The sequence below is a fragment of the Peromyscus maniculatus genome, chromosome 6, assembly GCF_049852395.1.
Source record: "Peromyscus maniculatus bairdii isolate BWxNUB_F1_BW_parent chromosome 6, HU_Pman_BW_mat_3.1, whole genome shotgun sequence".
In the NCBI taxonomy this organism is placed as follows: Eukaryota; Metazoa; Chordata; class Mammalia; order Rodentia; family Cricetidae; genus Peromyscus; species Peromyscus maniculatus.
The window spans coordinates 67,716,858-67,788,015 of record NC_134857.1 but is presented as its reverse complement, the minus strand read 5'-3'; the positions used below and the strand labels follow the sequence as shown (position 1 = coordinate 67,788,015).

Genomic DNA, 71,158 nt, shown 5'->3' with positions numbered 1-71,158 from the left:
TTTATTCTTCTGCCCCAAAGTGTAGTTATTTTGGCTTCTTTGCCCCTCCCCATTTCTTCTTTTAACAAGACGCTCATTTACATAGCCAACCAGTTGGGCAGGGCAGGATATAGGTATTAGCCTGGTGCCATGGGTGCCAAGGCATGCCAAAGGGTAAAGCGGCATTCATGCAGGGGGAGCCTGAGTGTGGATGGTAAAGATCTGCCTTCACAGAGAATGGGGCAATATTAGTGACGAGAGATCTGTTATGTAAAACAGCTCGGAATCAAATCATTATAACCAAAGCAGTAGAACTATATTTATATTGATAAATGGGCTCCTCTATGTGAGGTTCTATGGTGCTGGACTTAATTGAGATATATTTTCATGAGCTTATGGTTTCTAATAATATCAGTTCTGTTGTGACATACGCCATTGTAAAAACTATACCTTAGTTTAAAAAAAAATCACACAAGAAAACCAACAGTTTATTGAAAAACAAAATTGGAACACAAAACTCAAATATTTCATCAGGGACACACAGGTGCACATGCACTCCTACATCCAAGGTAAGGACCTAATAAACATGGCAGTACACCCTACGGATAATGGAGTCGAGCAAGAGTCAGCAAATGTGGGTCTTTACCTTGCAGAGGACCTGAAGTTTTCTTGTGTAAGTGTAAGCATCAGGAGGACCACAACTTTGGAGGTATTTTAAGGCTGATGTCCCAAAACACCTGACAGATGCAGCTTGAAGAAGGAGGGGCTCATCTGGGTTCCTGGTTTGCAAAGATGCAGTCGTCCCCGGAACTGGAAGCGTGGTGGTGGGAACGTGGCGTCTGACTGCGTCCGTATTCAGAAGCAGAGATGGATGCCGGTGTTCAGCCGGTTCCCTCGGTTTGTTTCTCAGTCAGTATTCTAGGAACCCAGCCTGTGGAAGGTGAGGAGAAGGTTGTCTCCCAGTAAATGCTCTCTGAAGGCACCATATCAGATGAACCTAGAGGTGTGTCTCCCAGGAGGTTCTAAATCCAGTCTAGTTGACAATAAAGACGAACCATCACAGAGGGTGGCTTGAAGCTAAAAGGGCAGCATCAGATGAGGTACATAAAATGATGAACTGAAACAGCTGGTAGACCTCAAAGGGGCGTGTGTGTGTGTGTGTGTGTGTGTGTGTGTGTGTGTGTGTGTGTGTGTATACAAGTACATGCCTCCACGTATGTTTATATTTTGTGTGTCATCTTGTTTGGCTGGGTGCAGTTTTCTGTGTTCAGCTTCTCTCTCTCTCTCTCTCTCTCTCTCTCTCTCTCTCTCTCTCTCTCTCTCCTTCCTTCCTTTCTTTTTTGGTGCTTTGAGACAAGGTTTCTCTGTGTAGCCCTGGCTGTCCTGAAACTCACTATGTAGCCCAGGCTGGCCTCGAACACACAGAGAACCTGCCTCCGCCTCCCGAGTGCTGGGATGAAAGGTGTGTGCCACCGACACCGGACTATCTTTTTTTCTTTTTAAAAAGCTTCTCTAACCTGTATTAATGTATGTTATATGAACGCATACAACACTGTCACAAAAGATGCAAACCGCACTAACACTTGCCAAGAGCAAATGAAAAATCTCTTCCACAGCCTCCTTTTTATAGGCGTCAACTGCCTTTTCAGATGTAGCATTTGCCCACTCTCTAATTTACTTGCTGTGTATTTATTTATACATAGAAATGCATTAATGTATTTGTGTAATGCACCACTGGTTTTAATGTAAATACTATTATATACTAGATATATAATTTTAAATTTAAAAAAATAGTTCTTTGAGAGTTTTGTAGACTTTTTAAAAAATAAAATCTAATATGTGTAAACACAAATTTTGCTATGCTTTTCCTCTTTTAACCTGTCAGTTACATGGGTACAAATTCACAGTTTCAAAGCAAGTGTTGTAATAGCCCCCATTTTATATGTAAATATTTAGATAGACTGAGCTAATTATAGATGCAAACACATGCAAATACATTCACATCATTTATATCCTCTATTTATGACAACACAGAGGACAACGGGGAGAAAGAAGAAACACCACAATCTAGCTTCAGCTCTCAGAAGGTAAATGCCGCTTGCAGACACCATTACTTAAAGAAATGGCTGATTCCAGAGCCATCACAGGGAAACCATGAACAAACACAGGAGAAAGATGCAGAAACCACCCCAAGAGGCTTTCATTGACCAAATATGGGATAGTTTCATGTTCACAACGATGTTGTTATAACGTTCCATGAAGAACTGAATGAGAAATTGTAAGTCTGTATGGGTACACATTAGGAAATGAACACACTGAGAGACTGACAGAAAGAGACACGGACAGGGACTTGGAGCATTCCCCATCCCTTCCCCACAAAATGATAAAAAGGCAAAACAATAAACTATTTACTTATTGTGAATGTGTGCCTGTGTGTTTGTGTAGGCGCTTGTATGGGAATGGGTACATGTGCACACGTGTGCACACCTGTGGAGGCCAGAGTTCAAGCTTGGGGGCCATTCTTCAGGCTCCGTTCACCTTGTCTTCTAAGACAGGGTCTCTCATTGGCCTTGAGCTCATCAAGCAAGTTAGGCTGGCTGGCCAATAAGATCCTGCCTCTGTCTCCCCAGCCCCGAGATTATAAAAGTGTGCCACCACACTTGGCTTCTGGGAACAGAACTTAGGTCCTCATGCTACATGATAAGCTCTTTACTGACTGAGCTGACTGCCCAGTCTCCCCAAACAAGAAACTTTAAGGTAGAGATAGAGAGTATATATACATATACATATACATATACATATACATATACATATACATATACATATACATATACATATACATATACATATAATCAACATCATCAGTGATAATGAACAGTCCAATGAAGAAACAAGTCCAAAGCCTGTTCCATCTGGGAGGTTGTAACTCAATGCAGAATCTCACCTTTGCAGTATTGCTGTTAAAGTTGTACAACCTGATTCCAACTTTTAAGGAAACACCAAATAAATCCAACTGGGGACATTTTGCAATGTAAGTGGCCTATCATCTTCGAAAGTTTCAAGATGATGAAAATCAGAAAAAAGCATAGAAGAAACTGCTAGAGGCTGAAGAGCTGAAAACTGACAACCGGGGCAGGTCGGATGGCTCAGTAATAAAGGTGTTGGCTGCACAAGCCTGGCGACCTGGGTTCAATCCCTGATTTCACATAAAGGTAGAAGGAGAGAAGTGAGTCCACAAAACTGTCCTCTCCCTCCATAAGTGTGCTGCGGCACACGTTTACACCCACATTGTGTAACACGCACAGAATAATAAGATTCCTTGGGATCCATCATGAGACTGAGAGGCAGCTACTCAATTGAGTGCCCAGGACGGCAGTGAGGATTTTAATCATGCATGGGCCTCAGAAGGACTATTCAGGAATATTTATTCAGAGTTGCCTGATTATAGGAAATTATATATAATTATAGCCTTTTCCTGTTGAAGAACAGGAGATTTTTTTTTTTCTTTAGCTGGGAGTCCAGGAGAATTGTATCCTGGGATTGGGCAGATGTTGGACCTTCTCAGAAGAGTTCTTTTGTCCCTCACATTTTTTGTGGTTTTAGTTGTTTGAGAGGGGGCTTTGGTATGTAGCTCAGGCTGGCCTGGAACTTACCATCCCCCTACCTTGTCTCCTGAGTGATAGGATTGCTGCTGTATACCACCACTCCTGGCCGCCTCCCTAATTGCCATTCAAGCTACCTCAGAATTGTGAATTTGACCTTCACCTAAAAGAGATCCCCTGCCACACACCCAGAGAATTAAAACAGGCTCATGTTCTGAATAAACTGGTTTGGAACAAAGTAGAACTACCGAGAAACACAAGACCTTTCTTATCTTGTGCAAAAACCAATTTAAAGTCCATAGAAACTAGGGCAGGAGAACTCTGAAGGTATCTTAAATTTCACAAACCTGTCTGAAATTGCATTTAATAATTCTGGGCCCGTCCCTACGAGCTTTCTTCAGTGTGCTTATCATAACTTGTAACTATTCCTCTATACTCTTGCTGTTTTCATTTCTCCTGAGTAGCATGTAGGTGGCTGTTTTATAAATTGTACATTTTGTTGAGGACTGTTAAATAAACCTTGGGAAACATTGAAAAGTTTTACTCAATCTTTTTTTTTTTTTTCATGGTCATTCTTCTCAGACATCAACTCTTTCTCTACTTGACCCCTTTCTCTATGAAAACCTAACACCACATGTTGGCATACATCTCAATGCATCTTTTAGTCACTAAAAACGAGTAAGGGGTTTTTACTTCCCCAAGAATCAAATTTTTCCCTTTGAAGGAGGCATCACCTTTGTTGGAATGAAGATCTAGACATAAAAACAGACAATCCTTAGCAATCTAAATGCTGAACATAAAGTAGTGGTTGTTCAAGAAGAAGGGAAAGTTTCTCCATACCTGGTGTGGACATCAACCCAAGGAAGGCTTGGATGAGCTTTCACAAGTAGTGTGCAAAAGTCAGACTGATTCTACACATAAATCAATGCACACTGACTTCTTAGAGGTGAACATGCTGGTGATTGCTAACAGTTGTTTAGTGTGGTTGGGAAGAGCTGCTTAGGAGATAACATTCTGAATCTTGTTGTCCACCTAAGGCCAGATTAGCACATCCTCTATTCCAGGTTTGGTTAAGCAGAGGCTGTGTCTTGTTTCCACCCCAGGCCTAGCACCTAGCAGAGGGCCTGACATTGAAAATGGGGCTTCCAAATAGAGCAGTCAGTGTTTAGTTATGTTTCAATTCTTATATAACAGATAGTTCTTACTATAACCACATCCCATGTAATATTTGGAATATACTTGTGCCAAAAGAGTAATCTGTGGTGATATTGTGTTCCCCAATATGTTGTGCACCCTAATAAATTAATCTGGGGTCAGAGAACAGAGCAGCCACTAGACAGACATAGAGGCCAGAAAATGGTGGCACTCACACCTTTAATCCTAGCCTTCTGGAGGCATGGATCTCTGTGAGTTCAAAGCCACACTGGAAACAGCCAGGCATGGTAACAAGAGGCTTTAATCCCAGGAAGTGATGGCAGGAAGCAGAAAGGTATTTAAGGTGTGAGGATGAGGAACTAGAGCCTGGTTAAGCTTTTAGGCTTTGAGCTGAGATTCATTCTGGATGAGGACTCAGAAGCTTCCAGTCTGAGGAAACAGGATCAGCTGAGGAACTGGCGAGGTGCGGTAGCTGTGGCTTGTTCTGCTTCTCTGATCTTCCAGCGTTGACCCCAGTACCTGGCTCCAGGTTTGTTTTATTAATAAGACCTTTTAAGATTCATGCTACAGTAATCAGTTACTGAAATTCAAATGTAAATTCAAGTGATGTATCTTTGTTTATTAAATCTGTAAATTAATCCTAACCAAACCATCACTTGTAATTTAGCATGAATAAATTAGTGAAAGACTTGTGTTGAGTGGTCACTCATTTTCCTTGTGCTCTAATCTGTACTTTTTTCTGCAACTGAAATGCGAACCCTCACGCTGCCTGCCACCATAAACTTCCATGGGCAGAGAAAAAAAAAATCAAACCTTTAGACTGTGTTTTGTTCAGAGAGGTGGTGATGTAAGAAGGTGAGAACTACCACCCTGAAAATACTTCATCTGTGAAATAAATGAAAAATATACTTCATCTGTGGCCAGAAAAAGGGAAGTAGAGGCAGCCAACTGTTTCAGGGCTTATTTTGCCCCTCTCAAGTGGCCAGCCTGATACTCTGAGCTCCATGGTGTCGAGGCCTCTCTGTCTCTCTGTCTCTCTGTCTCTCTGTCTCTCTCTCTCTGTCTCTCTCTGTCTCTCTCTGTCTCTCTCTCTCTCTCTCTGTCACACACACACACACACACACACACACACACACACACACACACACACACACACACACACACACTGCTCCCTGTTATGGGCTCTCTGTGGAGCTGGGTCTGGATACCCTCAAGGATGCTGAAGCTCACATCCCTTAAGCACCGTCTGGACTCTGGGATCGGGGCTGGAGGCAGGCTTAACTCAGACTAAAGAAACTGTTAACAGTGTGTACAGAGCAGATTCCCTTCCACAAGGTGGAGTACAAACCTGTCTTTGTGGTGTACAATAGAAAGCGCTCCCGTCTCTTTCCTGGCCCCTTTCATTTCCACTTGAACTCATTTCAAACTGAGATGAGCAAAGTGACTTTTCTGGTTTTAAAATTGGGAGCTAAAACCAAAAAAAAAAGATAATGAAGTAGACCTGACTTCGCTGCCTGCCCTTACCTCTTGGTACAAGCTGGGGTCTGCAGACTGGACTTCCCCGGAACTGGGAGGAGTCTAGAATTAACAAGCAAATTCTCCGAGACACCAACAATTGGCACATAGGTTTACATGTAAGATACATACAAATACATGAGTGACGCCCCAGGAGCCGCATGTTTACAAGGAAAGGCTCTTAGTGTGACCAGGCCCTCTGGTCTCAGCCTTGGGTTTTAGTAACATGGTGTGACATTTTTTAGATTGAACAGATGATATTGGGTTTTGTAAACTTAACTTCTGAATTTGCACCAAAGGCTTTCAGCCTTAAGGGAGTATGGCTTGTGCTCTTAGAGGATGACACCAGGTTGTGATGTTTTTGCTCAAAGGTTGGTAGCTGGCCCTACAAAAGGATAGAAATGAGTAAGACACAGGAATCTTGGGAAGCCTCCTAATATCTGCGCCGTCTCGACAAATGTGGCGAAATTGCCTCTGAGCTGTTGTCCAGGAATGGCCGGCCACGAGAATCTCCGAGGGTGTGAAGCTGCTCCACAAAGGCCCAGGGACACTGGAGCCGCTTCCCCAGGCAGTCACAGTTGAGACAGGTGAAGCACATAGGATCGCCCAGCAGCCCCTTCACTTTTGTGGGAACTGGTGATTGGGATAATATTTTGGGGCTATACAATTTGCTAGGATCAAGTTCCACACGGCTGGTGCTTCAGATGTCCGCTGCATCAACACCCCAGATTCTGCTCTGCATTCCTGTCCAAGGAGCAAACAAGAGGGACCAGCCTTGAATTCCCATGACATCCTCTCAGTGCAAGGGTGAAAGTATCTAAGGAATTACTCAGAGAGAGACATTGAAAACTAGAGTTACATCAGATGGTCAAGCAGGTCTTGTCTATGTCCTACAGGAATTGTGTCTAATAAAGCTACAGATTTCAAAAGGGCATCAGCATCAGGTTATTGGGGGAGAAGTACATTGGAAAGAACTGACTCTCACTAGACTCCTTGGGCACAGAAACATGCACCCCAGTTTCATTTCAGGAAAAGTGATGGGATGGATTTCCTGACTGGAATAAAGCATGATGAAGACACTCCCCAGATGAGGTAGGGAGGGCAAATGTGAGCCCACATGGAAGCTACATTGCTGTGTTGGTGCAGTGCCAAGTGAGAGGTCTCTCACCACCGGGTGTGGAAAGCACTTCCCTTAAAGAGGAAGTGAAATCAAAGAAGCTTTGAATAAATGCAGTGAAGAAGAAAGTCACCAAGTACGGGGTTCTCGCCCACCTCCATGTCAGGGGACGCCCACTGTCAACATTAACCTTGCGCTGCTAAGTGATCTGCAATTGACTTGAAAGGTGTCCGAGCCAGCTGGCACCGTCCGGCATCCTGCTGACATTAGACAAAGAATTTAGCTAGTTTTCCTTTGTGGGTGAGTCTATTTCTTTTATGGTCTGTGGAGACCCCGATTCTTCATACAGCTTTAGCTCCATCCATACCTGGAACACTTCTGATCTGAGACTTACCAAAAATAAGAAACCAGAGGTTTAGATGATTTTGATTTAGGGTCTTAGTTTATTTGGAATTTAATGTGTTCAGATTTTTTTTCACAAGGGATATTCATTCTTGGGAATAATAATATATATTAATAATCTATAATCATTATTATATTTATTAGACACAAATATTAGAGCAGTAACCAACCACTTTTTGAGTGAGTTTAAGGCCTACTACTTGAGCTGGAAGCCGTACCTGATACTGTTAATGAAGCCAAGAACCTGATACTTTTATTCTGCTAAATTAATGTAGCAGTAAAATGACTCCTAATGACATGTTGCTATACCCTAGACCAGTGCATTGCTGAGTCCTCGCCAGAGAAGCTTCCTCTTGCAGTAGATGGTAATTCATACAGAAACCCACAACCAGACAACACGCAGGCAGTGAGAACCTTTGAAGCCCTCAGCCCTGAATGGGACGTCTTTATCACACCCCTTCCCATAAGGCTCAGACCTATGAAGAAAAGAAAGACTGTGAGAGCCAGAGGTGGTTAGCTGCTGTAAGGAAACGGTCTTTTCCAGACACCACAGACCCTATTTGCAGAGACTGTGAGAGCGTGCACAAGATCTGTACAAGCTCAAGCCAGACAGAATCCCAGGAGGGAGGAGGGGCAAGTAAGCATGAAGTCTCCCCACCAGCCAGGTAGCTCTTCACGTGTAATAGCTGCCGCAGGGGGAAGAATCGGTTTTCTTCAATGGAGTGACACTGGGTATCTCAACCACACTAAGGGCGGGCCCCAGGCTCAGGGGCACTTGAGGAACACAAACAGGACGCATGTTTGTTTTTAGTGGCTTTTTCTTGGGAGATGTATTGCTAGTCACTTGATTATTGTCTTTACCATAGAGAAGATTTTAAATTTCACTTGTCAAATTTTGTTCGTACTTCTCAAGCAACTGGAGTCCTGCCATGAAAACCTTTGTCTACACCTCTAGCTTCCATTTCATCGAAAAGTTTCAGTATTTTCACTCTTACATCAAGGCCTTGATCCATTTAGAATCATTGAGATATAGGGACTGATTTTGTTTTCCTACGTGTAGATGTCCAGTTTTTCCAGCATTATATCTTGAAGAAGTTATAGTTTCTTTGAGGTGTATTTTTTTTTAATTTTCTTGCTTTTACATCCTAACCAAAGCTTCCCCTCCCTCCCCCTTTTCTCAGTGCCCTCCCCCATCTCCTTCTCCTCCACTGTTTCTCCTCAGATATAGGCAGGCATCCCATGGATATCAGCCAGCCATGGTTAACCGGGCTGCAGACACCCCCTCCTCCACCAAGGTTAGATGAGGCAATCTGACAGGAGGAATGGATCCCCAAATCAGGCAACGGAGTCAGAGACAGCCCCTGCTTCTACTGTTAGGAGTCCCCCAAGAAGACCAAGCTACACAGCTATTACATGTATGGAAAGGGCCTAGGTCGGTCCCACGCAGGTTTCCTGGCTGTCGGTTCAGTTTCTGTGAGCCCCTAGGAGCCCAGGTTAGTTGGTTCTGTGGGTTTTCTTATGGTGTCCTTGGCCTCTCTGACTCCTACAATTCTTCCTCCTTCTCTTCATCAGGATTCCCTGAGCCACTCCTAATGTTTGGCTGTGGGTCTCCGCATCTGTTCCCACCAGCTGCTGGGTGAAGCCTCTGATGACAGGCACCGATCTATGAGTATAGCAGAATATCATTAGGAGTCATTTCACTGATTGTTTTTGTTTGTTTGTTGCTATTCCTGTTTGGTTCTATCCCAGGTCTCTGGGATATCCTGTCTCTGGGTCCTGGCCCTCAGTGGCAAGCTCCCTCTCACGGTATGGGTCTCCAGCTGTGCCAGTCATCAGCTTATCACTCCCACAATCCTGTGCCATCTTTACCCCAGCACATCTTTTAGGCAGGACAAATTGTAGATCAAAGGATTTGTGGCTGGGTTGATGTCCCAGACCCTCCACTGGAAGTCTCGCCTGGTTACAGGAGATGGCCGGTTCAGACTCCATATTCCTTAGTGCTAGGAGTCATAGCTAGGGTCACCCTCATAGATTCCTGGGAGTTTCCATTGCTCTAGGTTTCTAGCTCATCCCAGAGATGCCCCCGGATTCTAGTTGACTCTCCCGGTACTCTCTCCCTCCATCCTCCCCTCACCTGATCCCTCCTGTTCTCATCCCCATTTCCCTTCCAGGTCCCTCACCCCATCCACTGGCAATGTCCATTTTATTTCCCCTTCATGGTGAACTTTGTGCATCCCCCCACCACAACCTTGAGCCCTCCTTGTTACTTAGCTTTTCTGGGTTTGTGGGTTGTAACATGGTTCTCCTTTACTTTAATTCATTTAAAACTCATAAATATTCATTTATGAGTGAGTATATATTAGGCTTGTCTTTCTGGGTCTGGGTTACCTCACTCAGGATGATCTTTTCTAGTTCCATCCACTTGCCTTCAAATTCCTGATGTCATTGTTTTTAACAGCTGAGTTATATTCCTTTGTGTAAATGCACCACATTTTCTCTATCCATTCTCTGGTTGAGGGGCATCTAGGTTGTTTCTAGTGTCTGGCTGTTATAAATAAAACTGCTATGAACATAGTTGTGCAAATGTCCTTGTGGTATGATGGAGCATCCTTTGGGTATATGCCCAGGAGTGATATAGCTGGGTCTTGAGGTAGGTCAATTCCCAATTTTCTGAGAAATTGCTGTATTGATTTCCAAAGTGGCTGTACAAGTTTGCACTCCCACCAGCAGTGGAGGAGTGTTCCCCTTGTGTGAGGTGTATTTTTGACATCTTTGTTAAGAATTAAATGGCTGTAGCTGCGTAGGTTTATAACTAGATTATTTCTCTCTCTCTGTCTCTCTGTCTCTCTCTCTCTCTTTCATTTTTTTTTTGTTTCTGTGTAGTCCTGGCTGTCCTAGAACTCACTTTGTAGACCAGGGTAGCCTTAAACTCAGAGATCTGCCTGCCTCTGCCTCCCAAGTGCTAAGATTAAAGGTGCGCGCCACCACTGCCTGGCAGGGGCCTCTTTCTTTCATTGATCTACATGTCTGTTTTTCTGTCAATATCACACTGTTTTGTTAAGATGATTGAGCAATATAACTTTAAATCAGGAAAGGTGGTCACTATGCAATAGTAGACATCATTATTGCTCATAATTTTTTGGCTACTCTGGATCTTTTGAAGTCCATAAAAATATTAAATTTGTTTTTTCTAGTTTTGTTAGGAATGAAGTTAGATTTTTGATTAGGACTGTATTGAATCTGTATACTACTTTTGAAGAATGATTTTCATAATACTAATTCTTCTAGTTCATGAACATGGGAAGTTTTCCCATATTCAAGTGTTTTACTCATTTTTTTCTTCAGTGTTTTAAAATTTTCATTGTAGAGGTCTTTTGCTTTTTTGGTTAGGTTTATTCCAAGGTATTTTTGAAGCTGTTGTGAATGGTAGTGTCTCACTGACTTCTTCTCATTGTGCTCATCATTAGTGTATAGGAAGGCTGCTGGTTTCTAAGAGTTTTCTGACAGCTCTATTCTATACGTATAGAATCATATTATCTTCAAATAAGAATGTTTTAACTTCTTTTTTTCTTTATATCTCTTTTATTTTCCTCCTTTGTCTAATTGCTCTAGCTAAGACTTCAAGTATTATATTGAATAGGAGTGAAGGAAGGTTGACATTGTCTTGTTCCTGATTTTAATGAAAATTCTTTGAGTGTATTTCTCCATTTTTCATGACGTTGGGAACAATTTTTTTCTCATATAGTACTTATTATGTTGAGGCCAGTTCCCCATATACACAATCTACTCAGAGTTTCTATCATAAACGAATGCTGAAAAGGGATTTCTGTCCTTGAGTTAATTTATTACATTTATTGATTTGTGTATGTATCCTTAAATTTCTGGAATGAAACCAACTTAATCATGGCATTTCCTCTGATGTGTTCTTAAATTCAGAAAATATTCTATTTTGATTTCTTACTGTCTTTGTTCATATGGAAATTGGTGTGTAGTGTGTGTGTGTATAAGGGTAGTATGAGCTTTGTAAGTGGAATTGAGAAACCTTATTTCTTTTATATTTTATGGAATAGTTTAAGAAGGATTGATGTTCAATCTTTAAAGTTCTGCTACAGTTCCTTAGAATGCCATCTGGACCTGGACAGTTTTTAGTTGACATTTTTTTTAGTATTGCTTCCATCTCATCACTTGTAGTAGGTTTATATAAAATGGTTTGTATCATCTTAGCTTAACTTTCATTGGTCTTATGTGTTTAGAAGCATGTTCATTTATTTTTGATTTTTCAAGTTATGGATTATAAGTTTTTAAGACAGGTTTTTATGATTTTTTGAATTTCATTGGAATGGTTATAATCTCTCCCATTTCACCTGTAATCCTATTTCATTAATTCCTTCTCTCATCTTAAGTATTCCTTTCATATACTACCTTTGGGGTTCAGCTTACTCTCAATTTTCCAAGTCCCTAACATTTATAGCAATAAACTTCTCCCTTAGAACTGCTTTCATTATATCCCATAAGTTTTGGAATATCATTCATTACATGTTTATCTCCCTCTTGGAAATTTTAAATTCCCTTCTTGATTTCTTCTGTGATCTTCTTCTCTAATAGTGAGTTGCTTAATCTCTATGAAGTTTTGTGATTCCTGTAGTTTCTCTTACTGTTGAGTTCTAGTTTTATTCCATAGTGGCCAGGTAGAAGAGAAGAAGTTATTTCAATTTTTATAACTTTCTAAGACTTACTTTGTTTTCTACTGTACGATCTGTTTTAGAGAAATCTTCCTGGTATACAGAGAAGAATGTGTTTTCTTCGGTGTCATGATGGAATGCTCTGTATGTAGATGTCTGGGCTCCATTTGACCCAGGATGCCATGTAGTAAGATGCTTTTCTCTTTTTGTGTTGGAATGATCTTTCTGTTGGTGTGAGACAGTATAGTACTGAAATCATCCACTATTATTACGTTGGGATTAATCTAAGAGTTTATAAATAGTAGTTTAATGAAATTGGTGCTAAATTTTATGTTTCGAGGAGACCATAAGAAGTCCCAAGTGTGTGAAATCCTGAGAGAATCCATGTTGTTGACTTGAGCTGGCCATGTCAAGGATCCAGCCTCGGACCCTTGGAAAAATGGCAAAGCCTTCTCTTCAGAGTTAGGCTCAGAGGGGTGGCAAGACTTCCATGGGCTGTGGCAGTGTATATGTTTAGAATTGTAATGTCTTGTTGACGAGTTCTTCCTTTAGTCAGAATAAAGTGTTTTGTTGTTGTCTTTAATCTTGCCTGACTAGCTTTGGTTTGGAACCTAGCCAGTTATAGAACTGTGTCACCTGCCGATTCCATTTCCCTGAAATACATCTCCCCCATCCTTTCACCCTAAGGTGGTATCTGTTTTTGATGGTAACAATTGAATGGATCCTGTTTTTAAATTTAATGTGTGTCTCTTAATTAGAGAATTGAGATTGCTAGTATTATTGAGAAGCCTTGTTACTTCTGCTGTTTCATTGAGTTTGTAGTGTTTGATGGTTGTTTTCCCATCCCTCATTCACTTAACTGTTACTCCCCTTTTTCTATTCTTTTTTTCTACTCTCTTGGATGTATTAGTTTTCTCTTTAGTTTGCAGAATTTCTTCCATTATTCTCCGTGGAGCTAGTTTAGTGATCTCCAATTAATGTTATCTTGCTTTTTCCATGGTAAAAAGTAGTCTCTCCTCAATTATGACAGATAATTTTGCTGGGTATGGTAGTCTGGGTTGGCAGCTGTTTTCTCTCAGAACCTGAAACCTGTCATTCTAAGTCAGTTTCACTTTAAGGACACTGTTGAAAAGAATCTGCTACCATTTCTTTTCCTGCTACCGTTCTGATAGGCTTGCTTTTGTATGCTTGCTGGGTATTTCTGCCTTGAAGTTTTCAATTAATTTTATTGGTTCTGTATATTTAGTAAAAGTAAGGAGAAAAACAGTGATACAGTGTGACATAGTTACTTACCTACCGCTGTGACGAAACACCATTCAAAAGCCTCTTGGAGCTTATTTGGCTTACGTGTCCTGATTCATAGTTCATTACAGGAAGCCAGGGCAGAAACTCAAATTGGGTAGGAATCTAGAGAGTCAGGAGCTGATGCAGAGGAGTGTTGCCTTCTGGCTTGTTTCATGGCTTGCTCACCTGCTTTCTTATAGCACCCATGACCACCAGTCCAAAGATGGTACCATCTACAATGGGCTGGGTCCTCCTACATTAATCACCAGGTAAAAAATAATTTATAGGCTGCCCTACAGACTGAGCTTTTGGAAGCATTTTCATAATTGAAGTTCCCCCCTTTCAGATGACTCTAGCTTGTATCAAGTTGACATAATAACTAGCCGGCACACAGTGGAAGAACCAAGCAGAACTAAGCTGGCATTTGATGCTGGGCATTAAATAAAGGACCAATAGACACAAAAGGAGACAGAGATTCACCTGCCCCTGCCTCTCGAGTGCTGGGATTAAAGCCGTGAGTCACCACCACCCTGCAGTCATCTTGAGTTTTATGCAATAGATCTATATAGAGATGTGGAGAAATCCTGAAATAGGAAGCTGAAGGTGAACATCCAGGGCTTAAAAAGACACCACAGAGGCCTGCCCATTGCCTCATACAGTACGGGTGAAAGACAGCAAGACCCACCCCGCTGCCTTGTGGTGCAGGTGGGGGTCACCACTATGATGAGCAAGTATTTGGTGGAGAGGTGGGAGAGAAAGAGATGCAGAGTGGTGTGTGTGCTGGGAAGAGAGGTGGAACTGGAGACCCCAGCGTGGTGAGGTCCTGGCTGATGTGAATGGCCTGTGCTGCCGTCTGAGCCCATGGTGATGTCTGGATCCTTTCTGCTGCCGAGGGCCACGTTTGGGGCCAAGGTCCTGCTGCAGCCAGGGCTTGTGTTGATGTTCGTGGCCTGTGTTACCACTGAAGAAGATTCAGATGTTCATGGTCTGGGCTGCTGCCTGAAGCCATGTTGATGTCCATGGACTATGCTGTCACTGGAGGCCATGGTGATGTCTGGATCTGTGTTGCTGCAGAGGACCATGTCTGTATCAGTGGCGTTACTGCAGCTGGGGTCTTGTGATGTCACCAGAAAACATGTGGAAGCCCATGACCTGTGCTCCCACTGACTGTAAAGAGCAGGGAAGCTACTTTTGCAGTGATATTGATGACTGCAGACACAAAGTTGAGAAAGAGGGATATGGAAGGCTTCTGTGACAACCCCTACCTCTACCCCATGCCTCCCCAAAAATTGGGGGGCCACAGCCTAAACAGGAAGCCACTCTTAGGAAGTGTGATAAGGATGCTGAGGTAGGCTCCCCACCATTGATGACTTCTGGCAGGGATTTGAGAGGGGAACAACTCAGTTCTACTTACGAGGCAGGTCACTGAAAGTTTGATCATGCCCCAGTGAGTGTATGGATAACACAAATTGGATGTGGTGGTTTGAATAGGAATGACCCCCATAGACTCATGTGTTTGAATGCTTGGTCTGTAGGGAAAGGCACTATTAGGAGGTGTGGCCTTGGTGGAGGAAGAGTGTGGATGTGAGCAGACTTTGAGGTCTCAAGCTATTCCCAGTGTGGTACACAGTATCCTTCTGCTGCCTGTGGATCAAGATGTAGAATTCTTAGCTCCTTCTCCAGCACCATGTCTGCCAGCATGCAGCCATGTCCTGCCATGATGATAATGGACTAAACCTCTGAACTGTAAGCTAGCCCATGAAATGTTTTCCTTTATAAGAGTTGCCGTGGTCATGGTGTCTCTTCATAGCAATAGAAACCATAACTAAGACATTGGACTTAAAAAAAAAACTTTTATTGTTTTTTTGGGGGAGGGGTTATAAAGGAGAGGAGGCAGACATGAGTGGACTGAGAAATCAGAGTGACTGGGGTTCATGATGTGAAATTCCCAAATAGTAACAATAAAAAAGCCATTGCACATTACCACCTGGGTGAGAATATCCAGGAAAAAGGAAAGGAAAAGCAAGTCATGAATACTCAACTTTCAGTTTCCTGAAGTTCCTTGTCCAGGAGTGTGACCCTGTGAGATGTTCCCATTCCATGTCAGCATGTCTACTGATACTGCCACTTGTCTATGCAGCTGTTCCTATGAGAGGCTGTTTCACAGCAGACTTCCTGGTACTCTGGCTCTTACCATCTTCCCATTCCCTCTTCTGCGATGTTCCCTGAACCATAGATGCAGGGATTGTGGTCTAGATGCATCCACTGTGGCTGGGCTCCCCATGATCCATCGAGCTCTGCATTGTGTCCAGTTGTGGTTTTCTGTGAGGCTCTCCATTTGCTGCTAAGAGAGGCTTCTTTGATGAAGGGCGAGAGCTGCACTTCTCTGTGGGTATAAAGAGAAGATGTAGAATGTAGTTAGGAATTAGGTTGGTCTGGTAAAGTGGTGATAGTAGAGCCTCTCTAAGATCTATGACCTCACTACCCATGGGAAGTTGCCTAGGTTCCCAGTACCAGGCATGATTTTCCTCCTGTTAAGTGGGTCTTATATCCAACTAGACAGATGTTGGTCTGTCTATAAATGACACATGAGTGCCAATTATAGTACCTTTATGGATATCTTGTCATGATGGACAATGTTGTGGTTCATAGCTGTCACAGCTTGGTAGGATATTAATTGCTTCCCTCCCTTGGCAGCTTGTATGGTATTTTATGATACTATGAAAGCTTTCAGGTTAGATCCAGCTCCAATAATCTAAGTCTTGTGTCCTAAGTGTACAGAGCCATCAGAAAGAGGGGCTTAATTCAACCCCTGAGAGGAAACCAAGGACAACAGCCAAAATCTATACTGTCTGGAAGTCACTCATAACGTATATTGTCTGGAAGACTATTCTGACCAACCATTTTAAGGGAGAATTCTCATGCTTGGTACTGGAGTTTTTGTTAGTCTATATATTGTGTATTATTTTAGGTAAATACAAAATAATAAGATTCCTTGAGGCTTTAACAAACAATCTGGGTGTCATTTGTCTCTACTTGCCCTTCTTCATCTGTGTCTTCATTTTCTGTATCACATCCTCGGCATCCTGCTCTCCCCCTCCTGATTTGCACCCACACCATGTTCCCCACGTACTTTCTGGGTTTCTGAGGGCACTCCATGTTGTGTCCTCACATCTGAAGATTTGGAGCTGGGAACTGCATGTGAGAGAAAATGTGGTGTTTGTCTTTCTGGGTCAGGGTTACCTCACTCAATATAATCTTTTGTAGGTCTGTCCATTTACCTGAAAATTATATGGTTTCAGTTTTCTTTACAGCTGAACAGTATTCCATTGTGTATGTGTATCACATTTTCATTATCCATTCATCCATAAAGGATAATCTAGGTTGTTTACATTTCCTACCTATTTTGAATAGGACAGCTGTGAATGTGGTTAAGCAAGTTCTGTGGAGCAGGATGTTGAGGCTTTTGGGAACAAGCCAAAGATCACAGGGTATGTTTCTTCCCTTTCTCTCTCTCTCTCTCTCTCTCTCTCTCTCTCTCTCTCTCTCTCTCTCTCTCTCTCTCTCTCCCTCCCTCCCTCCCTCCCTCCCTCCCTCCCTCCCTCCCTCCCTCCCTTCCTTCCTCCCTTCCTTCCTTTCTTTTGGTGAGTATTCTCTGTACTGAGGTCCAGAGTGGCTGTACCAATTTGCATTCTCACCAACAGTGAATAAGGGTTCTCCTTTCCCTACAACCTCAACAGCATTTGTTACCAGTTGCTGTGTTGATCTTAGCCACTCTGTGTAAGATGAAATGCTAATGTTGTTTTGATTTGCATTTCCCTGATTATGAAGGATGATGAACACTTTCTAAGGTATTTCTTGACTTAATTTTATTTCTTCTATTGAGAACTCTGTTTAGAGCCCTAGCACATTTTTTAAAAAGTATCAAAATGGTCTTTTATTTGTAATGGATGCAATTTGATTCTAATACTGTAATACCTAACTTTTTTTGAGATTGTGACACAATTACATTTATCCCTTTCCTTTCTTGCCCCCAAAACTTCTCATGTGCTCCACTCTCCTTCAAATTCGTGGCCTTTCCCACCCCCACTACATCTTCTAGTTCTTACCATTTTTCAGCCCCTCCTCTACTGTGTTCTTGGAGCCTTAAGTGTGGAGGTGTTTTGTAGACGCAGCCAGTCACTGGTAAAATCTTCAGAAGCGGGCCATGGAGCCAGACAAGCCACCACATGGTTTGGTTCAGGCCACTATTGTGGTCTTTTGTAACCGTGATCAGGAACAGCAAAGCACGGATATATAGAAGGAAAGACACAGCGACAAGCATCTTGACGAACTGCTGGCTGCCATCAAGGAGGCTCTTGAGGGAACATGGTCTAAACTGGGTCCTGCCTTTTCTGTATGGGAAGGCCATCTCCAAAGGTAGTGTCCTCAGAGACGTAGGCGACCCTGGGACCCTGCCCCATCTGTAAGAGCAATCACTGGAAGGATCAATGCCCCAAAAATCCACTGAGGCAAAAGTCTTCTCTTCCTCTCCCATCAATGATGGGTCTCAGGGCCTCCCATTTAGGCTCCTCCCCCAACAGTATATTTTGAGGGGCCTTGGACAATAACAACTGCAGGTGAGTACCAGATCAGTTTCCTCATCAATACTGGTGCTTGATTCTCAGCCCTCTGTTTCTCCCCTGGCCCTAAATCCCAACAAGCGACTATCATGTGGGAACATTCAGCCAACCCCTTAAAAGATATTTTACTCAACCTCTTGCCTGCTCCTGGGGGAGATCTCCATTTCTGCCACTTCTTCCAAATAGACCCGAGACCCCAGGTCTTCTTCTGGGAAGAGATCTCTTGGTTAGAATGAAGGTCAAACTCCTCCTTTCTCCACTACAGTATTGTTGTTTGTCCTTGGTAGAAGCCAACATTAACCCTCAGTGTCTTTGTCACTGTTCTATTACTGTGAAAGGACACCATGACCATTTAATTGGGGCCTTGTCTACAGCTTCAGAGGTTTAGTCCATTGCCATCATGGTGGGGAACATGGCAGCATGCATGGCATTGCAGCCGTAGCTAAGAGCTATATCTTAATCCACAGCCTGAAAGAAAGAGAACTTAGTTGGCCACATCTCCTTTCTTCCTATGGAAGAGTTCCACTTCCGGGTGACTGAGCAAATTATGAGCCCATGGGGCCATTCTTATTCAAAGTACCACATATAGTCACCAGCACCATTCTGCCACAGGGGTTTCGAGAGAGTCTACACATGTTTGCAGAAGCTTGCTCTTGGGACCTAATAGACTGGACACAACTCCAAACCATGCTGCTCCGATACGGATAACCTTGTCTTCTGCGGGCACTTTGAGGGAGTAATATTCCAGGCTACAGAGTCTCTTTGGAATCTCTTGGGAGAGAAGGAGATATGGTGTCTCAGGATAAGATTTATACAGATTTACTGCAGAGAAATTTAGGAGCATTTAGTAACAGTGTGTTATTCCAGATTTCCAAATCAGATAATTTCACAGGAGGGTGTAAATGTGAGAACATTTATCATATGAAACTTTGAAACAACTTTCTTGTCCACCAGTGGTGAAAGGTATTAGAATGTGAGCGTAGATGACGTCCCCGAACCATACATTTAAAACTGTTAAAAAGAGTAGAGTGTGGTGGCACACGCCTGTAGACCCGGTACTCTGGGGACTGAAGCAGGGGAATCTCAAATCCTAGGCAAATTTGATCTACATGGCAAGGTCCTGTCTCAAAAATAAAAAAGGTTAAAATGATAAAAATTTAAATAATCAGTTTTAGGTTGCATAGATTTACTACTGTGTAAAAGGAAAATACATCTATTATGATATAAATATTCCGCAGTCTTTTAAAATAGTGTAATAGCTATACATACAGACATGGACATGTTTCAGCTACTTGAGTAAGCAGCTATGCTTTTGATTATCTAGTATTTATATGCAAGAGCAAGTGTTTGTGCACAAACTGGAATAATACAGACTACGTTTTTATAGTGGTTACCATTTTGTGGTATCTCATAGCAAAGACTTTACTTTTCACTTTATTTCTAAATTGTTTTAATATATAAATGCGAATATGTAATTGATTTAAAATTGAAACAGAGACTTCAAGCCAAATGATCATGTTTTCAGAGAGCTTGACACTTCAGGAAGAAACACTGTATCCATATATTCATAAAGTTGTTTAGTCTAAATGCTGTATCCATATATTCCTAAAGTTTAGTCTAAAAGCTGCATGAAGTTCAAAACTTAGAACTCGGTGAACCTTTCAACAACTATTACAAACATGAGAGGAGTTAGCTCAGCCTATACACACAAAATCTGTCGCTAAAATTAAGTGTAGTCACGGTAAGTTTTTGCAACTGTGCTTTAATTCTAAATTGATGACAGTGACTCAAAGCACACAGGGTCAGGTATCTGAGGTGGAAACAGGCTAAGTGCACAGAGAAAGCGCCGCTCTCTCCACAGTCCTCCTGCCAAGTCGCTGACGTCGTTGGCTCTGTGCCTCTCAAGTCGTGCTGTCTCTCTGCTCCAAGCCCTCAGTTGCTTTCATTGCCCCCTTTTCCTCTTGTAAATAAAAGTCAGCAGGCAATTTGTCGTGCTCCAACATGAATGGGCGACAACCAGATGCCACCAGCAAATCTTTCCAGCTTCTGGGTCTAAGTTGGTTTTCCTGGCTTGTTTCTTTTTTTTTTTTTTTCCTGGCTTGTTTCTTTAGGACTTGTGCCAGCTTCACACTGGGTAGGTGAGGGAGCCATCTTGTGAAGGGGAGCCTGTGGGGAAGGTGTAGTGGCAAACTATCCTCTCCCAGCATCCCTGGAGTCCACATCAGGCCTTTGGCTTTCTCACAGCACTTCACAGTTGCTGTTCCCATTATTTTACATAGGGTCTTCATAGTCCACATCTGCAATGTTTATCTTCCGTGCCTTAGAATAGATGTCAGAGGAGACCTGGAAGGACCAAAGAAGAGAGGACAGAGGAACATGTCTTCCACTGGGCCTCTTCCCAGTCAGCCTGGATTTTGTCATGTGCAACCGTAACACCTTAAAAGGAGCCTCTTGGAAGCCCATGGCCTCCTGCCCCATTGTCAAAGGAGCCTGTCACTCCACAGGCTTCTAGAGGTGTTCCTGCTGAACAACCCTATGAACAGTCATTGTTGAGAGACATTGGAATGAATAAACTAAACTGCTCTCAGGTCTTCTGAGGACTAGAGTTCTGCCCAGAGACCACCCTAAGCAGGACAAAACTGCAAAGCACCTGCAATACTTGTTGGAATATAGTCAAAACACCCAAAATTCAGAAAGTACTTTTGCAGCATCATGGATGGCTTTCAGAATTTTTTAAATGGTGCATATATGTGTTGTCTATGTGTGGGTATGTACACATGAATGTAGGTGCCCATGGGAACCAGAAGAAGGCACTGGATCCCCTGGAGCTGGAGAGGCAGGTGGTTGTAAGCTGGTGGGTGCTGGAATTGAGTTTTGGTCCTTTATAAGAGCAGTAAGGCGCTTAACTCTTACCACCTCTCTGCCCCCACCGTGGATATCATGAATTATCCAGGAGTTATAAATTATGAATTTTCCATAATACAAATCATATTTCACAAGGCCTGTTTTTAAAGGAAACATTAGTTATTTAGTATTATTCAGTATTAATTTAGTTCACTTTATATTCCTAGGTATACAGCTCTAGTTGATGGCTATACAGCTCAGCAGTATTTTAGGATAGAGGTTTTCAGATAAATAGAACTTTTAAAATAAGTATAAACCATGACTGAACTACACACCAGCACACCGCTCAAAAAAATATGCCCATAAGCCTCCAAAACTCCCTCATGCGGTGATTATTGTTATAACTAAATGATTTTTGTCTCTACTGTGCTGGTAGATAAGGGACCATGGTATTTTTTTCCTCCTCCTAAGTAGCAATACTGTGGAAAAGCACTGGATGGTCTCCAGAGGGAACAGAGAAAGCACACAGAGAACAGTGGAGACCCTGCTTACCTCACTTGCTCCGTGTGTCCTCATGTGCTGAGCTGTGGAGGAATGAGTAAGCACTGTGAGGTTCCACTCATATTTAATCTTTTACAACCGCCCCCCCCATTAGTGAAGCTTGCTTCTCCTCCAGTCTGTTTTCCATAGACTGAGCTCCAACACTACTTCCTGTCTTCCTTTCTATCTCATGAACGATTATCTTAATGTCCACAGAAGAACGGGCAGCCTGGGGTGGGTGGCCCTTCTGGCACTGGAGACACTTTGATACCTCTCTCCTCTTCTGGGCCTACCATGCATACGATGGGACAAGAGCAGCAGCCACAGTGAGGCGCTGCAAGGGACCTGTAGGGCCACTCGGCAGACGCTGTCATCTTTGGGTTGCCATTAAAAGCAGGCCACGTGAAACGCGCACTAGGCCATCCTAACAACAGCACTGTGCTCTACTTGACACCGTTTCCAGACAACGGTCAGTTTCTAAGTAACTGCAGTGATACCTCCAGTCAGCTCTAAACACAAACACTGCCATATTGTCAAGCAGAGCCACTGGGAGAGACAAAAGTCCGAGAACAATCCATCCCAAGTCTTACCCACTGCTGGCTCCATCTCCTGCTGGGTATGGTACACCAGTGAGTAAATGTCTTCACCACTGACAACATTCACTGAAACAAGAAGGGAGACACATTGAATCAGCCCTTCCTTCCCGCTCTCTCACCTACTCCACACCCACCTCCTCCCAAAACTCAAAGGCAGGTGAGTCACGTATTTGTAGGGGGACTAGGCTGTGGCAGAATCGGCTTTGGCGAGCAGACAGCACCCTGGACGGCCTCCCTTCCAGCTTGCGCCATGCTGACTCAGGTCACTGGGAAGCCTCACCGTTCTCATACACGGACTGTAGCTGCCTTGGGTCAGGTGAGTTGAGGTAGCTGGATTCTTGGAACACAGGCCTAGGAGGGCTCCTGCAAGCACAAAACACATGCCGTCCCAGATGCTCCTGACGTGACTGTCTGAGATTGTAAAATGTGAGGGAAAGGGTCCTGCACAGGATACTAAGTCATGGAAAAATGAACAGCTGGAAGTTACAGCTGTGTGGCATAAGCCGAAGCCTCATTCGTGGGCAGAATGGGGCTCTGTGGTGCTGCCCCATAGCACGTGTTCCAGGGGTTACAGGTTCACTATGATATCGCCTACACAGGTAAGTGTTACCATCTAGGGATCTTGATCGGGTTCATTTTCTCTGTCAGTTCAAGAATCCAAAGGCAGGAAAAACCTTGAGTGCAACAGCTAACAGCAGAGAAACGGTGAACACCTCAGACAGCAGAAGACAGACCCAGCAGTTGAAGAAAGGCCTTTTACTAGGGCCGAGGAAACACACACCTATACAGCAGGCACACGGAGAAAGACCCTCAGCAGAGCGGAGGGAGGCTTGAAAAGCTGACGTCCAGCTTCTCCTTGAGGGCTGATTTTTTTTTTAAGTCACTGAAGGACTGTCCTCCCCTCATCGGGGGTTGGTCAGTCGAAGAAAGACTGGATGTCTGACGGGCCTACAACTGTTGTGTTAGTGTGTCCTCATAAGGCCTTGAACTTGAGCCAGTCTGTCAGCAGGGGACTATTGGAAGGAGAGGAATCCTACAAGGCCCTTGTTTTAAGCTGCCAGGCCCTTGTCAGAAGGGTGAGGAAGAAGCCAGTGTCTTGGAAGTTGATCCTTTTTACTACTGAGCCATGGCCGCCCCTCTCCTTATCTGACTGCTTACCAGGCAGAGGCAGCATGACTAGTAGTCCCTCAGGACAGGGCTGGGTACTAAGTAAAGAAACGCTGGTTCTTCTCAGAAGAAATAGATCGCTGGCCAGAGCAAGCAGCTTGAGGAAGGAACAAAAGGAAACGGCCATGCACGTGCTACGCCCTGGGAGTGTGGAATGAGTGTTTACCGTTGGTGTGCACAACGCACAAGCTAAGTTTGGAACCAGCGAGCATTTTAGAAATGTTTTCCTTCTGGAAGCTTCTAGCGAACTTCACCAACAGCATTTTCAGTGTGTTTATTACTTTCTGTCTTGCATTTCAGAGACGCATAGTGGATGTGTAGAGCGTATCTGTCCTAAACTACTTTTCGAGTCTCAGAATTTCGAGACTTTTCGAGTCTTTCCCTTTATTCAAACCTCTCTGCTGTCAGCAAGCAGACTGCACGAACAGACCAAAAGAAATCAAAAGACAGTAACTGCAGAGGCATTGGAAGGAAGCATTAGAGAAAAGTGCAAAATAATTGAAAGAAAACAGTGAAAGAGAAATAGCAAACTAGTGTTCAACGTGGCCACTGAGGGGACTCAGGAGTGAGTTTTCAGTTCAATGAAACAGGGAAGCGGCTCACAGGAGAGGACAGTATGGCTTTAAAAGTAAGTTTTCACCGTACCAGAAGGCACCATGCAAGTTTCTTAAGGAGGGAAGCAACCAACAGTCCTACCCAGGGAAGGCACCTATGAACCACAACAACCAGTGTGGCAAGATGACCCTAAAGGCCCAGGAGTGGCTAGCAGTACTCAGGGCTAGTGACGTCATCAATCTTAGAGGAGAACATACAACCACCACTTGACTAAACCAGCATCATTCCTAACGACATTTTTAAATATTTGTCCTTATACCCATAGATGAGTTCATCCCTCAACAAAGAACCTTCTCTCGGCAACAGACTGAGTCCACCACAGAAAACCACAACCAATCAAAATGCAGAGCTGTGGAGTCTATTCCCAACGGATACATCTACAAAACACTCCTGCACCAAAGGCTCGGGAACATGGCGTGGAAGAGGGGGTGGGAAGATTCTAAGAGCCGGAGGGTCAGGAAGTTGGCAGTGAGACTGTGTCTCCCAGGAATGTCAGAAGCTACACCCATAACGTCTCACCAGCGTGACTGTCTGAGCAGAGATGACAAAACCAGACATACTAAAGTGGACAGGGAAAGGCTGTGCATGAAGAACTACAGGTTACTAAGGAACTCTGAGAGTGGGAGATAAGCTCTCCCCTGGGGAGCAACATGCCGGTTGGTTATCCAATACCAAATGGTTGGCCCTGGGAACGAGCATACAGGCAATATACAGACTGAGCAGGTTGCATTTAGCTTTAGAAATACATATGCATATACATGTACATATATGTATATAATAACAACCAATAGGAAAAAGAGGCCACAAATTTGAAAAAGAGCAGGGAGGGGTGTATGGGAGTGTTTGGAGAGAGGAAAGGGATGGATGATGTAATCATACTATACTCTCAAAAAAATAAATAACTTTTTAAAAGTGCGTTTTTGCCACCATCAGCAGAAAAAGCAGAAAAAGTGCATTTTTGCCACCATCAGCAGAGAAAGCAGGGCCCTCACCTGAGTGGATCATCCCGTTGTCTTCCTGCAAGGCAGAAAAAAAACAAACAAACAAGAGCACAGATCAGCGGAGCCCGACTTTCATGGTCCTCCTGCCCTGTGGTGCTCAGTTGGGATGGTGTTATCCCCAGCGGACATCTGGTAGACACTTATGGAGTCTTTCTGTCACAACTAAGGCGATTCAGGTCCAGAAGAGTTAAGTCAACTTCCCAAAGCTGGAAGTCAACAACTCCCCCAAACTCCTAAGTACCAGAAACAGGATTTGGGACCTTGCATCTGTTACATGCTTTGCTTTGAATTTTGTAACTACCCTGGTGAATCTCAGAGCCAGGTGCTGCCATGGCCCAGTTACAGCTGGGAAGAGGTGTCCAAAGATGCTGGGAAAGCTTGGAATTCAATGAGGTTTGAATTGCCTCACACTGTCCTCTACTAACTCTCTTCAACTTGCTCAGTGGAGACTAGGAGACCAGGGTGAAACATAAATACATGAGAATCTATGGGTTGTGATAAACTCGGAAAGTAACTTAAAAATTCAAAATGGAGAGCAATTGTTGACTATGTTACCAGGTGAGACTTTCAGGAGAAAAACAACATTTTATCCAAAAGGTGAGAAAGCTCCAGGAATGATCAGAACCCGTAGGGATGTGAATTGTACTTCAGGGAGAAGGAGAAGCCTGTGACAGTGCCCTTGGAAAGACTGCTGCACTGACATCAGGCCTAGAGCTAGCCAGAGTGAGCGGTCAAGTGTTCCTCTGCTCCAGTTTAAAAAAATAGTTACGTTCTATATAAAAATTTACCCACAGAAGAGCAGGATATCAGCCGGTGAAATTAAAGACCTTTCCTAAAAACGGTGCTTTAGCAGGCTTTGAAAGCTGGCAAGAAGACATGCAGGTAAGGTAGCTAGGGCATGCACTTACTTTGCTGTGTGCATGCCACAAATGCAGTCCTGTTTCAGAGGGGGAAAAAAGGTTATAGTAGCAAAATTTGAATATATGAAGTTACTAACCTAGTTTTCTCTTGAGCCAGTAGCAAAATATTAGGGCCATGGCGATGGGGCCCAGACAGCCAAGCAGCCACTCAGTGACCCCTGAGGAGAGGTGACTGCTTCCAGCCTCAATGGGCACTGACGAGAGGTCTGCACCTGAGCTCCGGTAGGGAAGGGGTAGGGGTTTGGAAAACAGACATCTCGTGTGTGGGTTATGTTCAAGGGCTGCTCCTCATGGGGGAGGGTGTCCTTGTTTATCTAGAGTACCCTTGCTTCTCACACTGATGAAAGAAGATAGGCACTCAAACTCCTCCGTCCTCCACGCCTCTCCCTCATGCTCACCGCCCTTGCCAGCAACGTGAACAGAAGCCCCGCCCCTCTCATGTTCATTGCCCCGAGTTGATTACAGAAGCCCCGCCCCTGACGACACACCCCCTGGAAAACTCTGAAGCTGTCCCAGGATGCTGGGGAAGAGTCACTGACCCTGAGAGTCCCAAAGCCAGAACAATACCTGTTAGGTTGAGAGTCACCACCTCACTTCGCTGGGCACCCTGGCCATTGCTGGCCTCACAGAAGTAGTTTCCAGAATGTTCTGCAGTGACGGAGAAGTTGAAGGATGCTCCTCCTGCAGAGGGGGCTGAGCTGCTCCCCAGAATGACATTCTCATGATAAAACTGGTAGAAGATGGGGGGAGAGCCTCTCAGGGTCTCACAGTGAAGCTCCACCACGTCCCCCAGCACAGCCTGGGTTCCAGAGTCCCCAAAGGTAAGGACAGGGCGAGACACTGGAACTGATCAACAGTGAACAATTAGAGAAAGGTACCTTGATGGGGCAAACAGACCCATAATTTCTGCCTGCTCCCTAGAGGCTCAACCCCACGGACGTCGCTAAAGGCAGCCCAGGGGAGTGTGGCGCTTGGTGTGGGATGCTGGCTGCGAGGTGGCAGCTGCGTCACTGACCTCTGACAGTGATGTCCACCAGCTCGCTGAGAACAGGGCCAAAGCCATTGTCAGCTGCACAGTAGTATTGCTCAGCATCGCTGCTCTTCGCTTCCACGATCTCAAACTCTGCCGTCAGTGAGTGCTGTATCTTTGTTTCCAGATTTGAACCCAGGGCCCCTCTGTACCAGAAGTATGTTATGTTTCCCGTGGCATTAGCAACTGAGCAAACGAGGACCAGTTTGCTTCCCTCCATCACCCATCCCCCTGGGGGCCGGGTCTCCAGGTTCACATCAGAGACAGGGATTCCTGCGGGAACACAAGATGAGGAAGGGGACCCTGAGTAGGGAGCAGAGAGGGGTGTGTGTCCTGGTCCTGGAAGCAAAGGCTGCTGGCAAAGTCAGGGGTTTGAATAGCTCACACTGGGGCTGGTCTTCTGCTGACTCGGAATCATCTTAGGTCTGGCTGATAGTCACAGAGTGAGAAAAGTACTCTCTCACCACCGCAGAGTATGCGATGTCACCTCCCACCCTGGGATAGCATGATTTCTACTCCCCTACAGTGATTTCAAGTCCAAGTTATAAATCAAACTGCTGGGCTACGAATACTCTTTCCAACTCTTTCTTGCTGCGTGTGCTTGAGCACATGACTCAACTTCTCTTAGATCTGATTTCCATTTGTGTGGCTGTCATTACCTCCCGCAGTCCTAGAGGTCAGTTACACCACGTGTACGAAGTACTGGAGGAGGATCTGCTATGTGTGAGCTGATCAAGGTTTTTACAGGTTGGGGTAGATTTTATTTCACCAATGTTGAAGTTTTAGCAAGTTTAAGACCATCCAACCCTTTGTAGGTACTGGAGATTTGCTTTTGATGATCGACCCTGACATGGGATCATATGGTACAGGATAATAAAACATGGCTTTTTTTGGTTGTAGTATCTCCCATAAACTCTTCTCCAATAACACACTCTACACACTCCTCCCACAAGGCCTTTCCTTGCTACTTGACCAGGGCAGCTGGCAGCTCCTCCCAATGTCTACTTCTCAGGAGCGCGGGAGACATCCTGTTCTGCTCTTTTGTTACCCAGCTCTGACTCTGGAAGAGCAGGTGCAGACACTCACTCTGCACAGGTATCTTGGTTGTCAGGCTCCACTTTGTGACCTTCTGGGCTGTCGCTTCAGCTGCACACCGATAAGACTTTGGGCTTTTCCTCCACACGGCAGGGATCTGAAGCTTTGGGGAGCTGCTGCAGCCGGACCCAAGAACCCGGCCATCACCGAAGAAGCAGAACCGGAACTGAATATACGGCCTCTGTGCAAGAAGCTGGACCCTGCAGGTCAGGGTCATGGAATGCCCCTCTACAGGATGGGAAGGACTGAATTCCAGCACAGGCTGTAGAACCAGATCTAGAGAAAAGACATAAACACAAATTCCAGGGCACTGTTCATGAACAGGCATCTTTTGTGTTCCCAGCCAGGAGAACAGACAACCTCTCCCAACACCTCCCTCATAGCCACGAGTTTCCCTTTGCTGAGAACCCACCCTGCTCCTCCTGGAGGGCTTCCAGCGGGCAACCTTTACCTGTGGCTTAGATCTCATTATCTTCTTTTTTAAGTTTCTGGTATAATTTTTAAAGTTATGCCAGAGCAGGTATATTGAAGACTCTTGCTGGATACAGTGAAGCTTAAAGTTCTAGTAAACTCTCCCTCCTTTCTCTTTTCCCTGCTCTCCCTTCCTCCCTTCTTCCCTTCCTCTTCTCCTCTCCTCCTCCTCCTCCTTCTATTTTGACAGTACTGGGAATCACAGTGACAGAGCCTTATGGATGCTGGGCAAATGTTCTACCATAGAGCTAAAACTCAGCCCCTTTCTTTCACCTTTGTTTTAAATCATATTGATAAAGAAGAAAGGTTCCCCTTGCCCTGACATCCCAGACCCATGCCATCACTTTCAAAGACATAACTGGGATCCTGGGGAATCGGTTGTCATGGAAGCAACACCATGAAAACAAGGCCTCGGTGTGGTGGGGGAGGCTCAGTTCTCTGTTGACTCTTCTCTGAGCCTCCTGTTGAAGTTGCTGATGGAGAAAAGGGAGAACACGCGCCTGGGAATTCCCTGAATCCATCATCCACACAGCCCGGATCCCTTGGCTCAGAAGTTCTATACAAACCTCCTTAGAATCCATGAGATGAGATGAAAATTTAATCCATGTCTTAAGTCTTAGGGGTACGTGCTTTGGGGTTTTAAAGGCTCATTTCAGAATATGTAAAGATGATTGAAGCTTCATTCTTCCCTTATCTTCCTCACTGTCCTATCAGCCCAGTTTCTCCGGGAATCTGTCTGACCTCCAGAGTCTCTCAATTTGGGGGACTTTTCTAGTTTTCCTAAGAGAAACTATTTCTCTCTTCACCAGATGAAAAATACCCTGAGTCCCCGGTGATACCTGGTTCAGTGTCTATAACCTCAAATCCTTCCTGCAAGAAGGCTTTTTTTTTTTTTTTTTTTTTTTTTTTTTGCAGAACCCTTTTAGGTAGCAGTTACACCTACAGTTAGCATCTGCCCTGGGTATGGAATACCCTGTATCTTCTCTCCGTGGACATCTATGGTCCTCAGAGGACGGATAAACTTCACAGCATTTGAAACTGAGCTGAGGAAGAAAGGTGGTAGGCACCTACAGGCCTCTTTCCTGGCTGGGCCAGTGGAAAAAAGAGCCAGAAGCCGGACCCGCCTCACTGCAAGAGTCCGCAGTTGTGCTGTGTAGGACTCTCAAGCATCTGAGAATTCCTTAAGAACATGTAAACCAACCATTTCCCTGTCCCTGATGTGGCTTTGTATTTCTCTGTAGGCTATGCTGGAGAGCCTGGGCTGAGAGGGAAAGGGGAAACCAGGCACTCAGCACACACAGCATCAGCACAAAGGAGTTAAATTTGCATATCAGCGAGGGACCCAGAAGACCAGAGTCTTCTGATCCCCCTGACCGCGGGGGACCTCTGGTCCTGTGTTGCTGGGTGCACCAGACAATCTTTTTTTTAGCCTCGTGGTTAATAGTTTGTGTGCAAGAGATCAGGTCATACTTGGTAAATTTGCATAAGTTTCACAGAGGAAATTCCTTCTGGTAAGAAAATCAATTAAATTTGCATATGCCAGGAGAGAGAGAGAGAGAGAGAGAGAGAGAGAGAGAGAGAGAGAGAGAGAGAGAGAGAGAGAGAACCAAACAGCTACAACTATAGGGCAGAACTAGAAGTAGCCAGAGGGAGCATCTTGTTGGAATCTGCCTGTGGCTGGGGAACTAACTGTAGTGCTGTGCTCCGTGACTTTTTTATTCCATCTTCCGGGCCATCGGGGATGTATCCCCCAAAGAGCACAGTGGGGACCGGGGGCCTCTGAAGAACAGACTCCTTCTAACGTAAATCTTCGATGCTTCCTGCCACCTCTGTGTGACCGTGACATTCCCCTACTTGTGCTGAGGTGGTTCCAGACCAGCTCGCCCGGCTGGGCAGACACAGGTCACAGCTTGTGCCCAGAAGAGTCTCTGAAGTTTGTGTCCTGGACAGGCATGGCTGTTCAGTCACCCACACGTCTCGTGTGCTGACTGGGGTGACAAGGTACTTCCTGGGCTGCGAGGAAGACTGGGAAGCACAACTCACCAGCGGGTTCACAGAGCAGAGCTGGAAAAGAAACCAGGACAGGCTGGACCAGAGCAGCACGTTCCACAGACACATCATCACACTTCTCCAAAGGGCTATCCTGACAGTGCCCACCCTCTCCTCCCTTGTGCCTTCCCCACAATGCCCTCTTCTTCCCCCCTCCTGCCATCTTCCCCACATCCCTAGCCCCAAATTCCTTCCTTCTTTCTCTGATTCTTTCCCCGTAGTCTATATTATCCAGAAAGAACACATGGTCCTTTTGATGGTTATAAGGAAATTGTCAGTAACCTTTTCTCTGTGATGAAGGGATGACAGCCTCGCTCTTAACCCCTGTCAGTTTGTCCCTCTGACCTTATTCTCTATTCTCTCCTCCTCTTAAACATCTTAAGTTTCATCTCTGGACCCTCTGCCAGGTGTAACAAGGTCAAATAAGGGGAGTAAAGGTCTCAGTCTCAAGGCGTGGGGCCTCACGCCTACCAACTTCTCATCAGAGGAGGTATGGGTTCAGAGAAGAATTGGAGTTCTTCAAATGTTCTCTCCTTTGGTGATATTATTGGTCAAGAAGGAGAAATTCTGGGGAAAATGCAGGCTTTGTCACTAGATAGTAGAGATATGATAGTCTCTCTTCCTCTTACAAGCCACGAGGACCTGGGAAGTGTGTTTCTCCTCTGTTTTAGCTTTCTTTTCTGTGAGATCGAGATGTGATTTGGAGAGACAAGCGAGCATGCACCGAGCACTGAGAATAGTGCCTACAATTTCTTTAACAGCTAACCAAGATGTTCTCCTAATTATTAATTATTTTTATTGTGCTTAGCTTGAAATCCTACTTGGTTAAATGCTTAATTGAATGGTTACTTCCTCAGGTGGTAGCAAGCAATCAGAAATAGCCAGCAGGAAAACATTATTCATGTATTTGTTCATAAAGAAATACTCTTGAATACTTGACTGTGAAGGAATCTACATTGTGGTGGGAGACAACTCTGGCACCTAAGGCTTAGAGAACATTGCAGGAGAGGAGGCAAAAAGATTGTAAGAGCAGAAGGCCAGAAAGTTTGCTGTGAACTTGTGTATCCAAGAAATAACAGGGACCCATGACACCTCAACGATATGGCTGCCTAAAGAAGACCTGAACAATGACAATATAAATATACATGCTAATGCATAAAGGGAAAATGTCATGGGTCCCTACCCCTAGACAAAGAAATTCAGGCAAATAATGATTGTTGAGTGTGTGTGGAGGAATATCTTCTTCCAGGGAGGAGTCCCCTAATTGGTTGTTCAATACAAAGTGATCAGCCCTGGAATTGTATACACACAAGACTCAACAGGTTGTAGTTATCTATTTATGAACATGTATGGAACAATAATGATCAAAAAAGGTTATTAATGTGTGAGGGTTAATGTGAGGATAAAGAAGGGGAAGTGATAGAATTGTATTTTAGTTTTAAAGTTTTTCATAAAATAGAACATTATTTCAGAGAGTAGTGCTCAAATGAAAAATAAGTTGTATTGAAGCTTCAGACAGTCTGGACCCTCAGAGTGCTCCTGGTACAGAACAGCAACCACGAGGACAGTGGGCATGAGAGGAGGAGAGAGAGAGGATGAGAGGGGGAGAGAGAGAGGGGGAGGGAGAGAGAAAGAGAGAGGAGGAGGGAGAGAGAAAGAAGGGAAGGAGAGAGAGGAATAGAGAGAGGAAGGAAGGGAAGGAGAGAGGAAGAGAAAGGATGACAGAGGTTAAGTACTATTTCTGAATAATTGGCCAGAGCAACTAGAAAAATGGTGATGACATTTATTGAAACAGAAAAGTTATGGGAAAAAATGGGTAGGTTTAGTGTAGGTAGTGGTGACAGACATAGAAATCTAGAAAGCTGGTTAGGATGTCTGGTAGACACCCGACTAGCCACTGGCTACTATTTAAAGAATAAGCCAAAGCTGGTGAGATAAGCTTAAGTTTAGACCACATGGCACATTAAAGATAAAGCTGTGTACATTTGGAGAAGAAACTACGGATGAAGTTTGGTATCCACTTAAGGCTGTCAACATGTCGAGGACAGATTCAATTCGGCAAAGGAGCTAAGAGCAGCAGGCGTGAAGCAGAGAGAAAACAGAAGAACACGGCATTCTGGAACCAAGGGAAAAGTGTCCTGCAGAAGGAATGATCGACTGTCGGTCGGCTCCCAAGAGGCTACGGAAGCAGGAAACAGAAATGACCTCTGGGCGACGTGACGTGGACGTGGTGGATGATGTTAGCAAGAATGATTTCAAGGAGTGGAGGGGACAGACGGTTGAGTTCACGAAGAGAGACCTGGAATAACTGAACAGCGGCCGGGACCAAGAATGAGAGAGGAGCTCCCGGGACGAGATGGGCAGTGTGGAGGGATTTTTGAGGAGACAGAGATGTTCATTGTTTTGGTTGTGCTTCGGACAATGCAACCCTAAGCATCTGGGAAAGGAAACTCAAGAGCTCAGAAAGGCCAGTCTCACTAAAAATGAAGTTTTAAAAAAGAAAGAACCGGGGATGTGTACCAAAGTGAACCGTCACTGAGAGCAGAGAGAAGGGAGAAAGAGAAATGGTGTGTGAATGAGGAAAAAGATTTCCAAGCAAGCCCCTGCACTGATGGGAATAAGCTGGAGTGGAGAAACATTTGAGTGGAGGAGAAAAATTTTAAGGCAGGAGGAGGGTCTTGAATGAGCAAGCAGGGACTCCTGTCTTTGAGACAAGATGTATTCATGGCACAAGAAGACATGTAGGTAGCTGGTAGACAGGAGAGTAGAAATACGGAGACTTCTCTTCTTGCCATTTTTACTTTTTGAATAAAGTATTAAGGTTATAAAGTGGGACCAAAAAGGATTAAGTTTGAGGAGAAATGAGAAGATATAATGTGTCTCATGAGTGGAAAAACGGGGCTGTAGACTGTATATGAGGTTCTCCAGCAGAGCTGAAGGTCTGTGGTTTGGTTCCCATGTTCCATGGTGATCAGTAGTCAGGTAAGCCTTTTTTAAAGTACTGCTCGCCTGTCTGCACACAGCTGAAACACATGGAAATGTGTCATCTGACAGTGCAGTAGGAGAGAGATGGAAGAGCATCCTGAGGTGTGGTGACAAACTGCAGAATCTGAGTCCCGTGAGGAGTCGGCCTATTAATGATGGATAAATAATCTTGTCGTTTCGATATGTGACACCAGATAAACTTAACCGTTAAGTACAATGGGATGTGGAGGGGTGATGAGAAGTACTAAGGTTTGACACCTAATAAAAAAAAGGTAATGCTGATAGAAGAAAAGGAACTGAGAGACCAATTTGTTGCCTACATTGTGTGGTGTGTGTGTGTGTGTGTGTGTGTGTGTGTGTGTGTGTGTGTGTGTGTGCGTGTGCAAGCATGTGTGCGCATATCTGTGTATGAGAGAGAGAGAGACAGAGAGAGAGAGACAGAGAGAGAGAGAGAGAGAAACAGAGAGAGACAGAGACAACATGAGCATCCCCAGGCAGAAACTTAGTCCTATAATTATCAACACCTTTTCAAGAAGTGAGGTCCCAGATCCCAGACCCCACTCCCAGTTGCCCAACTCACCACAGATCAACAGCAGGAGCCAAGGTAGCATGAGGGCCAGGCTGGGGATGGTAACTTGAAGGTGCCGCTCACCAAAAGAAAAAAAAAAAAAGGAAAGAAAGCAAAACCAAGCTACTCACATGGGAGTCAACAGGTGAGGTTTGAGGAAGTCAGGATCGGAAGTGAACCTTCAGCACGAGTTGACAGAAAAGGAAGTACAGGGGATCATTGTCCAGTGGTTAATCTCGATTTCCTCCTCCATGAAAGTGGAAAAAAAATGAAGTTGCTCCTTTGTATGGTTTGGTACGGGCTTTCTCGTTTTGTTTTTTGTTTTTGCTTTTGTTTTTTTCAGAACTCGTGTGTCTTAGGGGTTTCCAGGAGACGGCTCTGGCTTTGATGAGTCTCGTGAGCTTGAACTCACTTGCTGAGTTTCACAGAGCACATCGTCATCTTTGGTAAGGCTGTCTACCTAAGTGACGGGTCGAATACACGCTTCTTTCCGTGAGGCTTCCACTGAGGACTCGCCCCAACTGTGTCTGCTTCGGGGACTGAGGGGACTGTTCACAGGTTAGGGGCGGTGTTTGTCCCATATGCTGAGTGACACAGGGTCCAGCTGTTCACACAGACATTTCTCCCATTTTCAGATTTCCAGTGTCCCAGTAAGTGAACATGCAGCACTTTTTAAAAAGTTATAGGAAGTTATAAACCAGGATGGAGATATTTGAGATGAAATGCAGAAGTGAGTGTGCACCAGCTAGTCTTTGTGTACTGGAAGAAGTTGACCAACATCACTAGTCTGGTATTTCTGTGACACCGGTCCCAGTCGGGGTGTGCGATCCCTCCCACTGCTTTCCTTGGCTTCTGTGCCACCGTGTCGTTGTTACCTGAAGCTTGTACGTGATCCACATGATGGATTAAAAGGGGAATAAACTGTTTGATGTTTCAACCTTCCTTGGCTCTTTTATCATCTAAGATTAAGGCTAGCCAGGCAGTCCACGGAGGCTGAGTTGTTAGGGAAGATGGAAAAGTCCGTCTAAGTCTGGGGAATCATGCAAGTCCAGAGAGAAGGACTGGGAAGGGAAGTGAGTGGAGACTGGGAAGGGAAGTGAGTGGAGGCTGAGGCACTCAAGGTCAGGAAAAAGGGACTAGCACCGGCAACCCAGCTACATGTTCAGGGAGATCGCTGACCCCAGACGGTTGGGCCGGCCACTGTGATTATGGCTTAGGAAACCCAGGTGAAGATGTCTGCCAAATAATTTAAACTTTAAGGACCAACACAAAAGCCACCAGACTTTGAAATGCAGAAGTCGGAGGTCCAGTAGTGACGGGCTTCGCGACAGTGTTTCATATCTCTTTTCCTGCGTGTCCTGAACCAGTGCCCTTGGATTTCTTCAGATTGAAATATATTTTCACACTGCCTCATAGATTTAAAGGCATTGAAATAAATCTGCCCATTGGAGTACAGTTAGCATAAACTAGAATGAATTCATTATAAGTATACAGCGTAATGATTTTTGACAAAGGTAAACTGATATAAATACAACCATAGTAATGGTTATAAAATAGTGTGTGTGTGTGTGTGTGTGTGTGTGTGTGTGTGTGTGTGTGTGTGTGTATTACTAGACATGAGGTCACAGTCTATACCCAGGGGTCACAGTCTGAGAAATTCTGGAAAGACGCTGTGTCTGCAGAGGCTGATGGACTGACTAGAACTTCAGTGATGTGGGAAGGTTGGGATGTTGCCAAGTCCAGGGCCAAATTGTCTTGGCCATCTTTGTCTCCATTAATAACCACCTATTGCTCTCTTCTCTGCATGAGCTGACTCTTGTCACCATTATGTAAACCCTTTGGGAATGTATGAATAGACCCCTAGTTTCTACCAACCAAATATCTAATAATTCTCTCAGGCCTCCCTGTTCTGCTATAACCCATCTGCTTGATGTACTTATGTATTTGAACATGTACATTATTTTATTTTGAAAACAAATATATGAGAATATATATTGAATTCATATATGAATATATGAATAAATATATGAACATGTACATTATTTTAATTTGAAAAGTGTGTTACTTTATGACTTTCTTTGTCCCGTTACTATAAAAAGTTAATGAAATTGTTACCTCTTTGGAATGTGGTATTTGGAGGAAAACCCTGCATCTGTGTTCCTGGGCCATGATCACTCATGTTCACTCCAGAATAAACCATGTCTCTATTCCTTTGAGGTGGGAGTTCTTTCCTTCCTCCACAGACCTACGAGACAGGCTCAGCTGGAGAGTCCCTATTCCATTGTCTCTCAGGGGTCTGGGACAGGGGTTTGCTTTGGTCCATTCCTGCTTAGAAAATACTAGTCAGCTGCAGCCACTCACCCTCAATAAGTCACTTAACACAGCCAAATAGATACTAAATAAACAGAAAAAGGGTTTTTACTCAGTGTTGCCATATTAGGAGGGACAAGAGATACAGTGACCTCCCTAGCCCTTCTTTAGGGTCTCAAAATAAGATTGAAGTTTATTAAATAGAGAGCCAGTGATGTGCACATCTAAGCGGGTCTGGTCAAGGTGTGGTCCCTCCCACCACTGACCCATCCTTGTCTGGGCTTGAGTCTCATCCTGTAAGGTGGACTGACACACGGTTAGTACCCTGTGGACTCTCTTTCCAGGAAACAAGCTCCCTGCTTGGTTGCAGGTTTCATTCAGCCTTTTGCTTTTTCTAATATTAAAATCCTATAGGAGTTTCAGTGTCTTGGAGTCCAGTGTTTCATTTCTCCCAGGTTGGCAGTGAGGCGCGCGCGCGCGTGTGTGTGTGTGTGTGTGTGTGTGTGTGTGTGTGTGTGTGTGTGTGTGTGCGCGCGCGCGTGCCTGCCTGCCTGCCTGCCTGCCTATCCCTTCTCAGGCGCCCCAAGCCTGTGTAACTGTTAATCTGCATTCTGTTACTATAGGTTAGATTAGTCTCTATGGCTTCCTAAAAAATGAAAATATATATTTATTGTTTCTAAATTCTTCTTCTTAGCCTAATATTTCTGAGATTCATTCATGCGTTATGAACAAAATTGCTGTAAACACTCATGTATTTGTTGAGTCTGGAGCTATTTAACTTTTAAAGAGACTGCCAAGTTATTTACACAGTGATTTTGCACTCCTGCCAGCTGTTAGCTCTCAGTCCCTGTGCTGTTCAGCCACTCAGAGACACCGGCTTCCTTCTCATGGCTCTGATGTCTGAGAAAGCTGGCTGAATGCTTGTCATGTGTCTGTAAAACTTTCACATGTCTGTCTTCCAGTGTCTCTTTACATCATCTTCCTGTTTATAACCAGAGCTATTACTCCTACTACTAAGATGAGCTATAGTCCAAGAACTATAGAGGGTTGGCACTTTAGACCAGTCTATGAATTGACTTCTCATTTTTCTATCAGTGCAGCTCAAAGATAAAATTCTGATTCTGGTGGTCGAGTTTATAAATTTTTATTTCATTGTTTATGTCATTTTTTGCTATGCCTGGGAAATCTTTTCCTTCAGGCAAGAAAAATTTGTAGATAATTAACAGCATAATCTCATGACTTTGGGAGTCCTTTAATATCTTCCCTCAATGTTATGTAGTCTCAATGTGTAGGTGGTTTACATTTTTGTTAAATATGTCCTTAGGCCCTCCATATTTGGTTATATTACCAACAGCAATATTATAAATATTCAAGTTTTAAGTGTTGCTTTGCATATAAATACAATTAATTTTGTATATGGAAATATTGCTACTTAGAGTAGGTTTTTGATAGAGCCCATTTTTTTTTACATTTGGTCGTATATGTGAATGAAAACATTCTAATTCTTTTCCAGTTTGTATGCTTGTTATTCCCTTTCCTTGCCTCATTGCACTAGCTAAGACTTCCAGTGTAGAGAAAAAAAAACAGGACAGTCCATTTCAAACAACCTTAGAGAGAATAAGGCTTACACATTACAGAGGAGCAGCCTTCGTCTTCCTGACTACTACTACTCAAACCAGAAATTAATCTTACAGTAAAACAAAACAAAACAAAAATGAACAAAAAAAGTCATAGGCAGCCTGTGTAGGGGACTAAGTCCGTGTTTCTAGTAACAAGATACTAGATCCTCTAGAAAAGAGGAGGCTAGCAAAAGAAGTCTCTGTTGTGGGAAGTAACTGCAAATGGGAAGGGAATAAAGGCACCACCATCAGGGAATGTTAAACCTAAGTGAGCATGGTGAAGATTTATACTTTAAAGTACTTGACCAATGAGAAACTGAGAAAGGGATCTGCATGGTTTATGAAGAGGTACAGGGCATAGACTGCTGTGGAGCAAGGGAGAATCATCTTTCTCCAGGGACGAGCTCCCTGACAGGCTAGCTTTTGACCACTTGACACAAGCTAGAGTTATCTGAGAGAGCCACCATTGTGAAAATACCTCTGTAAGACTGGCCTGTAGGCAAGGCTGTTTGGCATTTTCTTAATTAGTGATTGACCTGGGTGGATCTACCTCAAGGCAGGTACTGCTACCCCAGGGCAGGTGGCCCTTGGATATATAAGAAAGCAGGCTGAGCAAGCCCGGAGTCAGTAAGGAGCACTCCTCCAAGGCCTCTGCATCAGTTCCTGCCTCGAGTTCCTGCCATGACCTACCTGGATGATGGACTAGAATCTGTAAGATGAAATAAATTCTTTCCTCCCTAAGTTGCTTTTGGTCATGGTGTCTTATCACATCAATAGAAGCCCGAATTAAGACACAAGTGATCAGTGCTGGACATGAGTGTATATTTCAGTGACACCAAACAGACTCAGTAAGGTATATATATATAGTATTACAATTAAATATCAATATATTTATATGATAGAAATAGATTTTATTGACCAATTTAATATTAATATAATAAAAATATGTTATATATTATATGTATTAATTGTAATATATATTGCAAGTAAAGAAGAGGTCTTGAGTTTGAGAGGGAGTTAGTTGGGGGAGGAATAGGAGGAGTTGGAGGGGGTAGAGGGAGGGGTGGAAATGACGTGAATACGGTATTCACATAGGAAATTCTGAAAAAAATTATCACCGCTGTGGTGGTATTGTGTTCCCCAAAATATTGTGCACCCTAATAAACTTATCTGAGGTCAGAGAACAGAACAGCCACTAGATATAGAGGCCAGAAAATGGTGGCACACGCCTTTAATCCTAGCATTCCAGTGGCAGAAATCCGCCTGGATCTCTGTGAGTTCAAGGCCACACTGGAAACAGCCAGACATGGTGACTCACGCCTTTAATCCCAGGAACTGATGGCAGAAAGCAGAAAGGCATTTAAGGCATGAGGATGAGGAACTAGATGCTGGTTTAAGCTTTCAGGCTTTTGAGAAGCAGTTCAGCTGAGATCCTGTTCAGAGGCTCTTTCCCTGTGCCAATGTGTTCAAGCTTATTCCACACTCTTCTGTCTTATCAGATTCAAGGTATCTGGCTTTGTGTTGAGGTCTGTCTTAGTTAGGATTTCTATTGTTGTGAAGAGACACCATGACCACGGCAACTCTTATAAGGAAAACATTTAATTGGGGTGGCTTGCTTACAGTTTTGGATAAGGACTCAGAGGTTTCCAGTCTGAGGAAACAGGATCACCTGAGGAACTGGCAAGTTGAGGTGGCTGTGGCTTGTTCTGCTTCTCTGATCTTCCAGCATTCACCCCAATACCTGGCCTCAGGTTTGATTTTATTAGTAAGACCATTTAAGATTCATGCTACACACCATCCCAGATTTCAAAGTGTACTACAGAGCCATAGTAATAAAAACAGCATGGTAGCTGCATAAAAACAGATGTAATGATCTGGAATTGAATCTAAGATGAAAACTTAAGTCCATGCTCATATGGACATCTGACTTTTGCCAAAGAAACAAACAAACAAAACAAAACAAAACAAAACAAAAACATACTAGAGAAAAGACAGCATCTTCAACAAATGGTGCAGGTCCAACCGGATGGCTGCCTGTAAAGGAATGCAAACAGATTCCATATTCATCACCTCACACAAAATTCAACTCTCATAGGCCAAGGACTTTGTGGCAGTTTGAATATAATTGGCCCCATTACATCACAGGGAGTGGCCCTATTAGGAAGTGTGGCTTTGTCGGAATGGGTGTGGTTGTGTTGGAGGAAGTGGGTCATGGTGGGGGTGGGCTTTGAGGTTTCCTATGCTCAGGATAGCAGCCAGTGTCTCAGTCAACTTCCTGTGGCCTGCATTTCAATGTGTAGCCATCACTTCATCTGCCCGCACCCCACCATGCTCACTACCATGATGACAATGGTCTGAACCTCTGAAACTGTAAGCGAGCCACCCCAATTAAATGTTTTCCTTATAAGAGTTGCCATGGTCATGGTGTCTCTTCACAACAATAGAAATCCTAACTAAGACAGACCTCAACACAAAGCCAGATACCTTGAATCTGATAAGACAGAAGAGTGTGGAATAAGCTTGAACACATTGGCACAGGGAAAGAGGCTCTGAACAGGACACCAATAGCACAGGCATAGAGATCAACAGTCAATAAATGGGACCTCATGAAGTTGAAGAACTTTTTTTTTTATGGCAAAGGACACTATCATTCACACAAAGCTGCAGGCCACAGGATGAGAAAAGATCTTCACCAATTAGACATCCAATAGAGGGTTAGTATCTGAAATCTATAAAGAACTAAAAATACTGGCCATAAAGAAATCAAACAACCCAATTAAATGGAGCGCAGAACTAAGTAGAGTTCTCAAAGGATGAAACACAAAAGGCTGAGAAACACTAAAGAAATGGTCAACATCCTTAGTCATCAGGGAAATGCAAATCCAAACTACTTTGAAATTTCATCTTATACCAACCAGAATGGCTAAGATCAACAAAACAAATGAGAGCCCATGCTGGCAAGGGTATGGGGAAAAGAGAACACATATCCCTTGCTGGTGGGAGTGCAAACTTGTACAGTCACTATGGAGATCAGTGTGGTGGTGCCTCAGGAAATAGGGAATAGATCTTCCTGAAGACCCAGCTATGCTACTCTTGGTTATATACCCAAAGGACTCTAGATCCTTCTAGAGAGGTACTTGATGACCATGTTCATTGCTGCTTTATTCAAAATAGACAGAAACTGTTAAGAGTGTAGACATTCATCAACTGATGAATAATGAAACTGGTACAAATACACAATGGAAAATTATTCAGCTATTAAAAAATAAATTATACGATTAACAAAATATGGATGAAGTTGGCAAAATCATCCTGAGTATAGTAACCCAACACACACACCCCAAAGCAAATACTGTTATGTTTTCTCTTATCTGTGAATGTTAGCTTTTAAGTATTCAACAGGCAAAACAGGGCACCCATGGTCAGTACCTTGGAGTGGTATTCCTGTCATAGGTCCTTGTCTCCTGCTATTGTACCTGTGAGTTGTATAAATGCAATGGCGATGTCTACACTGCTAACAACTGGCCTATCTGGTCAGCCTCAGCCAATGTGGGCAGAACATCACTTCATTGATCAGTTGGGGTTCTTGGTTAGAAGCACTAAAACCAATACCAGATAACTCAGTTTTAAAAATTGCTATGATTACACAGCAGTTTGTGACATGAATTCAGGAGTGCCACTGGATCCCAGGAACTGGCTTCATGTGTGGTTCTGTCCATGCATGTGTTTTGCTATTACCTGTGTGTCCCCACGGAAGGGTTTCTCCTGATTTTCTGGTCTCTGTCATATGTGAGAAATGTCCGTTTCCAGGTCCAGAATAACTTGGTAGAAATCCACTTACCTGGAGAACCAATCCCTGGAAAGTGCTAATTAACACAGGACAGCTGGAGCTACCAACAAGGCCCAGGAGGGTAGGAGTGTGCTGTTCAAAGCATTTGTGAAGATCTCTCTATGGGTATGAGATGGCCATGTGAGTATAAAAATGCATCTGACTTTGGGGCATAAATCCAAGAAAACAAAACCAGCATATCAAGAAATACCTGCACACTCATCTTTATTGCAGCATAATTCACAATAGCCAAGATATAGAACCAACCCTTGAACACGGCCAGGGGATCAACCAGGGAACAAAATATCCCCTTCCAAAGGCACATCCCAATGACCTCCTTCTTCTAACTAGGTCCCACCTCCTGAAGTTTCTACCACCTCCCAGTGGATTCACCAATGAGTAATCTGCTCAAAAAGGGCTGAGGGATCCGACCACGTGATGCAGTTAGATCCCGAAGGCCCCATCTCAAAATACTGTTGTATCACACAGCAAACCTCAAACATATGGGTTTGGGTAGACATTTAGAACTCAAGGAGTAACATTTGAGGGCTGCAGGAAACCGCTCTGCTACTTTCTCTGAGAGATGGCAGGGTAGTGAAGCATTATTATTATGGTCATTTCTCTTGTTATAAAATTTAAAAAACATTCGAAGAAGTCTGTTTTTTTCCCCTACCTCCAAAATACTGTCTACCCACATTCCCTTTCATGCTCTCCTTTTGTTATCATATCCTCAGTGTTGTTTACAGATAGGCTGGGCCTTAGTCATGGCCTGTACAACTGATCCCACGTCAGGCCCAAGAGTTGCAGGTTAGGCTGGGAAGAGAAAGTGAAGACTGGAACCAATACCAAGGGGTTAACAGTGAGCACAGGGCAACTGGAAGCACTTCTTCAGCAAGGGAGCTCAGCAGCTCATCTCTTGAGGTGATTATGGGAGAGGGGATCCCTGAGATCAAGATCTGAGCACATTGTTCACTCTCCTAAGAGGCTCAGCGGAGGTGGCTAAAGTCCATGGCAGGTTATAACCACTTGAAGAATCAGGGCCCAACTGAGCAAGCAGCAGGGATCCAGGTAAGGCAGGGATCCAGGTTATCCATCAAAGTCTTGGGATACTTTCTGTAAAGAGAAGAGAAAAAGGAAGTGAGGGTGGAATCAGGTTTGGAAAGGTTAGTTCCCCTCAAGCTAAACTGGCCAAGGGAGTAGATGGAGGGTTAGAACAGGAAAGAGCTAATCTACATGTGGAGCCCACCATGATATGAGAGAGGTAATAATCTGGAGCTGTATTCCAAAGGTACAACAGTTACATTCTCTGTGAGTCACAAATAGTACAGGCCTTCTTCTGCATGGACAGACAGTTCATATCAGCCTCCCGAAGGATGCCAAAACCCACAGGTATGATAGTCTTCTATGAAGTATACAAAAATTTGCAAAGAACCTAAGCACCTCCTTCTGTGTGCTTTAAGTCACTCCGAGATTGCTTCCAACACCGAGTGCAGCACCACTGTGTGGAGAGCTGTCCTGCTACAGTCTTAAGGGAATAGTGATAAGGTAAGTCTGTGTGCTCAGGACAGGTACAGCTTTGTTTCTCCAATATTTCTCAATCCACGGATGCAGAATGCAGGGGAAAGGATGGTTGACTGTGTTCATGCCTTATCCTTACACACTCACAAAGTCTTTGAGGTAAATTGGACAAAGGAGTCTTTTTGTCTGAATTTTAGGGTGAAGCAGTATTTGCAGAGTACACAGTTCAATGTTTTCTGGGCATTAACTGTTCCCCCACATTCTTTTTGGTTAAAATCAGTTCTCAGTTCACTTTAGAGTTAGTTACTTAAAAGAAAACAGCCACCTCCCCATCCTAATTCCACAGCTGGGCTGCAGCCCTTCAGCTAGAGTCAGGAGTTATACTTGAACATCCTCTCCTTCCTTCCCTCCTTCGAGGAGGCCAGTGGTTCAGGGCCAGGATCCTGTACTCTCTGGCAAGATGCTCATAGGCCTTCTCAAAAGAGCTCCCTGCCAGCCACCCAGCTCTTCTACACACACACACACACACACACACACACACACACACACACACACACACACACACACACTGGAAATAAGGTTTAGGAAGCCATGTCAGACTGAGGTCAACCTGCCTTCTATAGTTAGCTCAAAATTAGGGCTTGAAGGTTGGGGTCACCTCAGAGAACTGACCTGGGGTAGGAAGCAAACACTAATTTATTTAGTTTTGCTGTATGGTTTAAAAGTCGTTTGCATAGTTTGGCAAACTGTTTTCTTTGACTTACTTTTTCTCATGTTTAATATAAGGACATTGATCAACTCCTAATATTCTTATGTTCAATAATTGTATTTTAAAAATACCTATCCTTGCCCATCACCAACCTCTTCCAGACTCCAAAGAAAAACAGAACTACTGCTAGGAGCCTGAATCCTAACCGTGGAGACTTGCTGGTACAGAGCAGGTAATGACCACTGTGACTCTCAACCCTGGTGGAATTACTCTGACCACTAGAGGGCGTCTGCCTCTCTTCCGCCTTTGTCCCTTGGAAGTGCAACCGTAGTAGGTCAGTAGGACTTACCTGAGCAGATCACCGCCACATCTTCCTTGTGGGTACAGTCATGGTACCCCCAGAACCTGTGCCGGCAGGACTCCAGGGACTGCTCCTCCCCCGAGCAAACGACATCATCCAGCCAGACACGGCCGGCCCCAGGTCCGTAGCTTTTTCGGGCTTTGGAGGATGGAACAAGGGGCTTCCCACAGCCCAGTTGCTTGCATACCACTTGGTCCTCCTTCTCTCCCCAGCCATCATCACAGACAGAGCCCCAGGTACCCTGGTGCAGCACCTCCAACCTCCCAGAGCAGGGGTTGTCTCCTCCTACCAGCTTCAGCTCAAAGGGATCTGCAGGGGGAAGGGGGAAGGTGGTGACGTAAGAGATGAAAAGAGAAAATAAGATTACGCGCGTGGTCTCCAAAGCCCCACCAGTAAGTCTGAGACTCTCTATGTGTGTTTTGGCGACAGTCTCTCCTTCCTTAAGTCTCCTTCCATTTCCAACTCTGTTTCCCTAACTAGAATGTTTCCACTTTATTTTCTAAATATAGTATCTCTATATGTTATATTCATAAATATCTATTATTTATAGATACACAATATGTATGAAGGAATTTCTAGTGGTTATTACAAACCAAAGAACTCAGCATGTATACCCTATTTACGGCATTCTACATCATAGTTCATAGTACGATTGCACAATGCACAATTTTTGTTTCCCTCTACAAAGGGAGTTATTTTTTAAGAGAATTGGCAATCCACACAAATATATAAATTTACAATGGCCTTTTAGTGCATAGGTAGTTTTGTAAATATTGTTTGCCTGGGTTTCCTTAACTACATTTATGAATTAACCTAATCTCCGGATGTAGGATCCATTATATTCTGTTACCTTCGCATTCCACCCATGCGTCCTCATCATGGGTACAATTTTTCTCCAAAGACCTAAAAGGGCAGTCCCGAAGGTTTGCTTCCTGTCCAGCACACGACATCTGGCTCGCCCAGATGGGCCCTTTGCCCTGAGTCGTCTTGTTGCAACATGCGTGGGTCAGTAGCGCCCGCCCACATCCCAGCTGCCTGCACGCCACCTTGGAAGCCTGTAAATTCCAGCCTGCTTTGCACACACTGCTCCACTCCAGCTGGTGCAGCACCTCCACACGACCCTGGCAGCGTCCCGGGCCGTCTACTAGTCGCACATTCTCTGGGATGAAGGGGCTATCGATGTCTGGGTCTGGAAAGAAAGGGAGAAGCCATGTCTCTTCCATGCTAGCATATGGTCTTCTCAGAAAAGGGAGTCTGATTATACATGGCTCTGTTCTTGGTGGTCAGTACAAGGCTATTCGAGTGGTAAGCACCACATAATGGCTGGGGGCCAAGGGACTGAAGTGGTGGTTTCTTGGTCCCCAGATAAATCATAATCATTTCTGTAGCATTTTAGTTTTTCTAATTTATTTCCATAGTCAACTTACTGCTTCTCACAAAAGACAGATAAGAGCTATAGATTTAATATTAATCTGCTGATTTAAGTATTAATAAATACATATGTTAACACAAAATGTCAAAATATTTTGGCTCAATGTTGGCATAAATCAAGTAATCTAGACTAAAGCTCCCAAACCCTGACTTTCCTTAAAAAAAAAAAAAAAAAAACCCTGGAGACTTTAACATTGGGGGGGGGGGCAGCATCTTTTCTTTAATGATAAATCCTGTGGGGAGACAAAAAGAAGCGGATAGAGTCAGCCTTGCAGTCCAATCACAGGCTTTGGAGAAAGCACACACATACTGTTAATTCCTAGAAAGCTAGTTATGTAGAACAGTGAAGGAACACACTGCTGTGGGATGTTAATGTATGTCCTGTGGGAGCCCTTCTTGGGTTCCTTGTGGCGTTACCCAGCAGGTTTGCATAGAGGATGATTAGGACCATGGGCCTGAGTGCAGGTGTCTGAGATGGTCTGCACTTGGCTGTGTTGGGGGATGGTCTGTATGTCAAGTTGCTCTAATTGGTCAATAAATAAAACCTGATTGGTTGTGGCTAGGCAGGAGGTATGGGCGGGACTAACAGAGAGGAGAGATAAAAGAGCAGAAAGGCAGAAGGAGACACCGCCAGCCAGCTGCCAGCCACCCGCCAGCCACCCGCCAGGACAAGCAGCATGTGAAGATGCTGGTAAGCCACGAGCCGCCTGGCAAGGTATAGATTTGTAGAAATGCGTTACTTTAAGATATAGGAACAGTTAACAGGAGGCCTGCCACGGCCATACAGTTTGTAAGCAATATAAGTCTCTGTGTTTGCTTGGTTGGGTCTGAGCGGCTGTGGGACTGGCGGGTGACAGAGATTTATCCTGACTGTGGGCAAGGCAGGAAAACTCAAGCTACAACACACAATGTAGCCATTTGTTTGTGCAACTGTATTGGTTGCACATTTATATGCCTGTATCCATCTGTCTCTGAGACTGCTTTGGCTTCCTATCAGCATCTCCTGTCTTCCCAACTAAGCTGATAGATAACTTGAGACTGGAAATGCTCACAAGAGCACATGTTAAATCCCATGAGCTCTTCCATAACTCCATCCCAGCTCCAGACACAGACACTGAACAAATCTTCAGTGGCTAATGGATCTGTGTATATTTGTTTGCATGTGTGTAAACAAGAGAAATTGAGCCTCGTATCTAGCTGGAAACTAAGACAGAAACAATATGGGTAAAAATTGTGGGTATCATTATATCCAAGTCTCACAGCCAAGAGAGTGTGAAATGGAAAGGATGATGTTGCCATCATTGATTGTAGTACTGTGTGAAAGTCCACGACAGGAAATAAAGGCTAACAGAATGGCCACATGGGGTATAGGCTACAGGAAGACGGTCCTTGAGCCTCCCATACTTACTCTCACACTGTGCCCCAGCATCTTCTGTATGTTGGCAATTATAAACATGACCATCTTGCTCACATTGAGACAATGTGTCTTCCATCCCCTTGCAGTTAAAGTCTCGAATAAGAACTTTTTGCTCTTCTGGTGCTGGTGGCTTATATGATGTACCACTTCGGGCTTTGATGGCTGCTCCACAGCTCAGCTCCCGGCATACCACAGCCACATCATTCAGGTCCCAGCCATCATCACACACAGTCCCCCACTGGCCATTGCGTTCCACCTCTACTCGCCCTTCACAGCGGTGGGCACCTCCGACTAGCTGCACTTTGGATGGAGACTCTGCAAAGAGATACATTAGCTGGAGGCCTCAGAGAAGCCAAAGTGTGCTTAGGGGTATATGCAGTCATTTTGGGGTCCATGTACTTTTGACAGACAGCATGGGGGAGTTGGAGTCAGAACAGGAGAGGTAAAGAAACTTCATCAGGATATGTTTATGCTCTTAATTGTACACACCCAAGAAATGCCATTTCAAGACACCTAGATGTACTGATGTCCTTATCAGATAGATCACTGAGACAAAGAAGTTGGCTGAAGACTTGGCAGAGATTTTAGACCCTCTAGTGGTCAGAATGAGAGGACCAATCAGTGTCTGTCCTCAGTTTCATAGGTAAGGAAAGCTCTCCTCACAGAAGTAAGGGCTCTCATATGGGCCCCAGCGCAGAACAAAAGTATAAGGATGATATTTTTGCAGTTCTTTTATTTTTCATGACTTTCTCTTGTGGTAGCCAGATTGAGATAGTAGTGATACATTTTCTTCTCTTTACTCTCTCCTCATCCCATCCCCCTCCATTTCCCTCCATATCCCCCTTCTCCCTGCTCCCGTCTCCTTCTTTCCCTTCCCCTCTCTTGCTGTTTCCTGCAACATCATCCCTGTGCAAACACCTAGCTCAGGAGAAATTAGCAAGGGAAGAGTCAGAGCTTCGAAGGCTCAAAATCCCAATGATTTGACCAGTGGTCTGGGAGGATGAGGGGGGGTTGAGCCTCTCCATAGGGTTTGAGGAATCAAGGACTTAGTTGTACTTCCTTATTAAAACTCCGTGAATGAAAAAAAAAAAACAAAACCATAAATTTTCTCCCTTCCACTAGGAAGTAGGGCAGAGAAGGCAGTTAGGGAAACCGAAGACAAACCTACCAGACAATACATATCTACTGCATGGAAAAATCCATGCTTCCAGTATCACTTTGTGAACTCAGAAAAGAATGAGGAACAAGATGGGTTTTGTTCCCTTTGAGAGATTTTATCACAGCTCGGAACCACCTTGCCAAATTGCTGTAGCCTCAGAGCAGTACAGCAGAGGGCTGAATTAATAACGTCTTCATTTATATGCCTGATTCCACCTGTCTCTGAGACTGCTTTGGCTTCCTACCAGCATCTCCTGTCTTCCCAACTAAGCTGATAGACAACTTGAGACTGGAAATGCTCACAAGAGCACATGTTAAATCCCATGAGCTCTTCCATAACTCCATCCCAGCTCCAGACACAGACACTGAACAAATCTTCAGTGGCTGATGGATCTGTGTATATTTGTTTGCATGTGTGTAAACAAGAGAAATTGAGCCTCGTATCTAGCTGGAAACTAAGACAGAAACAATATGGGTAAAAATTGTGGGTATCATTATATCCAAGTCTCACAGCCAAGAGAGTGTGAAATGGAAAGGACGATGTTGCCATCATTGATTGTAGTACTGTGTGAAAGTCCACGACAGGAAATAAAGGCTAACAGAATGGCCACATGGGGTATAGGCTACAGGAAGACAGTCCTTGAGCCTCCCATACTTACTCTCACACTGTGCCCCAGCATCTTTTGTATGTGGGCAATTATAAACATGACCATCTTGCTCACATTGAGACAATGTGTCTTCCATCCCCCTGCAGTTAAAGTCTCGAATAAGAACTTTTTGCTCTTGTGGTGCTGGTGGCTTATATGATGAACCACTTCGGGCTTTGATGGCTGCTCCACAGCTCAGCTCCCGGCATACCACAGCCACATCGTTCAGGTCCCAGCCATCATCACACACAGTCCCCCACTGGCCATTGCGTTCCACCTCTACTCGCCCTTCACAGCGGTGGGCACCTCCTACTAGCCGCACTTTGGATGGAGACTCTGCAAAGAGATACATTAGCTGGAGGCCTCAGAGAAGCCCAAGTGTGCTTAGGGGTATATGCAGTCATTTTGGGGTCCATGTACTTTTGACAGACAGCATGGGGGAGTTGGAGTCAGAACAGGAGAGGTAAAGGGACTTCATCAGGATATGTTTATGCTCTTAACTGTACACACCCAAGAAATGCCATTTCAAGACACCTGGATGTACTGATGTCCTTATCAGATAGATCATTGAGACAAAGAAGTTGGCTGAAGACTTGGCAGAGATTTTAGAACCTCTAGTGGTCAGAATGAGAGGACCAATCAGTGTCTGTCCTCAGTTTCATAGGTAAGGAAAGCTCTCCTCATAGAAGTAAGGGCTCTCATATGGGCCCCAGCCCAGAACAAAAGTATAAGGATGATATTTTTGCAGTTCTTTTATTTTTCATGACTTTCTCTTGTGGTAGCCAGATTGAGATAGTAGTGATACATTTTCTTCTCTTTACTCTCTCCTCATCCCATCCCCCCCCATTTCCCTCCATATCCCCCTTCTCCCTGCCCCCATCTCCTTCTTTCCCTTCCCCTCTCTTGCTGTTTCCTGCAACATCATCCCTGTGCAAACACCTAGCTCAGGAGAAATTAGCAAGGGAAGAGTCAGAGCTTCGAAGGCTCAAAATCCCGATGATTTGACCAGTGGTCTGGGAGGATGAGGGGGGGTGGAGCCTCTCCATAGGGTTTGAGGAATCAAGGACTTAGTTGTACTTCCTTATTAAAACTCCGTGAATGAAAAAAAAAAACAAAACCATAAAATTTCTCCCTTCCACTAGGAAGTAGGGCAGAGAAGGCAGTTAGGGAAACCGAAGACAAACCTACCAGACAATACATATCTACTGCATGGAAAAATCCATGCTTCCAGTATCGCTTTGTGAACTCAGAAAAGAATGAGGAACAAGATGGGTTTTATTCCCTTTGAGAGATTTTATCACAGCTCGGAACCACCTTGCCAAATTGCTGTAGCCTCAGAGCAGTACAGCAGAGGGCTGAATTAATAACGTCTTCATTTATATGCCTGTATCCACCTGTCTCTGAGACTGCTTTGGCTTCCTACCAGCATCTCCTGTCTTCCCAACTAAGCTGATAGACAACTTGAGACTGGAAATGCTCACAAGAGCACATGTTAAATCCCATGAGCTCTTCCATAACTCCATCCCAGCTCCAGACACAGACACTGAACAAATCTTCAGTGGCTGATGGATCTGTGTATATTTGTTTGCATGTGTGTAAACAAGAGAAATTGAGCCTCGTATCTAGCTGGAAACTAAGACAGAAACAATATGGGTAAAAATTGTGGGTATCATTATATCCAAGTCTCACAGCTAAGAGAGTGTGAAATGGAAAGGACGATGTTGCCATCATTGATTGTAGTACTGTGTGAAAGTCCACGACAGGAAATAAAGGCTAACAGAATGGCCACATGGGGTATAGGCTACAGGAAGACGGTCCTTGAGCCTCCCATACTTACTCTCACACTGTGCCCCAGCATCTTCTGTATGTGGGCAATTATAAACATGACCATCTTGCTCACATTGAGACAATGTGTCTTCCATCCCCTTGCAGTTAAAGTCTCGAATAAGAAATTTTTGCTCTTCTGGTGCTGGTGGCTTATATGATGAACCACTTCGGGCTTTGATGGCTGCTCCACAGCTCAGCTCCCGGCATACCACAGCCACATCGGTCAGGTTCCAGCCATCATCACACACAGTCCCCCACTGGCCATTGCGTTCCACCTCTACTCGCCCTTCACAGCGGTGGGTACCTCCTACTAGCCGCACTTTGGATGGAGACTCTGCAAAGAGATACATTAGCTGGAGGCCTCAGAGAAGCCCAAGTGTGCTTAGGGGTATATGCAGTCATTTTGGGGTCCATGTACTTTTGACAGACAGCATGGGGGAGTTGGAGTCAGAACAGGAGAGGTAAAGAAACTTCATCAGGATATGTTTATGCTCTTAACTGTACACAACCAAGAAATGCCATTTCAAGACACCTAGATGTACTGATGTCCTTATCAGATAGATCACTGAGACAAAGAAGTTGGCTGAAGACTTGGCAGAGATTTTAGACCCTCTAGTGGTCAGAATGAGAGGACCAATCAGTGTCTGTCCTCAGTTTCATAGGTAAGGAAAGCTCTCCTCACAGAAGTAAGGGCTCTTATATGGGCCCCTGGGAAGTGGAAGGCTGAGGAGAGACACTGCAGCCACCACCAAGAGAAGCAGCATGTGAAGACGCCAGTAAGCCACCAGCCACGTGGCAAGGTATAGATTTATAGAAATGGGTTAATTTAAGATAAAAGAACAGTTAGCAAGAAGCCTGCCATGGCCATACAGTTTATAAGTGATATAAGCGTCTGAGTGATTATTTTATAAGTGGATTGTGGGACTGCGGGGCTTGGGGAACCTGGAGAGAAGCCCTCCAGCAACAAATGGCGCCCAAAGGCTCAAGTTTCCACCTTAAACCTGAGAATATTTAATAACCAATTCTAAACAGAGCCAAAACCAGGTTCCTGCTTCTTGTCTCATACGGGCAGCTAGACAGCGCAAGACGCAGGTTTGTACACTGGCGGGTTCCTGGCGTGTGCGTTTGACCAGCAGTATGGCGGGAATGAGGCGTCTGCCAGCGGCACATTACGCTGTGTGGTAGATTTAGTCTTTACTAGTATTAAAAAAAAAAAAAAAAAAAAAAAAAAAAAAAAAAAGAGAGAGAGAGAGGTTTCTGGACTACACGCTGCTTTGATAAAAGCTTAGACCTACTATTTCTGAGAATTGATGGCTCCCAGAGCTGGCAGAAAACATACCACTGCCATGTTGGGAAGCTGAAGTGGGCGGAGCCAGCAGCCACAGCGCCGTTTCAGGCTTAAAGAAAAAAATATATACCGTTATATAAACAAATAGTATCTAAAAATAAAGTGTTTAAAAAAAAACAGTAAAGGTAATAAGCCACGTAAAGATGGCTATCACACATAGAATCTGGATTATGTTCTCTTTGATATTCGTAACTGAAGAAAAACATTTGATTACAAAAGCTGTTGAGTTATGCCAAAATGTATATTTTAAAGGTACCTTGACTTCAAAATTTGGATATAAGGATATGTTACTTTGGAAAAGAGGTTCTGCTTTTGTTTCCACAGAAAGCCAGAGGCTGTGGATTTGTTCCAGATTAAGATACATCAGGTTTCACTAGCCAAGACCCCCTGAAAGGCCTCCGGTGACACCATGGCCCAGATGATCCAACATCCAGAGCGGTTTCAAGGCAACTGGTTCACACAATACAGCCTCAAGGACTACCCCATAGGCTTAAAATTTCCTTTGCGTCCCCATAAGATACAGCGCCCCCCTCCAGCAGGAAGTAGTAAGAGATGCTACGCCCAAATTCCCAAATATACCAAGCTGGCTTTAGAGGTGGAATTGGCTCACTCCCCCTCTAAACCCAGACATATTGTTTTAAAAAAAAATGGTTAAGAGATTCTTGTGTCCCAAATCAGAAGAGCCCTCTGGTATGGGACAGAGAAAAACCATATTTTTATTTAAAACAGGTTGATTATAAATGTGATCTCTTTCTAAAAATGAAAAAGGGGATATGATTAGATATATAGGAGGATATGGAGATGATAAGATAAAAGGGTAGATTAATGAACCTACTTTTAAAAAACAACTTGTTTAAAATGTTTTACATTGGTATAGATTTTAGTTTATGTTTAAAATGTTTTACATTGGTATAAATTTTAGTTTATTGATACAAACTTAAAGTTAATTTTGTTATACTGTATATATATATATATATTTCTATTCTTGTTTGAGGTATTATGTTTATGTAACTCATTTAAAATTGTAATCGATAATTAAAAATAGATTAATAATTAGTCATCTATGATAATCATATTTGTAGCCATGTTAGTTAAGTCTTCTAGATATACATAGATATATTTCAGATAGATAGGTAATCTTCAAACACTTCATAGACCTAGAGAATATGGCATTTAAATAACTTAGAATTCTGTTGACATGAGACACAATTGCTCCTGGCTGCACCAATTTGATCCCGAGAGAATGTTGGGCTTCTAAAACATTTCCATTGGGAAGTTTGTCTTCTTGGCACAAAATGGCCTACTGGGCAAAGAACTGCCCTTGCCTTGATGGCTGACAGTACAAATATAATGCTGTCCTTTCTGGACAAGCGGGACACAAGGAAAGCGACCACTGTACTCTGCCAAGACAGGGTAAGATGGTCTCTCAGAATTCCTGCTTCTAAAAATGGTCTGTCAGAGACTCTAGGCCTGTAGCCAATTTGAATGCACCAACAATGCTGAGAAACATTTGGTGACTGTCCAGGCTGCCAGCTGTCTTGGTCTACTTTTGCAAGATTCCTGAAAGTTGCTTGCATCCATCTACCATTTCTCAGGTACCATTATGTTCCTTCTCAGGTCTTTGATGTGGTTGAAAACTAGATAGTTGTAATTTCCTCAGTTATGATAAAAGATAAGTTAGACATAAAACCTTAAACTCACAAATATAAGATAGATAGGACATCTTTAATATTGTAACTATAATTCTTGCTCGGTAATTGTTTTGTTATATGTAATTTTACCATTTTAAAGTTAAAACCTTCCTTTTTAAAAAAGAAGAAAAGGGGAAGTGCTGTGGATATTGATCTATATATAAATAAAACACTGATGGCCAGTGACCAGGCAGGAAGTAGGTTGCCAGGCAGGAAGTAGGTGGGACAAGGAGAGAGGAGAATTCTGGGAAGCGGAAGGCTGAGGAGAGACACTGCAGCCACCACCAAGAGAAGCAGCATGTGAAGACGCCAGTAAGCCACCAGCCACGTGGCAAGGTATAGATTTATAGAAATGGGTTAATTTAAGATAAAAGAACAGTTAGCAAGAAGCCTGCCACAGCCATACAGCTTATAAGTGATATAAGCATCTGAGTGATTATTTTATAAGTGGATTGTGGGACTGCGGGGCTTAGGGAACCTGGAGAGAAGCCCTCCAGCAACAGGCCCCAGCCCAGAACAAAAGTATAAGGAAAATATTTTTTGCAGTTCTTTTATTTTTCATGACTTTCTCTTGTGGTAGCCAGATTGAGATAGTAGTGATACATTTTCTTCTCTTTACTCTCTCCTCATCCCATCCCCCTCCATTTCCCTCCATATCCCCCTTCTCCCTGCTCCCGTCTCCTTCTTTCCCTTCCCCTCTCTTGCTGTTTCCTGCAACATCATCCCTGTGCAAACACCTAGCTCAGGAGAAATTAGCAAGGGAAGAGTCAGAGCTTCGAAGGCTCAAAATCCCGATGATTTGACCAGTGGTCTGGGAGGATGAGGGGGGTTGGAGCCTCTCCATAGGGTTTGAGGAATCAAGGACTTAGTTGTACTTCCTTATTAAAACTCCATGAATGAAAAAAACAAAACCATAAATTTTCTCCCTTCCACTAGGAAGTAGGGCAGAGAAGGCAGTTAGGGAAACCGAAGACAAACCTACCAGACAATACATATCTACTGCATGGGAAAATCCATGCTTCCAGTATCGCTTTGTGAACTCAGAAAAGAATGAGGAACAAGATGGGTTTTATTCCCTTTGAGAGATTTTATCACAGCTCGGAACCACCTTGCCAAATTGCTGTAGCCTGAGAGCAGTACAGCAGAGGGCTGAATTAATAACGTCTTCATTTATATGCCTGTATCCACCTGTCTCTGAAACTGCTTTGGCTTCCTACCAGCATCTCCTGTCTTCCCAACTAAGCTGATAGACAACTTGAGACTGGAAATGCTCACAAGAGCACATATTAAATCCCATGAGCTCTTCCATAACTCCATCCCAGCTCCAGACACAGACACTGAACAAATCTTCAGTGGCTGATGGATCTGTGTATATTTGTTTGCATGTGTGTAAACAAGAGAAATTGAGCCTCGTATCTAGCTGGAAACTAAGACAGAAACAATATGGGTAAAAATTGTGGGTATCATTATATCCAAGTCTCACAGCCAAGAGAGTGTGAAATGGAAAGGATGATGTTGCCATCATTGATTGTAGTACTGTGTGAAAGTCCACGACAGGAAATAAAGGCTAACAGAATGGCCACATGGGGTATAGGCTACAGGAAGACAGTCCTTGAGCCTCCCATACTTACTCTCACACTGTGCCCCAGCATCTTCTGTATGTGGGCAATTAAAAACATCATCATCTTGCTCACATTGAGACAATGTGTCTTCCATCCCCTTGCAGTTAACGTCTTGAATAAGAACTTTTTGCTCTTCTGGTGCTGGTGGCTTATATGATGAACCACTTCGGGCTTTGATGGCTGCTCCACAGCTCAGCTCCCGGCATACCACAGCCACATCTTTCAGGTCCCAGCCATCATCACACACAGTCCCCCACTGGCCATTGCCTTCCACCTCTACTCGCCCTTCACAGCGGTGGGCACCTCCTACTAGCCGCACTTTGGATGGAGACTCTGCAAAGAGATACATTAGCTGGAGGCCTCAGAGAAGCACAAGTGTGCTTAGGGGTATATGCGGTCATTTTGGGGTCCATGTACTTTTGACAGACAGCATGGGGGAGTTGGAGTCAGAACAGGAGAGGTAAAGGAACTTCATCAAGATATGTTTATGCTCTTAATTGTACACAACCAAGAAATGCCATTTCAAGACACCTAGATGTACTGATGTCCTTATCAGATAGATCATTGAGACAAAGAAGTTGGCTGAAGACTTGGCAGAGATTTTAGAACCTCTAGTGGTCAGAATGAGAGGACCAATCAGTGTCTGTCCTCAGTTTCATAGGTAAGGAAAGCTCTCCTCATAGAAGTAAGGGCTCTCATATGGGCCCCAGCCCAGAACAAAAGTATAAGGATGATATTTTTGCAGTTCTTTTATTTTTCCCGACTTTCTCTTGTGGTAGCCAGATTGAGATAGTAGTGATACATTTTCTTCTCTTTACTCTCTCCTCATCCCATCCCCCCCCCCATTTCCCTCCATATCCCCCTTCTCCCTGCTCCCGTCTCCTTCTTTCCCTTCCCCTCTCTTGCTGTTTCCTGCAACATCATCCCTGTGCAAACACCTAGCTCAGGAGAAATTAGCAAGGGAGGAGTCAGAGCTTCGAAGGCTCAAAATCCTGATGATTTGACCAGTGGTCTGGGAGGATGAGGGGGGGTGGAGCCTCTCCATAGGGTTTGAGGAATCAAGGACTTAGTTGTACTTCCTTATTAAAACTCCATGAATGAAAAAAAAACCATAAATTTTCTCCCTTCCACTAGGAAGTAGGGCAGAGAAGGCAGTTAGGGAAACTGAAGACAAGCCTATCAGACAATACATATCTACTGAGAAAATCCATGCTTCCAGTATCGCTTTGTGAACTCAGAAAAGAATGAGGAACAAGATGGGTTTTATTCCCTTTGAGAGATTTTATCACAGCTCGGAAACACCTTGCCAAATTGCTGTAGCCTGAGAGCAGTACAGCAGAGGGCTGAATTAATAACCTCTTCATTCAATGGCAAGGTCAACTTAAAGGTCAACTATATTAGAGAAGACCACATGTGGTCTGGCATTCTGTGGTTGGTCCTGAGATTGACACTTTAGTTGAAGCCGCCATGACTGCCTGCACGGTCACATGGAATTAGCCTAGATGTGTATCAACAGAACAATGGAGAATGAAAATGTAGTACATAGCTGGGCGGTGGTGGTGCACGCCTTTAATCCCAGCACTTGGGAGGCAGAGGCAGGTGGATCTCTGTGAGTTCAAGGCCCACCTGGGCTACAGAGTGAGTTCCAGGAAAGGCACAAAGCTGCACAGAGAAACCTTGTCTTGAAAAACAAAACAAAACAAAAGTTAAATGTAGTACTACATTAAATTTAAAAAGTTAAATGTGTACTACAAAGTACACAATGAAACTTTACCTGCTTTAAAGAAAAATGAAGTTACAAAATCTGCTGGAAAAATGAATGGATCTGGAAAACACCATACCGAGGTAACCAGACCCAGAAAGATGAACATGACATGTTCTCACTCTTATGTGAATTCTAGCATAAAATGTTTAGGTTTGTATGTTTAATGTGAAGTGTTTATGAAGAAAGCTAGAAAGGTCCATAAGAGGGAGAGGTCTTAAGGAGTGAGGGGACAGTAGGACAGAATAAAAGTAGAGTAAAAATCCTAGAGGATAAAGGTTTACACAGCATTAGGAGCTTGAAGACAGAGGAGAGGACAGGGTGGGGTAAGCTAACCACAACCAGGATGGATGAAGAAGCATTATGGAAACCCACTACTTTGTAGGATAATTAAAAATACAATTTTTTGGAAAGAAGAATGAATTTGAACACAGGTACCTGCAGGGGCGGATAATGCTTCCCCTAGAAGACATGAACATCTCAGTGTCCAGTCTGAGATGCTTCCTTGTGAGTTATCAACTAGGAAAGCCCAGCGGCTCCATAAACAACACAGACTATTGTCATTGTTCTTGGCTGCTGACCATAACTCCATGTTAAGAGACTATTGCTGAAGACACGTCACACTTGTTGTGGGATGTAGAGAAATCAAGCTGGAACTGACCTGAAAATTCCCTCCCTGCTCACGTGCATAGTGCCAAAAGGTGCCAGGCAGGATGCAGGTGGGAGAAAAGCACCAGTGAATACCTGGTGGTGAACCGTGCCTCCTGTAAACTGACTTTCCAGGGAAAATATGCCAATTGGTGTAATATAGTGGCATGAAAGTTATGGGGTAACCAACTGCTTTCAGACTGAATTTGAGGCCTGCTCCACAGGAGAGAATTCATGCTTGGCACTGTAAGCCTGGTCAAAAGTCCATGACTGGGGAGGTCATAGGTCATGGGAGGGGTAACTTATTGTCTTACTAACTTGCCTTCTAAATATTTGTGTTTGTGCGCATATATTAGCGCTTCCTTCAATTTTGGTCAGAGACTCCTCTCTGCAGTGGGCATTAGTTAATGAAGAGGCTCATAGCTGGCCAAAGTACTGAGGATAAGGGACCACCGAATAAGATCTTTGTATTGGCACCTCAGGGAACGTGGTGGAAGATGAGAAGAAAGAGGTTAAGAGGTAGAGGATGGGGAGGGGTGCCCTGAAATGCTGTCTTCTGAACACCAACTCATCTACGGTTAGGAGCATCAGACCGGCACAAGATCAAGCCAACAAGATCAGCCAACAGTCCAATAGGCAGCACAAACAGGACATGCTGAGGGTTCCTGGGGAAGTAGGAGGGAGAAGCTGAGAACGACTATTATCAAGATACATTGTTTACATGTATGGACTCGTCAAAAAAATATGAACGAAGGATGCTCTATTTTTAAAATAACTAAGGCTGTTTCCATTGGTGTGCATCTGAGTTCAAGTTTAGGAATCTGAGTACAGATATAAATCAAGAGTGTCATGTGGAGGCAATTTTTTGGGTCATTGGATCTAAGATTGGAGTCTGGGTTGGCATTATTTTGCAGAGCAGGAAAGAGTTGCTATCAGGATCATTCATGGGCTAACTTATTTCATTCGGGATTGTAAAATTCTTGTTCTGATAAATTTTTATAATTTTATTTATTTATTTATTTTTATGGAATAGAAGACTAGAGAGCAGTTTTCAGAGAAGATGATGTAAACCAAGAGTTCATCGAGGATAAGTGGAAAAGAATTGACTGGAGGTAATGGAGCTGAGGAAATTCAGCTTGAGGGAAGAGGTAAAGAGGCCGACTGCATTCTTGGCAGTGCCCTAGCAGCAGGCTTGAAAGGAGGAAGGGAGTGTGTGTGTGTGTGTGTGTGTGTGTGTGTGTGTGTGTGTGTGTGTATGTGTGTGTGTGTGTATGTGTGTGTGTGTATGTGTGTGTGTGTATGTGTGTGTGTGTATGTGTGTGTGTGTATGTGTGTGTGTGTGTATGTGTGTGTGTGTGTGTGTGTGTGTGTGTGTGTGTGCAACATCCTTAGTGTGAGGAGACCGCAAAGAGACCAGGCAGTGCCTGTGTTGGTGACAACCATGGAGGCTAAGAGAAAAGAATCAAGTGATCTCAGTACCTGGATGAGAACCGGAAATAGCACCCCAATATATCAAGTTGTGCCTATGAGGCAGAGGGTCTCACTATAGTAACCTATGGCGCTGTCTCTGGTCAGGCCTCCACCATGGAGCAAAGGAGAGCATGGAGGAGTAAAAGAAACTGAAAGCATAGTCTGTGGTTCCTTCTTTTCCCCCATCCCGTCTTCCCCTTCTCTTCCCCCATGCCGTCTTCCCCCTCTCTTCCCCTATCCCGTCTTCCCTTTCTCTTCCCCCATGCCGTCTTCCCCCTCTCTTCCCCCATGCCGTCTTCCCCCTCTCTTCCCCTATCCCGTCTTCCCTTTCTCTTCCCCCATGCCGTCTTCCCCCTCTCTTCCCCCATGCCGTCTTCCCCCTCTCTTCCCCTATCCCGTCTTCCCTTTCTCTTCCCCCATGCCGTCTTCCCTTTCTCTTCCCCTATCCCGTCTTCCCTTTCTCTTCCCCCATCCCATCTTCCCCCTCTCTTCCCCCATCCTGTCTTCCCTTTCTCGTCCCCCATCCCATCTTCCCCTTCTCTTCCCCCATGCCGTCTTCCCCTTCTCTTCCCCTCTCCCGTCTTCCCCTTCTCTTCCCCCATGCCGTCTTCCCCTTCTCTTCCCCCATGCCGTCTTCTCCCTCTCTTCCCCCATGCCGTCTTCTCCCTCTCTTCCCCCATGCCGTCTTCCCCTTCTCATCCCCCATCCCATCTTCCCCTTCTCTGCATCACTCTCACCATGACACATCCTCCTGGGGGAGGCAGCTAGTGGGGGCTGGACTGCGGGAACCAGGAAGGAGAAAAGGACTCTCTCTCCTGGGCAAGGCCACAAAGGGGTCTGATGTGAGGACCTGTCTATCCTGTTTGAATGTTGCATGAAGCTCTAGGGCCACAGAGGACCCTTCGCAGGAAAATCACCCTGAACCCATCTAGACTCTGGAGGTGGAAATCCACCCACACAAGACCAATGGGTTGGCATAGACACCAGAAAGGATGCTTGCTTGGTCTGGTTTGAATCTCTTCACAGCCCAGGAAGCTACAGCTTTTCTTCAGTCGTAAGCCTAGAGGCTTCTCTCTTGAGAACTCAACAAACAACACAAACAAAACAAAATCAAAACCCGGACAGACAAAAAAAATGTTCTTACCGGAGAGGCAGGATCCAATGAAAACGGTTGAGATGGCTGAGGAAACCAAAAGGAAAGGTCAGAGAGTCTTTGTTTCCAAGTCTTTGTTCAAATCACCCATGGTTAGAAGGCCCTTCCCAACTTCTTAAGGGAACATGAGAGACACAGAGACTCCAAGGGCAGCCCTGTCATGGCCTTCTCCTGGCACCAGACTCAAAGGACAGCATGGGAGCCACAGAGGCCAATTCTATTGAGTTAACTGACTTACCCTTGCCTGAGACTGCGGCTCCACGTCAGGCACCAGGCAGGCAGTATCTACTACTATTATTTACAGTGACTAACTGTCCCTGCTTCAGGTGGGAGTGTGGTGATGTAGTGTCCTGGTTCACAGAAACGAGCACCGGAGGCCACCGAGCAGTCACCGGTGGGGAAGGCAGTGATCACATGGGCAAGGCAGAGTGGCAGGGTCGGCTGTATTCACTGGCACTGCATTCAAATGGCAGTAGGCTCCCTTTGTATGGAGCCAATAGTAAGAATTTTGAGTTACAACTGCTCAGCTCTGCCCCCACAATGCAAATGAGCATTGCCTGAGTCCCAGAGACTTTGTATACTGACATCATTTTAAATTCCAGGTATTTTTTTGTGCATTGTAAAATGATATTTTTATTTTTATTTTCCTCCACCTTTTAACAGTGTAAAAGTCACTCGCGGATTGTAAACTGTGGTTCATCTAGACTTAATTTAGATCAGCAGGCCAGGAGCAGCTCTTTCTTTAGTTCCCAAATTCCAGCATATTTTTGGAATATGAGCGATCTTTTTCCCTACATGATCTATGTATGGTTGGACTCTTCTGTCAGCTCCGTCACACTGTGAAGTCCTGTAACCCTCAGTTGCCCCTGAAGCTAAGCATTTTCAATTATGTAATTTGCTCACCACATACGTGTTATAGAATTTTCCTGAAAGAGCAAGTATCTTTGGACTAGTCTAGAGTTTTCAAACAAATAGCTCAGTGATTAATTCTGAAATACTTCTTTCTATAAATAGCTTCCCAGGAACCTCTTTGTCTGTCTGTCTCTCTCTTTCTTTTCTTTTTCTTTTTTCTTTTTCTTTTTTTGGTTTGTCTTTTAAGACAGGGTTTCTCTGTAGCCCTGGCTGTCCTGGAACTCACTCTGTAGATCAGGCTGCACTTGAACTCAGAGACCTGCCTGCTGAGTGCTGGGATTAAATGTGCCACCACCGCACGGAGGAGCATCTTATTCTTAATCTTCTTCACAGTGAGCCTACTTTCAGCCTGAGGCTCAGCTACACTATGTGCATGCATTGCATAACCTCCCACACAAAACAGGAGGACAGTGGACAGGAAGCAACCGTGCCGAGCTGATGCACAGGAGCAGTGTAGTATAGCCAGCAAATAACTTGGAGCTTCTGAACACCGCTGACAGGAGGGATAGACAAGTGCAGGTGGCGTAGATCTGAAGGCCTTTGTGAAGGAGGTGAGACTTCAGGTGAGCCTTGGGGGCTCAAAAGTAATCTACAAGAGGCAAGACTAGTTGTTGGTTTCTGCTGGGATGTAGAGATGTTTAAGATATGGTCAGGAAGCCGGGCGGTGGTGGCTCACGCCTTTAATCCCAGCACTCGGGAGGCAGAGCCAGGTGGATCTCTGTGAGTTCGAGGCCAGCCTGGGCTACCAAGTGAGTCCCAGGAAAGGCGCAAAGCTACACAGAGAAACCCTGTCTCGAAAAACCAAAAAAAAAAAAAAAAAAAAAAAAAAAGATATGGTCAGGACCCTATATTGTGCCTATAAGTCTGAAACTGGAAGAACAGTGTGGACTTTGGTAATGTTCTCAGTAATCAAGACACTAAAAATGGATGAGACTTATTAGGGTAGCAGATTAGTAAACATTGTTTGATATCACATATTAATTACATTAATAAAAGGCTCCTAGTAAGGCATGGCTCCCCCATACTCACTGGCCAACCAACCTAGACTAATGGGCCAGCTTCAGGCCAATGAAACAGTCTCAAAATAAAGTTGGCCAACAACACAAGGTTTTCCTCTGTTAAACACACAAAATCCTCTTAAAAACATCTGGGGAATGTAGCATTATCTTCACAGACCAGAGAGCAAAATTTTAGAGAAGTACGGTAACCTAAAAATTCAGTTAAGAGCCATGGCTAAAACACATGTTTCTTTGCATACCCAAACTCCAGATTGTCCAACATCTAGCACAGTGGTTCTCAGCCTTCCCAACACTGGGATCCTTCAATGCAGCTCCTCACGGTGTGGTGACTCCCAGCCATACAATGATTTTTGCTGCTATTTCATAACTGTAATTTTGCTACTGTTATGAATCATATTGCAAATATCTGTGTTTTCCTATGGTCTTAGGTGACCCCTGTGAAAGGGTTGTTTGACCCCCAAAGGGGTTGTGACCCACAGATTGAGGAACCCCTGATCTAGACTCATCCTGGGGAAATTAGAGAAACATATGAAACACTTTTCAGAAGACACTAGACTAACAGACAAATGAAAGACGATTATTTTGTGGCTCTACTGTCTTTGTTTCTTTTTTTTTTTTCTAATAAACACTTTTAAAAAGATCTGAGGAAAAGAGGTGGGTGGTGTTTTATTATAGAGAGAAAATACTCTCTGGGGTAAGTATGAGCTACTCAAGAAAAGTCTCATGAGAGCTATACTTTCCCCTTACTCTATCTGACTGTTACCCAACAGCCAGCCATCTCCTTTATTAAGAGTACATCTAGAGAATTGTGTGTACGAGGAAATGAATGTAAAATTGTGTAAATATTGGGAAATAGACAAAAACCTGGCAATTAAGGCAAAACTTCAAATATGGATTTAAGGGATTTCTAAGCTCTAGAACAAGTTACCATTCTTGCAGGGTACCTGAATCAGGATAGGAGACTACGCTAGAAATAGAAAGCCCCGAAGTCCGGACAAACAGGAGCAGAGGCACTCACCAAGCATCAAGTTGAGCAGTAGAGCCATGAGCCAGGCAGCTGAAGATGGCATGCTGAGTCTGATGCAGGTCTCAGGCAGCAATGTTGGTTTTGGGTGCTAGGGGTAGGAAGAGAGACAAATGCTGAGCGCAGAAGAAGCTTATCAAATGACCCAAAGCCAATGGGCTGGCGGGGGGGGGGGGGGGGCGGGCGGCGCGGCACAGGGGGTATGTGGAAGACAGATATGCTGAGTTCAGCAGGCCTGGAGGAAGGGAGGTGACTGAGAGTGGCTAAGATCCTGAAAAAGGGGGTGCTGGGGGAAAGGCGGTTATTGTCATGCTTTGAATGTACTGACAGCCTCATTCAACCTGCCTCTGCTTCATTCCTCCTCTGTGTAAATGAGCTTTCATAAGGGAAGGTAGGTGCCCAAGTATGGTCCTCTTGCGTTAGAAGCCTAGACCATAATTAGCCTCCAAAAGTGAGGTCTGTGGGGCAAGTATGTCAACTTGAATGACTTGACTTCCAAATGAAGCGCCTAGAGAACGCAGGGGCTAGAGGCCAAAGAATAAATATAAATATACCCTTGATGGTCCACACCATAATCCATGATTGTATATTTAGCTCTGCTGTTAGGGCGGGCTTTCCTGTCTTCAATCAGCTTCCCAAGTGCTGAACAGAAGGCCTAATATGCAGTCTGCTCTTCTAGTGTTGTGCCCAGATCGTGACCCCCAGAGAGACCACCAAAGACGAGCATGCCGGAATGCAAAAGCAAGGTTTAATTCTGGATATCCAAAAGCAATACAAGCCTAGGCAGGGACTTCGTCCAATACATCCAACGCAGTGGAGGCTGGAGGAAGCGCCCACCTGTCTGCAAGCTCAGTTTTTAAAGGGAAAAGTCACAAGGTTACATCATTTAGGGGTGCTAGTATGGATACAATTCTGATTGGCTCGCTTCTAGGGACTTCTAGAAATTACTTCTAAGGGAGTGGTTGCCTGCCACCATTTCTCATTGGCTGCCCTCAGGTGGGGGCCTTTCTGTGGTCAGTTACCCTGGAAACCAGGGAGAGGACATTCCATAGTCTGGCAGGCATTACCTTGTGACTATCTTGTGACTCTGTACTTTTACACTTCCTGGTTTCTGGAATCTGAACTGACTGGTTTCAGTAACTAATGGCCTATTCCCAAAAGGAGAAATCTTAGGCCTTACTTTTAGGGCGAAAGCATTTTGGTCTTTTTTCTAAGATGGCTCATTTTGGTCTCACACTAGGTTTTGCTGGTTGTGCCCACCTTTGGAACTTGGATGGCCACGGGTCCCCACCCATAGTGATGGACAGATAGCCATTGCCGAACTCAGGTGGCTTTCCGGTCTAAATTATGATGGAAACAAACTGAGCCACATATCCCTCAGGATCCCCAGCCCTCTGTCTTCCTTTGTTATTAAGCACGCCTGCCCTTCAAGAACTGTCAGACTAATTTAGGGGAGCACGCAGCTTCAAGCGCGGACACAACCCTCACTCTTTCTAGCACAGTAAATTTCGCCCGATGGGATACCTCAGGTCAACTTAGCATGAGACTTGGATCACTGTAGGATTTATTCTTAATTCTGTTATTTCTGTGTTTACTTGTTTTAAATATAATAAAAGAAGATTATAACACGAGTCAGTTCAGGATGGGAAGCTGACACATAATTCAGGGTCCCCTTCAGATGTGAAGTTTATCAAAGAGAAGACTTTGGGGCCATGATGGGTCCTTGAGGTGGAAGGGAGAACATTAGACAGTACGATATGGAGATCTAAGCATGCTGGGGCCTTAAGGGGAAGTAAGGGATTCCCTTTAAAACGTGGAGAGGAATTCCACTGTGAGTGAGATTGAGGGGGCCACACTGAGAAGGCATGGTGGGAGGAGGCCAAAGGAGCCTTCGGAGTCCCTCCCTGGGAAGAACCCCGTGAGGAGTCTCAAGCCAATCCCAAGAACAAAGGGAAAGTTGAACATTTTATGACCTTTTAGTAGTGGCAGGAAGTTCCACATCACAGGATTTGGTTCAACATAGCACATGTGACACAGAGCATGGAGAGCTAGCTACCAACTCACAGCACACACTGCTTAACTCTGTCCCAGAGAAGCGCGGCGAGGTGTCACGTGATGCAGGCTTTAGGGGCTGGTCTAAAGGGGCAGGCCCCTGTCCTAAGGACCACTTTCTTCAAAAACAGTTTTCAGCAGCTGTGAGTGCCAGACAAGGTGCTTGGTGGATGGAGGGAGTGACCGGGTGAATGAGGGATGGTTTGGAATACCAAGAGATTGAGTAGTTGCATCATACAACATAAAATCTGCCGTAAAAGAGAGAAGTAGAACTTCGGGGACGCAATGTAGGAAGTGACTACTTCTACTTGGGGCTGTTCAAAGAGGGCGTCACAGAGGTGGTGACACCCGGTCAGGGCTTAAGAACTGAGTGAAGCGGGGTGTCCACGTGAGAAAAGCTTGGCTGTGCAGCAAATGAAAGCACAGCTGCCCATTTACGGAACAAGAGGGAGGCAGCAGCATGCAGGAGTGGTCGACGCTTTAGAGCTGTTGGGTTAGATTGTAACTAAAATGCTCTGCGTTCTCTCTCATCCTTTCGGACCCTGGCACAGTTTACCCTTGAAAAATAAAGCCCTTATTGTACCCTGTGGTCAAAACCACCCTGGAGAACACAGACTTGTGGTTGAGGGATGTATTTCACGTATGAAATTGAGAGAAAGAAGAGGAGGGAGGGGGAAAAAAGACAAAATATTTTCTCAGTAAAATACCCTATTAACAAAGTCAAGAATGAGGAAAGGCAAACAGGCTTGCCAGTCAGCAGGGATATCATTTCATAGGACACAAGCCGCTGCTGACGGAATTATACATCTGTTATGCAATTCTTTCCTCAAGCATAACAGCTCATTCCCACTCTAATCAGAGCAGCCAGAAGTACCCACCAGAGGCTCTTAAGATCAGCCTGTGTACACTCCCTGAGAGAGGCGGGAGGGGGAAGATGGCTAGGGCCTCACCTGAGGTCACCGCCACCACCGCCTCCCCACCCCAGTGGACCCAATTCTGCCCCAGCTGCAAAGGGTCTCTGCAGGTAGTGGTTTTTACAGGAGACGGAAAGTTAACTGGAAGGTGGGGAGACTCCATCCACACAGCTGTAGGCCATCTTGCTGGAGTATGACTTTTCAGTGATACAGCTGTCTTGGGGTCACCCATGCTCCTGTAAGTAAGCCAAACAAGCTTGTGGCTTCGGCAGGTTGGATTTGGGTGAGACTGTTACTTTGATCTGTTGGCTGGTGCCCTGTCTGGGGTAATGTCTCACCAGGAACAATCCCCACAGTAGCATTTTAGAGCACGCATTCTGCTTTCAGCACAGAAGAACTGGAAGGGAGGGAGGGAGACTGTTACTGGGTCATGGAGACCCAGTAAGAGAACAGTGGAATGGAATGCTGGGGTCCATGCCTGTAGTACTAGCATTCCAGAGGCTGAAACAGGATCAGTGAGACACTGCCTCAGATCTCAGAGAGGGAGGGAGGAAGGGAGGAGGGAGGGAGACAGGAGGGAGAAAGAGGGAGAGAGAGACAGAGACAGAGACAGAGAGAGATAGACAGAGAGAGAGGGGGGGGGGAGAACGCTCACTGGACCACTGAACTAGTCCAAAGGGAAGAGCATGTAAACAGAAAGTATAGTGTTTAGGGTGGAGGTCAAAATGAATAGAATGTTTATCATAAGTCTGCAAGACTGTATTGGGCTGGGAGCTTGTAGAAACTCAAAGTTCTGAAATTAGTTTATTTTACATATTTATTTATGTTTCTTTTCTGAGTCTGAGTGTTTGCTAGCTTTTATGTATGTGTGTATGTATACCACTTGTGCTGGTGCCCCAGGAGGCCAAAAGAGGACACTGGATTTCCTAGAACTAAAGGTACAGATGGTTGTGAGCCTCTTTGTGGATGCTGGGAACCAAACCTGGGTCCTCTGCCAGAGCAGCCATGGTTCTCAGCTGCTGAACCGTATCTCAGTCCAATGGGTTTTGTTTTGTTTAATTTTTATTTTTAGACAATGTCTCACTCTACAGCCAGCTTGGAGCTTCGAGTGTAACCAAGGCTAGCCTTAGACTCGTGATTTGGAGCTTAGAGCGTAACCAAGGCTGGCCTTAGACTTGTGGTAATCCTCCTGACTTAGCTTTTGAGGGCTGGGATTACAGACTGGCATTACTCCACTTAGCTAGAGAAACTTTTTTTTTTTAACTCATGAGGAAAAAACAATTGAAGAGAAAATAGGTGTCTGTCTGTGTTCATAGCACAAACAGCCTACTAATAAACACTTGCACCCTTTTTCATCATTTGAGAATTTCATAATGCCCATAGTGTGTTTTAATCAAATCTCCCCACATTTCCCTCCTATCCTATTTCTCCCAACCACTTTTACCTCCAGAATCCCTGTGATCTGTTTCTGAGCCCATCACATCCACTTAATGCTGTCTGTACATCATGGGTGTAGGGCCATCTATTGGAACCTGGGTGGTCCTCTCAGAGAACACATTCCTGAGTAAAACTGACTCCCTCCCCCACTTGCCATGAATTGCAATAGCTCCTCAGCTAAGGTTAGGACTTCACGAGCCCCTTCTCCATCCACAGCGAGATTCCAGCTGCTTTGATACTGTGCAGGTCTTATTCACACTGTCACAGACGCTGTGAAATTATGTTTGCAATATCCCTGTCATATCCAGCAAATACTGTCTCACTGCAGAATTCTATCACGGGCTCTTAGAATCCCTCTTTATTTTTTTCCCCAAATGACACCTTATGACTCTGTAGTTGTGAACCTTGTTTTTTTATTTTATTTTATTTTTTTAGTTATGAGGGGAAGGGTGGGCATGTGCACATGAGTGTATTTTGCCTGTAGAAGCAGGGAATTCCTCTGGAGCTGGTGACAGGTGGTTGTGAGCCACCTGATGTGGGTGTTGGGGGTTGAACTCGGATCCTCTGGAAGAGCAATACGTGCTGATCGCCGGTGAACCATGGGCTGGAGAGATGGCTCAGCAGTTTTGAGCACCAGCTGCTCTTCCAGAGGACCCCCAAGTTCAAACATTTCTTGATCCCTAAGCCTAAGCCATAACGATCCCTGAGGCTCTGGGGTGTGGGATATGCTACAGATGTCACATGTAGAGTAGAACACTGCACAGCCTTATTCTCTGTATGTTGACCATTTGTGAATCTCTGTGTTCATTAGCATCCACTGCTAAAAGAAGCGCTAATGGGGGTTGATTCACTCACCTATGGGCGTATAGGTAAGAACTCAGGAGGAAGTTTTTACTGTGTCCACTGTGCTGACTGATTTTTTTTTTTTTTAAGTCAACTTGACACAGGCTAGAGTCATTTTAGGAGAGTGAAGCCCAAGTGAGAAAATGCCCCCACCAGACTGACCTGTGGTCAAGCCTGTGGTGTGTTTTCTTGATTGATGGTTGATATGAGTGGACCCATTCCAAGGGGAGGGGGTACAGTTCTGGATGGGTGGTCCTGGGTGGTATAAGAAAGCAGAGTGAAGCCGGGCAGTGGCTTTAATCCCAGCACTCGGGAGGCAGAGCCAGGTGGATCTCTGAGTTTGAGGCCAGCCTGGGCTACAGAGCAAGACCCAGGACAGGCACCAAATCTACACAGAGAAACCCTATCTTGAAAAACTAAAAAGAAAGAAGGAAAGAAAGAAAGAAAGGAAGGAAGGAAGGAAGGAAGGAAGGAAGAAAGGAAGAAAGAGAGAGAGAGAGAAAGAAAGAAAGAAAGAAAGGAAGGAAGGAAGGAAGGAAGGAAGGAAGGAAGGAAGGAAGGAAGGAAGGAAGGAAGGAAGGAAGGCTGAGCAAGTGATGAGGAGCAAGCAAGTAAGCAGCACTCCTCCATTACCTCTGTATCAGCTCCTGGCCAGGTTCCTGCCCTGTTTGAGTTCCTGCCCCAACTCTCCTCAGTGATGAACTGTAATGTGCAACTGTAAGCTGAAATAAACTCTTTCTTCACGGTCTGCTTTTGGTTGTGGTGCTTTATTACATCAATAGAAACCCACTTAACAGAATAATACTATTGGGTGCTCACCTAGGGCGTATGCCCTAAATAACCATGGATTCTTGACCCAATTAAAGCTTCCAGACATGAGCTCTGTCTTGGGAACAGGTCTTAAATCCAACCAGAAGTGCTTGGTAATGTCCATAAGAGTTGGTACCCAAGGCCAGGCAGTGGTGGCACATGCCTTTAATCCCAGCACTTGGGAGGCAGAGCCAGGCACATCTCTGTGAGTTCGAGGCCAGCCTGGTCTAGAGAGTGAGATCCAGGACAGGCACCAAAACTATACAGAGAAACCCTGTCTCAAAAAACAGAGAGAGAGAGAGAGAGAGAGAGAGAGAGAGAGAGAGAGAGAGAGAGAATCCAGCATGTTTTTTCAAGCTCATTATTATTGTAGCTTGCTGAGTTCACTGCTGGGTAAGACTGTTGATGACTTTTCTCCCCTAGTAATGTGCATAGACACTTTTAACACTATGGAACCTAGCTAGAAGGGATAAAGCTTGATTTCTGTGTCCTATAGCTCAAGTAGATGATATCTTCAGCAATGAGGCCTCTCCATTAAATTATGGAAAGTAACCCATACCAATGGTAATAGCCTATAATGTTTGGGAAGGGCTGTCTATGGGAACCCACTGACCAACAAATTGAAAAGAAGTAACCCATATCTGTCACTGAGTTTTTTATTTGATGGCTATGGTGTCTGGAGGAGGTATTGTTCTCCCATTATAGGCTAATTTCATTTAAATCCCTGTTATATAGGTATATATTTTAGAAAACGTCTAGATTCCTTATGGCAGTTTCAAAGGTCTTCAGTGTTAGTAAGCCAATTCTCATATTCCTTCCTCTCCTCTGCCTCCCATCCTCCACAACATATAATCCTTCCTGTTTCATTAGTCACCTTTTGACATTCATATCACCCATGTACTATCCCCCTTCCCTTAAAATGCACACTTCCATGGCTGTGATTTCCTGATTTCTAAGGGCACTCCAACTTAAACATGTATTTAAAGAGTCAAAGCTAGCATCCACATATGAGAGAGAACATAAAGCTTTTGTCTTTCTGGGTCTGTATCGCCTCACTCAAAATGATTACTTCCAGCTCCAGTTAATAGTTTTGTTTTGTTTCAATTATCAAATATAAGTTATTTTAAAAAGCAAAATAAAACAAACAAACAAACAAAAAAACATTCTAATCACTCATAGGAAAGACAACCAAGGACTTGAAACCCCAGCAGTGGCCCTGTCTGGGGCACCATGGCAGCTGAGAGATACACAGGACAGGAGGCTGTGGCCTCCATTGGGGTCACAACAAAGCCACGGTGGTCTCCTTTTCTGCAGGTACGTGAGTGAGAGGTTCAAGTTCAAGGCAGACAGGAGATGGCAACCCAAGAGTGGCATCCGTGGAGGAAGTC

The 71,158-nt window shown here is 44.4% G+C and overlaps 2 protein-coding genes across 4 annotated transcripts; both read right to left on the bottom strand.

The window, feature by feature from the left end:
* Window positions 1-19,527: 19,527 nt before the first annotated feature.
* Window positions 19,528-34,760, bottom strand: LOC102917316 (Fc receptor-like protein 1). Its single transcript, XM_076574364.1, has 11 exons — window positions 34,252-34,760; window positions 30,681-30,701; window positions 28,158-28,442; window positions 27,057-27,344; window positions 26,609-26,887; window positions 26,119-26,253; window positions 25,113-25,137; window positions 22,619-22,701; window positions 22,333-22,404; window positions 21,755-21,786; window positions 19,528-20,701 (listed from the first exon to the last, which is right to left on the bottom strand). Exons 1-11 carry the CDS (start codon window positions 34,280-34,282, stop codon window positions 20,630-20,632), a joined length of 1,323 nt encoding a protein of 440 aa, XP_076430479.1. The 5' UTR covers window positions 34,283-34,760; the 3' UTR covers window positions 19,528-20,629.
* Window positions 34,761-42,197: 7,437 nt separating this feature from the next.
* Cd5l (CD5 molecule like) lies at window positions 42,198-63,853 on the bottom strand. Of its 3 annotated transcripts, XM_076574361.1 has the most exons (9): window positions 63,709-63,853; window positions 60,751-60,786; window positions 55,736-56,059; window positions 51,076-51,399; window positions 49,251-49,574; window positions 47,425-47,748; window positions 45,436-45,774; window positions 44,574-44,894; window positions 42,198-43,110 (listed from the first exon to the last, which is right to left on the bottom strand). In XM_076574361.1, exons 1-9 carry the CDS (start codon window positions 63,758-63,760, stop codon window positions 43,091-43,093), a joined length of 2,064 nt encoding a protein of 687 aa, XP_076430476.1. In that variant the 5' UTR covers window positions 63,761-63,853; the 3' UTR covers window positions 42,198-43,090. The 3 variants fall into 3 exon arrangements, with proteins under 3 accessions (XP_076430476.1, XP_076430477.1, XP_076430478.1); XM_076574362.1 differs by lacking the exon at window positions 55,736-56,059; XM_076574363.1 differs by lacking the exons at window positions 51,076-51,399; window positions 55,736-56,059.
* Between the last annotated feature and the right edge of the window lie 7,305 nt (window positions 63,854-71,158).

Excerpts from the sequence above, each read along its gene's own strand:
- Cd5l (XM_076574361.1), bottom strand. The coding sequence starts at position 63,760 with ATGCCATCTTCAGCTGCCTGGCTCATGGCTCTACTGCTCAACTTGATG. Across the intron at positions 56,060-60,750 it reads CATTGGATCCTGCCTCTCCG|AGTCTCCATCCAAAGTGCGG; the intron begins GTAAGAACATTT and ends ATCTCTTTGCAG. Across the intron at positions 47,749-49,250 it reads TGCTGGGGCACAGTGTGAGA|AGTCTCCATCCAAAGTGCAG; the intron begins GTAAGTATGGGA and ends ATCTCTTTGCAG.
- LOC102917316 (XM_076574364.1), bottom strand. The coding sequence starts at position 34,282 with ATGCTACCTTGGCTCCTGCTGTTGATCTGTG. Across the intron at positions 25,138-26,118 it reads CTGGCTCAAGAGAAAACTAG|GAAGACAACGGGATGATCCA; the intron begins GTTAGTAACTTC and ends TCTGCCTTGCAG. Across the intron at positions 21,787-22,332 it reads GGAGATGGAGCCAGCAGTGG|CTCAGCACATGAGGACACAC; the intron begins GTAAGACTTGGG and ends ATTCCTCCACAG.